General features: G+C 32.5%; 3 protein-coding genes across 3 annotated transcripts; all 3 read right to left on the reverse strand.

Moving 5' to 3' along the window:
- Window positions 1-11405: 11405 nt before the first annotated feature.
- LOC108909075 lies at window positions 11406-12478 on the reverse strand. Its single transcript, XM_018713309.1, has 2 exons — window positions 12289-12478; window positions 11406-12062 (listed from the first exon to the last, which is right to left on the reverse strand). The coding sequence occupies exons 1-2, from the start codon at window positions 12362-12364 to the stop codon at window positions 11434-11436; spliced, it is 705 nt and encodes a 234-aa protein (XP_018568825.1). The 5' UTR covers window positions 12365-12478; the 3' UTR covers window positions 11406-11433.
- A 32083-nt stretch (window positions 12479-44561) lies between these two features.
- LOC108909084 lies at window positions 44562-47784 on the reverse strand. The gene is made up of 2 exons (XM_018713318.1): window positions 47675-47784; window positions 44562-44990 (listed from the first exon to the last, which is right to left on the reverse strand). Exon 2 carries the CDS (start codon window positions 44984-44986, stop codon window positions 44645-44647), a length of 342 nt encoding a protein of 113 aa, XP_018568834.1. The 5' UTR covers window positions 44987-44990; window positions 47675-47784; the 3' UTR covers window positions 44562-44644.
- A 5726-nt stretch (window positions 47785-53510) lies between these two features.
- On the reverse strand, window positions 53511-55787 carry LOC108909078. Its single transcript, XM_018713311.1, has 2 exons — window positions 55696-55787; window positions 53511-54127 (listed from the first exon to the last, which is right to left on the reverse strand). Exon 2 carries the CDS (start codon window positions 54124-54126, stop codon window positions 53782-53784), a length of 345 nt encoding a protein of 114 aa, XP_018568827.1. The 5' UTR covers window position 54127; window positions 55696-55787; the 3' UTR covers window positions 53511-53781.
- Window positions 55788-72089: the final 16302 nt, after the last annotated feature.

The raw sequence follows: 72089 nt of genomic DNA on the forward strand, positions 1-72089 counted from the left end.
TGATTCCATATCGCTGATGTTGCTTTGTTTGTTTGCAGAAATTTAATTTTACACGCGACGTGGTAGCTGTTAGGATGGAAGGTCTGGTAATTGCCGTGCGTGGATACGCCGAATTGTTCCTGTCGAGCCTTTCTGGAAATAGTGGTTGTGGTATAATGAATTTCGACTTTTGACACGTGTCGTTTTATTAAATTCCCATTTCTACTTTTACTCCAATCGCCTTAGTCAAAATTGTAATTAAAGATGCATGTAGCTAGTTTTTTGCTAGTAGATAAGGAAAAAAATGTTGTGCATGGGAACGAACCGGGAAAATCTGGGAATTGTCCGGAAAACTGCAAAAAAACTTATTTAATTATTAGAATACTAAATATCCATTTGGAAATCTGTTGGAGTACTCATATTCGGCCCCAGTTGGATTTACAGCGGAAAATTAGATTTTACACTGCAATCCAAAAAGAATCCGATTGGAAATAAATTCGTTCTCGGATTAATTCCTGTAAGATTGGACGTTATGGAACCTAATTAAATTGTTTGTTTAATTGATCACAATTTAGAGAAAAGTCACTTCGGATTTAGTTCAAGTTAGTTGAAAAAAATATGAAATACAAAAGTTGCACGACTTGTTATGAAATTTTCGAATAACAAAGTAGAAAAACAAATGAAATCCAAACAAGGTGGCCGCGGATGCTAACTTTGTTATTTTAAATGGAACACCCTGTATATTTTTACATATTTGGATAGAACGTTTCCTATATAGGGTTTGTTGGGTCCATCTCTAATAATAAGCGAGATAATATTAAAAAACGAATAGGAGTTTTGTTTTTATTAAGAAATAAAGACATTTTGTAATTATTAGACCTGATTCAGGCATTCCAGCATTTTTTCCAATTACGTAAGGATTTAGATTTAGTTGCAATATATCGTTGTGAAATATTATATTTTATTGTCAAAGTTGTGTTTGTTTGTGTTGTGTTCTTTGTTTTGTTTATGTAAATATATTTTGTTGGTTAGCTGCTGATTGTTAAATACAAACCTTTCTTTGTCTCACCATGTACTTTACCTTTTCCCTTGCCAGCTGATGTTAGATGCTTGTTTTATTGTTAGTGATCTCAGGAGTCGGTTCTATTAATTTTGATACACAAACAAGTACAATGCAACACACCAAAAAAAAAATAGAGATTAAACTTTAATACAATCTTTATTCCAAAATTTTTGAGGGTTGACTTAAAAACTTGCAACTTGTAACTCAAATTGTGAATATCTTCTTTAACAATAATAAAGAATATTTTATTAATTTCGTTGTCTTTTCTAATCTAATACAATTAAATACAATACAAGGATTATTTTTAATTCAAGAAGAATTTTACTTTATTAGCAATTAATTTAAACTATTCAATTTTGAATACGTCTCTTTGTATTGCATTTTGCCTATCTTACAGGGGTATAATTTCTTATATACTGACAGAAAATTCAACTCCAATTAAACATGGCTGTCTCTATTGATAAATTGGTTCGAGCTCGTGGAATTTGTGAAGTTTTTAGAAATATGAATGTTTGGCTTGTATTTATTTTTATTCAGGTAAGTTATAGTTTATTCTGCATCCTTTTTCTTAGGTTTGATGCGATAGAAAAGTATTATTTATAGCTTATAGCTATCTGTTTTGTTTATAGTGCACTTTATTTTTATTTTAGGTACCTGGTATTTGCTAACTCTTTTCCTTGTTGGAAACTAAGTAGATGCCCTGCATATCATTTATGGGGCCACTGGAAACCTCTATGGACTGCTTACAACTGGTAACGGAAATTTTCACTTTGATAGCAAATTTCTTTCTTGTGGTTTTGAGAACAAACAAACTTTTAACTTTTCTGGTAAGTTTAATTTTCTTACTTGACTATTTCTTTCTTGTTCAAATTTAAATATATTGGAGCTGCCCCTCTACTCTGCATTCTCCAAAAACCCAAACCGTAACCAATCAATAAACTTTTGTTTTTTTATCCTTTCTGGATTATTCTGGCCCTATTCTTGCTTAAGGTCCCTTCACAGAATTTTCAGTCCTTGGATGTCCTTTTTTAAAACACTTTTCTACTACACTTCTTACAACTAATACATTTTTTATAAATGTCCTTTTATTTTAACGTACAATTCTATAACTAATTATTAAAATATTCCTTATTTTATGTTTTTTTATAGGTCATTTCCAGGTACTTGTAAAGCTAACTTTAGTTTTGACATTTGTGGAAATTATAATTTAATTTGACAATTGATAAAAATTTCATACTATGACTTACGTTCAATTGAGATATCTTCTATGCAGTTACTCGTCTTCAAAGGATATGTATACCAGATTCGTCTATAGATTTTGAGCTTTTATTTGATATCTAGGTTTAAATTCTGTTTTCTCAATGTACTGAGTGTTAACAAGTGTCGATGTCATGATTATTTTTGAAAAATTTATTTTGTACTTGTAAATTAAATTAAAATTATTAATTTTATACTATGTGATATCCTTAATTGTTACTAGTTTTATATTCAAAATCTTTATATTAACAATTTTATACTATTTTGTTGTTGCTATAATAATAGTTAATTTTTATTATATATATATATACGATTATATATACGATTCAAAGTTCGGTCAGGTAATTTTTCATTCGTGATTCTTTGTGTACCTTTCCAATTCATTACAATAATTTGACATATCGGACATTGATACGGTCCAAAATGCGTATGGGTATTTTAACATAAAAAATCATGCAACTTTTGTATTTTACATTTTTTTGTACATGATAAGCGTGTAATAATTGTTCCCGTAGTACACGCCACACGGTACTGTTCGATACATCCACTTCTCGGCCAATGTAGCGAGTACTGCGCCTCAGATCTTCCTCAACGATGTTTATGATGTTTTGTCGGCCTCGTTGTCGAAAACATGTTGCGGCCTTCATATGTTAGGTGGTCATTCCCAGTACCCGTACCCTTTGAACTGCCTTTTGCACTGTTCTACTGTTAGGCTGTCATCTGTTAAGGTAACGGACTGCATACAAACGACAAGTCTTATTTAAATTGTACTGACATTCTCCGTATATTAAACACCATATCTAATAGTTCTCGACCAGAAAACATTTTATACAACGGCTAAGTAATACTGCTACACACAACGCACGTGCACAAGATGCACAGGGTCGGTTTACATTTATGGTTAACTTTCTTTATTATTTTTTATTTGACGTGTATTTAACAAGCCTCTAATTAAACCCGAATTATAGATGTATATTTTTTTAATATCTTCTTTTGAAAATCAAAATTGGAAGTAAATAAAATTAAGGTGTTCCACGTTTTCTCCAGAACTTTGGATTTCCTTTTACAACTAACTCTATTCTGTAGAGTTGCGTTGATCGCTGCGTTCTTTTCGGGAAACTTAGAGCACACTCAAATGGAGCAATTAACGAAAGCTTAAAAACATCCCCTTTCTACGCTTAAAATTTTTAAGACTCCATTAAAATTGGTTTCGTTTATTATCCGAGAGGGCGCCATTATTCGGCAATAAAATTTTATCTCTTCCCGAAGTATACCAATTATAACAAAAGAACAAGAATTATGAAAATAATAACCTCCAATTAGCGGGACGTGAAATACAGGCCGTAATCCTATTAAAAAACAAACCGCAGCTAAACTTTTCATAATATCTTAAGCTTTGCATTCTTATTAGGGCAATTAGAATACTTCACCTCATTCGGATAAGAGAGCGTGTAATTGCGGGGGATTTCAGGAGGGCGGGGACATTTTTCAGGGCTATCCCGAATTGGAGCAGATTAAATAAAGTTATGTGTGACTCTGGCTTCGTGCGTGCTACAGCTGAAAACATTTTATTTTGAGTTACGGTCCTTCGTAATCCGGCATAGTCGGTATTTATTTGAAATAAGTCGCTTTAATGTTAATAAGCATTGCGGTCGGTATGCATAAAAGTCAGTAAATGATTTTAATCAAATGTTTTAAAGTAAATACTTAATAATGTGCACGTGCATAAAATTTCAGGCGTATACAGGCCTTCATAAATGATTACAAGCTACGTGATTTTGTTTTGGAATGAAGATTACATTAAAATACAATATTCTGCTTCACAGGCTGGTTATAGGTGTAATTTTATTCAACCAAAGAGCGATCGCATTATCTCGTGCGTAGACATAACGGTTTGTCATTGTTCATTGTAAACGAACCATTAATATTGGTGACGCCAAGATTTAGGGATTTTTAGTGGGCAGTACCAGCCCTGCAATGTTGGTTGCCTAAAATCAACGGTCACGTGGCTTGAATATATTTATGAAGGGTCTGTACTACACAAAGGGCTGTTGTCACTACGTCTAGCTTCCTTCCAAGAAAAAAGATATTTATTTTATTGGAAAAACGAACCATTTTGATTTATTACTTTCTGTAAACTTTTATTACTAGACTCATTATTACTGAGGTTTCTGAGGAAATAATAGGATCTATAATCGACAATCTAAAAACTAAAAAAAGTAAAGATACTTTTGACATGAGCACTGAAATATTAAAGTACATTAAACAATCAATATTGATTCCTCTAACAGCGCTTATTAATATCAGCATTTCTCAAAGTATTTTCCCAGATTGCCTAAAAATATCTAAGGTCGTTCCTATTCACAAAAAAGGTTGTACAAATGATCCCTCCAACTTTAGACCTATCTCGGTAGTGCCTATGTTTGCTAAAGTTTTTGAGAGTGTTATAAAAAACCAAATCGTGAATTTCTTTGAGAGTAAAAATTTCTTCAGCATAAACCAGTTTGGATTTAGAGCTAAATTATCCACAACGCTAGCAATGGACAAATTAGTAACCGAAATTAACGCAGGTTTTGAGCAAAAAGAATATATAGGTTCACAGTTCTTCGATCTTACGAAAGCCTTTGACTGTGTGTCACATACCATCCTAGCGAAAAATTGTATTATTATGGTTTTACGGCGCATAGTGTTGGTCTCATTCAGTCTTATCTGAGTAATAGGCAGCAGTATGTGTTGTATCAAAATATGACATCTACTCGTCTCGGTGTTGATATGGGAGTACCTCAGGGGTCAATCCTTGGTCCGATTCTCTTCTTGATTTATGTTAATGATTTGCCCTTTTCAGTGGATGACTCTATGTTGACGATACAGTTTGCCGATGATACGAGTGTTACCAATCGAAGTTGTGAAATTGATGATTTGCTTGATAAATCCAACCAGGCTGAATCAATGTTAAAGGATTGGTTTCTTTCCAATAGATTAAATTTAAATTCCGCTTTCGCATATGAACCGGAGCCAGTAAAGTTTTTAGGGGTGTATCTGGATGCTAAATTGTCATGGAGCCATCACGCAAGTAATTTATGTAAAAATATTTCCAAGAACATTTTTGTTCTTCGAAGTCTAAAAAATCAAGTATCGTCATCAACACTGATTACAGCCTACCACAGTCTAGTACATTCCCTGTTATCTTATGCTATCTTAATTTGGGGTCATTCAGCTTCAGCTGCGGATGTTTTTGCTGTTCAAAGAAGATCTAGTAGAATAATAACTGGTCTTAAATACAGAGACTGCTGTAGAGAGAAATTTATGGATCTCAGAATCTTAACACTTCCTTGTATATACATTTTACAGTGTTTGCTTTATGTAAAAACAAATATTGGAGTTTATACTAACAGAAACGATGTACATACGTACGGTACCAGAAATAAAGATGTCTTACAAAGTTCGTATCTTAGACTTGAAAAAACTAAAAATGGGTCGGGCTTCTGGGGAATAAAATTTTTTAACGCATTACCAGTAGATATAAGAAATTTAAATTTCAGATTTTTTAAATTTAGAATAAAACAGTTTCTGTTGAGAAATGCATTTTATAGCTCCCAAGAATTTTTAGATCACAGTTTGTCTACTATTTGATGTTTTATTTTGGATCACAGTTTGTCCTTTATTTGATGTTTTGTTTATTTTGTTTTTAATTATTATCAGCATTTGTATTAGGTATATGTGTCTAGTTATTAGCCTGCTGCTCTTACTTTATTTGACCCTGTTATGTGTTATAATGTTTAGTACGTAGATTTTACTGTTTTATTATTTTAATTATTTTATATTGTAAATCGACTCTCTTACGTGGTTCTGTACGCGGTTCTCCTTTTGTTCCTATTTTGTTAATCTGCCTGTTTGTTTTCTTTTCTTTTCCTCAATTCTGACTTGTGTAAATACTTTTGTATGATTAACACCAATAAACAATGTCTAATGTCTATTAACGTTATCTAGCACTTATTACACGTAACTCTAGACCTAATCCTTTCGCAAAAAAAGTTCATAATTTTTTTTCTACAGATGCAATTTTAAATATCCAGTAGCGTCTAATTGTTGGGGCTTTCAGTGAGAGTAAAACTTTATAACCGAATGTATATCTTGCTATACAAGTTAAGCAGTATATTTATCCCAAATTCAAAGAATAACATTATCTCTATACTGCGAACAAAACGATTATCTAGGTAGTGGTGTATGAAGTGCCTTAAACATTTTTTTACACTGTCTACATTATTACGATATCAATAAATGGCTGGGTATGCTACATAGTGAACTATACTCAAGTTTAGGCCTTACGAAAGTTCATTGATTTTCTAATTATAATATGTTAAAAATTCCACAGCTATCCTCGCAAGAAATTACATGATTTTAGGTGATTACAAAAAAATAGTAGATAACTTAAAAACTAAAAGAGATAGGTATAGGGAACCTGATACCATTCGAAAGGAAATAAATTTGTGTATCAGAATATAGAAAAACATACAGGGTGTTCCATTTAAAAAAATCGACTTATGAAGGTTTGAAGTTAACTAAACTCGGCATTAAATTTCTAGCACCCTGTATGCAATTAAGCCTCTTTAAAAGTATGTATGGGAAGTTAAGGGGTCTAGCTATCCCCCCCTATAAATATTGTTGCTTTACCTTTCTTACTATAAAATACACCTGGTTTGAAGCTCGTCACTGTTTTTTTTGAAAAAAATTAAATATATCGAAAACGGTTAATTTTAGGAATAGGGAAACTTCATAAAAGTCCACCTAAAATAACACGTAGAATCCAATTGCAATAATATATAGGGTGTTCCATTTAAAATAAGCAAGTTGATGGCGACTTCCGGTATAACAGGAAGTGGTATGTGGACGCCATTAGTTGAGAAGGGCATGCCCGAAAACCCGGTATCCCAAATTTTCAAAATTCAAATCGAAGTAGTCTCTGAAATTATTCTAATGGGCCATCACCGTGAGACACCCTGTATAATTTTAAATTCCTTTTAAACATACGTACTGATGATTAAAAGTGTAGGATAGCATTCCTAGTTTCTTAGACATTCCTTTCGCTTAATAAACAATTTAATTTCATATGTAAAATAAGCAGGATTTTTAGTTAAAGAATATTTAACAATTTGGGATACGTGGATATTAGTCCAATTAAATAAGCCTTTAAATCGAAATTTTGGTCAACTTGCCTAAATTTTTGATATGAATTAGTTTGAGGTACATTATAACAATAAGTGACATTAATCTTTTGTTCAACCCCCGGCCAAGGATGAAAAAAGATAAAACAAAGGAGTTTTTCAAGATAACTCAAAAGGGGCAAGGGCTAGAAAAAAAGTTTCTTATAAAAATTGTAAAGCATACAATTCTACATAAAAATTGCAATTTGACTTTTTCTTGTACTATTAAAATTAACAGAGTTAGGGAGGCTAGAAGTTAAGGGAAAATTTCAAAAATTTAAAAAAATCATAACAAGTAGAAAAACGAATGAATTTTGTATTTTTTTTTTCAATCTACTCTAAAAAACGTAAAAAGACACGTATATTTTTATCGGCGGAAAAACATATTTATGGGGTGAAATACACCCTCAAAGTTCGCCCCCCCAAAACAGTTTTTTCAAAATTTCTGGGGTTCTAATCAATATTTTGAAATGAAACAAAATGGAAATTACTTATGATAAAAAATAAATATTTCACAAGTGATTCCGTGTTTGGAGGTTGCTACCCTTATTTTTTATTTCAGAAAAACTATATTTTTTATTCATAAAAAAATCATATTTACTCAAAAAGAATTAAAAATATGATTTACGAGTATGTAAACAAATTGACAAAATTAAATTGACCTGTTTCGAAGTTTTCGTTAAAATCTCTGTTAGAGGGGTGAACAACAAACTTGAAATTGTTATAACTTTATTATTAAAAATTAAAAAATATATCTATTTCTCTGAAAAGAAAGGTTACATTTTTTAGAGTAGATCGAAAAAAAAATTACAAAATTCATTCATTTTTCAGCTTATGATTTTTTAAATTTCTGAAATCTTCCCTTAACTTCTAGCCTCTCTAACTCTATTAAATTTAATAGTATAAGAAAAAGTCAAGATGATTTTTATATAGAATTGTATGCTTTACAACTTTTATACGAAACTTTTTTCTAGCCTTTACCAGTTTTGAGTTATCTTGAAAAACCCCTTACTGTCTGTCACTTATTGTTATAACATTCCTCAAACTAATTCATATCAAAAATTCAGGCAAGTTGACCAAAATTTCAATTTAAAGGCTTATTTAATTGGACTATATCAAATATTGTTTACAATTTCGTAGGAATTATCTGCATCGGCTTCTCTATTGCGGAGGTGTTAAGCTTAATGCTAAAGTTAAATTATATAATTATCTTGAACCTTATACAAGGTGTGAATAATATAATAACGTATTCTACATCACAAACTAATAAGAAATGGAAAGCGTAATTCGTATTTCAGCACCCATCGAAATCGACAATCAGTAAATGAAGTTCCATCCTTTTGAACTTTGAACAAAACTGAAGGTAATTTTCATCACTTCCCGAGTACTTCGGATGAAATAAACGTGTCGTTATCGCTTTTGTTCTACGTTTACAGCGAGCGAAAAACTACTCCCCAGCACTTTCCCTTAAGCGCAACAATAGACATTTTCCAAGAACTTTATTCCAAATTCGCGTAATTTTCTTCGGAAGGAGTAACCATCAAATTCAACTCCGCACTGAACCCTGCACGTCGATCGATTCGTTAGCCTTGTCGTCAAAACAGCAGAAAGTCAATCTAAATTGGAGTATAAACGAGAGCTTTGCTAATAGCAGCAATACATCAGCGGTCGGGATAGTCGCAATTATAAATATAAAAGGGTCCGACCCTTCTGGGCTAGCTCGAATTAAAGCACGTAGTTATTACCATACAAAAGCATTCCGTGCATTACACGTGTCGATTCGGACAAAAACACTATTTCTATGTGTGGGAATCTTGGTGTGACGTGACGTCATAGGGGACATCTGTGAAAACTAGAATAGAATAGATGAATGGGACCTTTCACTGTGCTTAAGTGCTCGTATTAAGCAAGGACAGAGGTCTAGGTGAGTGTTTTCTATTTTATTAAAGTGACCCTGCATTATATTGTCCTCGATCTAGGACTATAGGTCACAGAGGGGTAGAATAATTTGAATGTCAGCACAATGAAGGCGGTGTCTTATTATACTCACGTTATAACGCGATATGAATATACAGAGTGGTTTCGCAAGTGAGATATTAATTTCAAAGTGTTAAGCCGGCAATGAATCAGTGCCAACTAGCTGTTATTGTGTTCTAATGGGTTACTTTTGTTACAAGTTTACGAGGAATGTCGTCAAACTCCTGCAGAAGCAGTTTGGATCTATGCATTATACATTCCAGACGCTGTACTCTAGTCGTATTAGAGTTTGAACGTGAACAAATTATTAGCAGACATTTTATAGCACTTTATGACGGGGAAGGCTATGTAATTAGTCATTTTATGTTAGACAATTAAATTACCTACAATTTAAGGCATCTAAAGTTATATTTCACCACTTTGTTAACTGCAAAATGAAGGTTGAACGCGAAAATATCAGTTTTCGAAAATTGCGCATTACTATTGCAAACAACGATGGATGTTGAAATTTATGGAAAAGACGATAAATCCTAAAATCAACGCGTGAAAAAGCAGCTCGGGAATTCGCTCTTTTTGCATTAAATAGAACTTACTTTTACGGTAATTTAAAAATAGAGCGAAATCGCCTACGCCTTTTTGTTCTCAAGAATTGCTTTTTTTTCAAAACGTTAAATGTTAATTAACTATTGGACATATCTGCCCGGCATTTTAGAGATAATTAAAGAAAGGGTTAACTTTTATTTTCAGAAAGTTTTACATTGATAGTTCATGTAATAAACGCGCTAGCAGCAGTAAAAATTAACGATAATGAATATCCTGCACGCTGGAAAAAAAGCACCGAGCCCGCGCACGCGCATGAATGTCGCTCCCGATCGCGCGCGGTAGTTTTGACTTGAACGTTTCAAGTCTTCTTCTTCTTCAACATTTATCTCCTTTTTTAAATTACCTACCATAAAAATAAGCTCTATTTAAAATAAAAAGAGAGAATTCCCGAGCGGCTTTTGCCTAAAACTTGTTTATAACATCCTACTTTGTTAGTTGTAACATTATAAAAAAGTTGTCCTGAGAACAAAGAGGCGTAGGTCTTTTTAAAAAAAATTACCATAAGAATAAGCTCTATTTAAAGCAAAAAGAGCGAATTCCCGAGCGACTTTTGCCTAGCCCTGGGACAATTTGTTTTTTAATGCTGTTTTGCGTATTCCACTTTGTTAGTTGTAAAGGGCAACTTAATTTCAACTTTTCGAAAATTTTCTTTTTCGGTACGTTTATTTGGATCAATTAGAACCTATATCTACGATATTAACTTCTAAAATTATCGTTTAGCAATTAAACAATCAGTTGCAAACAACAAACGAAATTAACAAATAATTGGAGCAACAAGTTCACGGTCAATTGAATCGACGTTTGGCACACATATCTTTTCCATAAATTTGGTGTCACTTCTTTCGAGTTACTACTATTTCTTCAAGTTTTCTTGTTTTGTAACTAAGATTTGATTGCTTTGTTCAAGTAATTTGTTATATAAAAATCTGCAAGAAAACCGTAGAGGTGGTGGACGAGTTCGACCAACCACGTTGCAAGATAGTGAAGACATTTTCAATCCTACATAACCACAATTCAGTTTGAAAAACTCTACATGAAAAACAACTATTCTATTCTTCGTCTACAAGTACTGCAACCAGAAAACTGTACAGCCAAGATGTGTATTGGTAAAGATTCAAATTTAATGGTCGAAAATATGAAAGAATAACATTATGCCTCATACAACTTTGTTTTTTATGGTCCTGTGTTATTTAGAATTTTTGTTGCATGGCATCAAGAGCTTTTGTGGTGTAACATAAATTGTGATGCTGGTAAATTAGAAAGAGTATTGAGTGTACATTTCTGTTTGTATGATCTAAATTTACGAATAAAAAAAGAAGCGGTATGTTTGTTACCAGTTTAATATCTTCGTTACACAACAGCTGTTGCGGATATATTACTTGGCGAAGATGGTGTTACTGAATCTACCACTACAAATGTGTTACGTTGTTCAAAACTGCCATCAATTGCCGTAGTTGTGATAAAATATAATGGTATTGTTTTTGTTATATCTATAGTTGTAACAGTGCAATCTGATGTATGTTTCGATTCTATTATCCCAGTATGTTCAGTTACGGGTGATGCTGCTATTGTTGGTACAACTGTACTGATAAGGGTCGGAGTACTATTGGCACATATTTGAGTTGACGTTATTGGATCTGGAGGTGTTGTCTTGATAATAGGTTGTATTATAGTAAGTCTTCTTGTATCAGTAAATTTAGTTTTGGGGTTTTGTGTAATTGTTACTGTTGGAGTTGTGACATAAACTTGGAAAGTTGTTGATTCAATGTAATCTTCTGCAGCGATGCATTCTGTTACACATGTTGGTGTTGGTTTTATAGATAACTCATTTGATTCTGTATATGAATTTTTAAATGATTCCACGCCACATTTCTTTATTGAGTGAATTAAAGAAATAAAATTTTCATTTGCACAATATCCTTGTGATGTTTCTTGAAAGTTGTATTCTAAATTTTCACCTACATCAGTTGGATAATTATCTGAAATGAAAGAGAAGTTAAGATATTTCTCTTATGTCATATGTTATATCTATGTTGTGTTTTTATTTAGAAAGTAAACATTAATGTTTGCAATTTATTTAAAAAATCCCAACTTGATCAATAGACAGCAACCAAATTTAATAATTTAATGAAAAATATTTCTTATATGCAATATTTACTAATTTTTATCTCAATCCAGTTTACCTTAAATTAACCTATTATTTACCTTCGGAGAAAATGAGAATAATATTCAATGATACACACATATAGAGTGTTACTGCCCATTTTTTTCTAAATATCATTTCACCACACTTCAAATTAAACTGTATTATTTCTTTGTAGTTACATATTTAAAGTTAATATGTGTACAAATCGTTTTTTTAAGTACTATTCATTTTCAATGTACGTGTATAATAGTAAAATATTCGACTGATAACGATTTGTCATCGGTTTCGTTTCAAATTCTTATCTCATATCTGCTTGTACCGCGAGATTATCGGTGCCTATACCAAGAAAAATGTGCAAGTAATGAAATGGGAAGATAAGTTTTCAGAAGGCTGATGGGTTGGACTGTGAGGTAAAATATGCCGAAAATAATGGGTGAAGGGGGACGCTCTTCACTTACCGTACCAATAAAATCATTGCTGTCAATGCAAAGAAAAATATTCTTTGTGACTAGAAAGTAAGTAGATTGAGATACTATACAATTTGATATATGTAGTATTAGGTATACGATGCTATTGCAGCCAAAGGTATAATGAAATTATTGAAATGTTAATTTTAAAATGAAAAATGATATTAAAAATATCATAATTTATCAAACTGCATAAGATTGTTGTATGCGATGTGATGCAAAGAGTAAATATTTCATTGTTTATATGGTGCTGTATTTTTTACTTCTTATATTGAAAATTTATCATACTTTATGAATAAAAGAATATTTCAAAAAACATACTTCATTTGGAACTATCCCATTTTATTTTATTATTCCAAATTGAATTACACAAATTAACACAAGTTGAATATAATCCATTTCTAATGACTATTTTGTGTATTGAAAAGTTTATTTAAATTTCCCGCTACCTATCCTCATTCCTACTCTATTGCGCTGTTGCCGTTACTCTTACACTTTTATTACTTGGCGAACAATGTTAGTTATATAAAATTAAAATAATCTAACAGCAATGAAATAAATATCATTAGGTATGTGAAGAAAACAGTTTTAATGTTCGTAATAAAAATATTTACCCATACCATCTAAACTGCCTTCTCATTAAAAATATATCACTTATTGGGGAGCAGATTGGCTGTAAAATGTGTAGAAGCCGGCGCCAAAACGCTTAGTCCTGATTAAAATTCATTTCATCCTTTATATAAAAACGGCACTTTGTACTGATGGGGATACCCCTCATAAAATCTATAAATCTTTTCATTTTCGTTTATTTTATGGTTATGCCGGTAATTCTGGCTGGTAAACATGAGAATAGTAATACCAGATGTAAGACAAATACCAACGAAATTTAATTGGTATTTCTTTTAATCAGTGTCTTGTAAAACTCATAAATAAAATTCACGTAATGAAAAATTGAATATTGAGATGTGACAATTACACAGGGCAACAATTTTCACACCCAAAAACCAGGCCTCACTTGCCCGAAGGTTTTTGGTGGGTAGAATCCGAATCTGGCGTCAGAATTGCTCCTATACGTCACGTTTCCGAGATATCCTAAATTGCAAAAAACACGTTTCTTTTGCTATATTTGCGCTTATATCACAGCGAAACATTTTTTTTTCTAAAAACGAATCATGCCCTCCAAAAACTACCACTCTTACCCTTCAATACGCTTTTTTCAGATCTGAAAAATCTTTTTTATTCGCGGAGATATCATTGAATGAAGTTAGGTACATTAGCATTTTTATAACAGTGGTACTAATATTGAAAAAAGTTCTTCAGAATGCGGAAGTAATATATTTACATGTTTTTTGGATCGCCCAATCCGAATCTGACCTCCAAATTATTCTATCTCTTTAGGATTCTGAGATTTCTTAACCTAAAATCTAACCTGCTAACACTACACTCATAACCTGAGGGCACAATAATCGCTACCACAATAACCACTACCTGCCCACGACAGGTTAACCTAAGTACATAATAACCTGCAAACGCTAAACCCCAGACAGATTAACCCAAGTACACAATAACCTGCGAGTGTTACACCCCAGACAGGTAACCCCCAGACATGTTAACCCAATTGCACAATAACCTGCAAGCGCTAAACCCCAGACAGATTAACCCAAGTACACAATAACCTGCGAGTGTTACATCCCAGACANAGGCTTAGTTAATTGGACTATTAATTGGTATTTCTTTTAATTAGTGTCTTGTAAAACTCATAAATAAAATTCACGTAATGAAAAATTGAATATTGAGATGTGACAATTACACAGGGCAACAATTTTTACACCCAAAAACCAGACCTCACTTGCCCGAAGGTTTTGGGTGGGTAGAATCCGAATCTGGCGTCAGAATTGCTCCTATACGTCACGTTTCCGAGATATCCTAACCTAAAATTGCAAAAAACACGTTTCTTTTGCTATATTTGCGCTTATATCACAGCGAAACATTTTTTTTTCTCTAAAAACGAATTATGCCCTCCAAAAACTACCACTCTTACCCTTCAATACGCTTTTTTCAGATCTGAAAAATCTTTTTTATTCGCGGAGATATCATTGAATGAAGTTAGGTATTTTAGAGTTTTCATAACAGTGATACTAAAATCGAAAAAAGTTCTTCAGAAAGCGGATATTTACTATTTTTTGGGTCGCTCAATCCGAATCTGACCTCCAAATTATTCTATCTCTTTAGGATTCTGAGATTTCTTAATCTAAAATCTAACCTGCTAACACTACACTCATAACCTGAGGGCACAATAATCGCTACCACAATAACCACTACCTGCCCACGACAGGTTAACCTAAGTACATAATAACCTGCAAACGCTAAACCCCAGACAGATTAACCCAAGTACACAATAACCTGCGAGTGTTACACCCCAGACAGGTAACCCCCAGACATGTTAACCCAATTGCACAATAACCTGCAAGCGCTAAACCCCAGACAGATTAACCCAAGTACACAATAACCTGCGAGTGTTACATCCCAGACAGGTTAACCCCCAGACAGGTTGACCCAAGTGCACAATAACCTGCGAGTGCTACAACCCAGACAGGTTGATTTTGCAGTTTTAGGTTATGAAATCACAGGATCCTAAAGTGATAGTATAATTTGGAGGTTAGATTCGGATTGAGCGACCCAAAAAATTTGTAAATAACCGCTTTCTGAAAAACTTTTTTCGATTTTAGTACCACTGTTATGAAAACGCTAAAGTACCTAATTTCATTCAATGATATCTCCGCGAATAAAAAAGGTTTTTCAAATCTGAAAAAGCGTTTTGAAGGGTAAGAGTGGTAGTTTTAGCGGGCATGATTCGTTTTTAGAAAAAAAAAAAAATTTCGCTCAAAACGTGTTTTTCACTTTTAGGTTAAGGATATCTCGGAAACGTGACGTATAGGAGCAATTCTGACGCTGGATTTGGATTCTGCGCACCAAAAACCTTTGAGCAAGTGAGATCTGGTTTTTTGGTGTGACGTTTCGTCAAATTTTGTTGCTCTGTGTTATTTTTTAACAAATTTTTATGGATATAAAAATGAAATGCATGGACTTTACCGGTGTAGTAAGTAATACAGTAACTTTTATACCTAGTACATTGTAAAAAAATTCAGTGAAATTTCACTTCACAAACGATCTGAGTTTCTGTTATTTATCCAGATAGTGCTTTTTGCTATATCATCTGCAAATTGCCACTATAATGTTGTTGTGCTCAAGTATGTCCAATAGGTTTCTGGACCTGTCTGCTGTGTATATTCTCTGACGAATTTAGTTACCTACATGACCGTCAAGCATATGCAACCAAGGCATTGGCAGTATCAACTAAAAATCCCCAAACCTCAGTGAAGTGGTTGAAGGGGTGTAATTAAATAAAACTGATCAAAGTGAACTATTGATATTAACTTAATACATACAATTTAGTATTAGATTATTTTAAAATCATCGGCATCAGTAGTGGTGCGTGAACATTGATTGAATGTGTTCTACTTAGGGTTGTTACATTTGTTGAATTGAATTCCGGGAAATTAAGTGCCAGGAGAGTTTCTAAATGGCGCCGCAGGTGAAATATTTCAAAATTTTCAAGGTCACGCGTTTTCCTGGTACTTCTGAATTTCAAGGAACAATCCATTTATACAAAAATACAGATTTTCACAAGAACGATTTTTGAAATTGATACCTTTTTGAGATATCTATTCACGAATTACCTACTGACGGTATAAATAAATTGGAATAAACTAAATATATTTTATTAAATTATTGAATATTGTGAAACAAAAAAATCATTTGTGAAATTTACCAACTATTCAACGAATTTTAATTTTCCTCGCCGTGTTATGATTTTTTCTTTATCTTTTATATACAAGGTGTAACTGAAATAAGTATTCAAAATTTCTAAGCTTGTAAAACAAGTCAAAATATGACGAAAACTTTAGTACAATTTTTGTCAGTGGCGGCTCCTAAGGGAGCTACGCTCTCCTAAAGGGGTAACCTCGGAAACAGTTTTTAATGCGTAACATCCAAACGGCTCGACATTAAGTCACGAAATTTTGGTGAGATATTAACCTTGACGTGCTTAATAAGTCTCATAAAATACATATCAAAATTTGCTACAGGGGCGTGAGAAAATGTAGGACGCTGGGACAAATTTAATCATATATTTTTTGTAGTTATTTTTTTCTAGTTCCTGACTCGAAAATATTAAAATTTGAAGTATTTAACATAAAAAAGGTCCTCTTGTTAAATTTCACTAGAATGTGCCGTTTTCCAGTAAAATCGATTTCAATCATTCCCAACGTGCTCCAAATTTAACTTTCATTACATAGCAAAATAAATTAATTGCAGTGTGCCATGGGGAAAACAACTAGTCTGACAGTTAACAGAAATGTCAAGTATTTTTAGTTTCAAATTTGTGTCATTTGAGTATTCGCAGTGCCGTTTTATAGTAAATAAAAATATCAAATAATTTAAAAATGCAACAGTATACATTTTCTGAGNTTATATATATGTACATAATATTATATTCCGGGAGTTATATATGCAAATCTGAAATCCGGGACCATACAGCTAATTCCCGGTACAATCACAGAAAATCCCGGTCATACCTATGTCGCTAGATATTCTTTTAATATCTCGTCAAGATCTGCACTAAAATTTACGAGTCCACGAAACATATCAGGGTTGTCCGAATTTTCTGTCTCGTCGTGTCCGCGAAGTGCTAATTCGAAAGCTCCGCAAAATTGTATGCAATCTATGATTTTAGATAATACATAACGATTTTTCGTTACCTATTCATTGTGTTTCCGTATATTACCCAATATGCAGAATCTCACTGACTTCTTATGTTTATTTTACCTAAAGACTTAATGACTTAAATATTTCACACTGTATATTGTCCATCCTTTATCCCCACCGAAAAGTAAGCACGGAAAACAAAACAGTGAATATTTTAAATCACACCCGCACACCCACACTACTTTTGTGTATACATTATTGTTAAATTGTCTTTTATAACTTTTACTTCGGCTTGTTCCACTAACTTCAATATTTAATTGTGGTGTTGACCCACCTAATTCTTTTATTTTTAATTTATCCTCATAAGGCAGTGAACCAAATAAAGTTTTTTGTAAAAACGAAACGCTATTCATTTTAATAACTATAATATCCGTAGACGCCTAAACGAAAATATTCACACGTGCCGCTCGCAGAAATAAACCACCACATACCACGTACGAAATATTACTGCATTTACTGCAGCAGTGGCTGTCGTTGTTGCAGCCACAAAAGCCCATATAAAAGTGTACTGGGTCACGTGCCTGATTAGCCAATAAAAACAAAGGACGCATCTAATTGTTCGCTGTGCACACATTTTGTGTATGAGGTTGCATATATTAAGGAGCGTTGCTCGCGTCGTAATAAATAATAATATAAACTCCTAGATTTATTTTAGCGCGAGTACATTTAGATTCTTCAAATATTTTGTTGATATTTAATATGATTAAATACATAAAATTTTATGTGTTCTGCAGCCCCGCAGCTCTTATGGTAAAACCGCCACTGATCGGCATACATGTGAGCTTTACTGTATTTCAGAACGGATGATGAATGATTGTGAGTGTAAATAATATTAATAAAGGACCAAGAATTGAGCCTTGAGCTACCCCACGTCCAAGTGGCTCTATAGTCGATGATACACCTTTGCAAAAAACTCTTTGCTGTCTCGCAGCTAAATAACTTCTGAACAAATTTATGGAAAATGGACTGAGACCAATAAAGTGTAAGATACCTAAGAACAATTCGTGATTGATCTTATCAAACGCCTTGCTGTAATCTAATAAAATTAACACTGGCCAAAAATATCAAATTTTATGCAGAAAAAAAATCGAGCACCATCCACCCTCCACCGCCTACATCTTTGGGACCCTTTACTTCGATTGCCGCATAAAATGACACGTATTAATGGTTGTCCGGGCGCGCATTTTTGGTCTAGTAATAAAGAGGCGGAATTAAAAACTCGTAACGAGACCCGTGGGGCCGACGGCGGGGGCCGTAATTCACTATTAACTTCGCCATCGGCCCTCCGCGCTATCTGCGGCGCCGGACGCCGACTGTATTAACTTCAGATTAGGAGTAAAAACTCGTAAAATTTTATTATATCGGCGCGAGCGAGCACCCATACGAGCGGGCGACGGTCTGCCCGGGTAGGTAATTATGATAGTGTCAAAATTAAATTTTAACGAGGGACTCGTAAATCCGTAATTGGCCCGAGGTAACCGTATGTGGAAAAACGGAAAATATATTGTGCAGAAGCGGAGCGTGTTCGTCGAAGTACCAGCGCTCGGGTTGGTTTTTTTTCTAGACGGTGTTGTAACGTAATATACTAACATGAGGTACGAAGTTTATGAGCGTTTAGCCGACCGAAAATAACTAATATACTTTGAGTGGGGGTCATATTTATACAGAGTCTTCCTTTGACCTTTAGGAGTACGTACCAGTAGTTTATTTCCCCAAATTCTATCGTTAAAAACTTTTTTTTCGTATCCAGCCGCTGGATAAGCTAGTGTAACCTGAAATTGGTAACTGGGCTGTGCATTGTTGTCAAATCTCATATTTAAAGAAAATGTTGTTAAAAAGCAAATTTTCACACCACTCGCCGTGAGGTACTGCTACGAGCCCTATCATCCCAAAAAAAGTTTAATTCTTTTAAATAAGACAAACTATGAAACAGTACTTAACAAGTCACCTAGCGAAGGTTGCTTGCGGTATGCAGCAAAATAAAACTCCCTCAACAGTAAAAATAAAAGCATTTTTATTGAAAACAGAGTTAGTGACAAAGAAGTGTTGTCGGGGCGAGCGTTTGCTGGAGACTCCTGGTATAGAGTTGCACGAAAAAATGTTTCGTGTCTCTTGTGAAAATATGTCAGTTTATCATGTTTTAAGAGCCCCTCCCAAAAAATTAGTTCAAAAAATATTTCTTTAGAGGTCGTTCAAGATTTTGAATAATTTCCAAAATCGTCAAAAATTGAATTATTTTTTTAAATTTTTTTTCTCGTTATTTTATCATTTTCTAGGTTGAAAAAATCTCGATTCTGAAAATTTCAAATCGATATTTTAATTTCTAAAGGTCACTCATAATTCTTTTAATTTTCAAAGTAGTATACCTACGTTTTCGAGCGACCTCTAAAAAATAAATGTCAACGAACAAATATATTTTTTTTATTGAACTTGATGAACAAAAGAATAGAAATAAATCACGACACTTGATACAATTTTAAAAAATTACAAATATTTGATACTCACAGTGCGGTAGTAAACTTTGCCTCGAGAATTTTTTTAAGTGTCTTGTGATTTGTTTCTATACCTTTGTTCATCAAATTCAACAAAAAAAGTTGATATTTATTTTTAGAGGTCGCTCGAAAACATTTTAGGTACACACACTACTTTGAAAGTTAAAATAATTATGAGTGACCTTTAGAAATTAAAATATCGATTTGAAACTTTCAGAATCGGGATTTTTTTCAACCTAGAAAATGATAAAATAACGAGAAAAAAATTTAAAAAAAATTCAATATTTGACGACTGAAAATTTTTAAAAATCTTGAGTGACCTCTAAAAAATTGTTTTTGAGCTGATTTTTTGAGGGGTCTCTTGAAACATGATAAACTAACATATTTTCACAAGAGACACGAAAAAATAAATAATCGTTTTATTTGGGCCACCCTAATGTATATGTATCTGGTCCTGGCGCCAATCTGCCGTGGACCTTTCCTGGAACCCTGGTGAGTCCCGCGTCTGTTCTTTGTCCTTGCAACTGTTAGACTGGTCCGGGCGGCGTCAGGCTCTCTTGACGTCATACTTAAAATGGGTCACTTGCGGAATGTGTACCCACACACCCCCTGCCAGTATGGATGCCATCACGGAACCTGCAGCCGGTCAGGGAAACGAACCCTTCTACCGGACCTCGTGGTAATTCCCTTGGGTGTGGTTGGCGCGGATAATGGGGCAGAAGTTGATGGAAGGCTATTGTCCTCGTCCCTGGTACCTGTCGCGTCATTCAAACAATACGCAGGTTTGATTCTGTCTATGGACACTTTAACTTCACGACCACGCACTAGCACCGTTGAGAGAGTTTTATTTTGCTGCATACAGAAAGCATGTATATGTATCTGGTCCTGGCGCCAATCTGCCGTAGACCTTTCCTGGAACCATGGTGCATCCCGCATCTGTTCTTTGTCCTTGCAACTGTTAGACCGGTCCAGGCGGCGTCAGGCAGCGCTCTTGACGTAATATTTAAAATGGGTGACTTACATACTTGTGTACCCATACTAGAAAAAAACTTAAGCAGTAATCAATAATGATAAATGAAATACACAAAAATAAATAGTCTCTTTACGTACCTGATTTTTATAACACCTGCAATTTTGTGGTTATTAATTTTTGGTTCTTAATTTCTCATTCTCTGAATTTGTTCTCGTCCAACCTGAGTGTACTGTTGTTCAAACCTCGCATAATCTCTTAAATGTTGTAATCTGCTACTTTTAACTATGTAGGCTTGAAGGTACGCTAGTTCCTTTGGAATTTAATAACAAATTGTTTTCTGTTTAAATGTCTTTTCTAACCGTCGACACTGGATAAAAAATAAAATAACTGACTGTACCCTGCAGGTCTTTCAGTTCTTACAGATACGTAATATACCTTCGTCGTCGCTTCCCTCTGAATACTGGTCACTAATTACATAATAGACCTGTCTACTGAATAGTAACAGCACCACCGCAACCTGTTGATGGTTTTCTCCGATGAAAAATGTTCAAACTCACAGTTAGATGTATTGTCTCTAAAAGCGAGGCAACAACTGACCTCCACTATCTCCCTCCAGGTGCACTGTAAGTTGTCAACAATCTTTTACAAATGCTTGAATATTACAGGGTGGGTGTGCTATAAATTGAACCATTTTATACTATTTAAAATTATGTTTTACAATTGTTTTTCATCTTTTAGCATAGTTTTTATTACTTCGTTGGAATTTTAAACAAAAATGTATTTTTGACAATTGCCAGCAACATCTGCTAACTAAGAGAAATGTCTATTAATTTTTCTTGTTTGCAATAAAAAAGAAATAACATTAAATTTACCACTGTCAATTTAATGCATTTCATGTTGTTGTACATCGCGATCATCCTGCATTTTAAAAACGATGATAACGACTAAGAGACCATTCCTTTTTTTACATTATGTTCTTTACAAATAAATGACTTTGTGATAACATCAAACATACATCCAGTTTGAATTATTTTAAATTTTAGGCGCTCCTCCCTTGTTACTCCTATCCTTTTCGGGCAGCGAAAATCACATCACATCGCGTCGCTCACCGGGCAATACAAAGAGAAATTAACTCGCGGCTAATTTCGGACGAAACAGGAACAGGGGGCCAAATCAAATATTTTTTGGGGAGATTTCGGTTTTCCATCTGCATAAATGGCACGCGATTTCAATAATCGCGGAGGAAGCGGGGCCATAAAGGTTATTACTTTCGGTTTCCAGGGTTTGCATACATACATTTTTAATATTCGTCCATTCCGTAAATGATTGATCCATAAAAGAGTAGTAAACGTAATTTAGAGCGGGGGGTTTTATGACCGGGGCTTATCAACTGTCGACACGGCTTTTATTAGGAATATAAAGGTTATGGAGTGAACAGAGTATCCAGATGAAATTGTATTGTGAATGTATCTGGTAACTTTACCGCGTCTGTATCAAAATAAAAATCAGTGCATGTTTCTGGACATAGTTGCCACGCCTTCTTTTTCAGCGTTACTTACATCTTTATCTCAAATAATTGTTTTTGTTTATGTCATCAGTTTTCAATCTCGTCATCATCCTAGATATTTACCCTACCAAAACATCCGTCAAAGATCTAAAGACATGATAACCAAAAACCTGAGTTTATAGAAATAACCCGTAGAAAAACAAAATGTTATTATATTGTAACAAACTGATATAACTGTTTTCTAAATTCGGAAAAGTAGTTGCAGGTGGCAAAAATATTTGACATAAGTTCATTAACCCTGTATTACAAATATAGAAGAATTTATTGAAGCGTTAGGATTTTCATCATAAAAACTGTGGAACGTATACAATATTAGATAAGAGGCATGCAATCACATTGTTATATTAAAAATATAAAAATTTAATAATGTAAATAAGTTCCCGTAACTGTAATGTATCGATACTAAATTAATTCAAAAGTAACTGTTACTTATAATCTATTGCAGCAGCTTTGAAGTTAATGAATTTCATTAGTTTCTCCTGAACTTTCTACAGAAATTAAAAATTTGAAGGAATAATATTCAGACCAAACGGTATTGCAATATTCCAGCCATAATAGTAAAATGATATTTCAATATCAAATATGTTATTAAAGATCAAGTATGTTATTTCACGATACTCGTATGTCCCTACATTTTGAAAGCTGAACTCGTCATGTGTTCAATATAAAAGGAAGAACTTCTTGGTTCTTAACCATAGTGCACTTTTCTAATATTTGGAGTTGCTTCTCTTATATCGAATTAACATTACGACAAAATTTGACCGACCCTCTAATCCAGAAACCAATATGTACTCTTATGAAGAATTTTGGTGCGCTGAATTCGAATCCGAGGTCTAAACTTCTCATTTGGCTCTGGTTTACGAGATATCCTAACCTAAAAGTGCCAAAATTATATAATTCTTTAGGAAAGTATATTTGTGTTGTTGGGTTAAAATCTTGTCAACCTGTGTAATTTAGAGAATATTCAACGAAAATATGAAAAGTATACATGTGGCTTAATTCTGACAAATATGATCTAACTCAAGGATTATCGCCTTATAGTTTGCTTAGACGACTCCTTTTAATTAATTGATACATGACTTAATATTATTACAGGATTAACTGATTGCTTATCCGTAAAAATCGAGTCACAAACTAATAAAAGGAGGCACAAGAAGTATGAGGACGAATTAATACAGCAAATAAAAAATACCGGCCAGAGGACTTAATTTCAGATTTCAAAGTATCTATAGCCATATATCTTTTGAAACGTCTCTTGACTAACATGACAACCAGGTCTAAAATTAGTCGACCATGCCTTGGAAGTCTGAAAATCAAGCTAGACATCCCACTTTGAGGAAATGTTAATATCGTTTCAACAGTTTTCCATAATTCCTCCTCTTCCTCTAATTACCACGACTATAAAAGCGTGCAGGAGATCCAAGCAACTCTCAACACCGACGCAACGCTTCGGAAGCCGTGAATTAAAGAATTACCCCGTCGAAGGGACAAAAACCGTCGAAAAGTTTTTTGCTTGCAGCGGCAGTGAAAAGTTGATCCATTCGCTGGATGCACGGCCGTCTGCGGTAAAGGCCGGGAACTCCCATTCATTACTTATTGATGAGATCCGAAATTGTGCACTTTTTACTTTTTCCGAGGGCAGACGGCAAACAAATGGCTGCTACATAAAACTTTCGACGTCAGGATACTGATTTTATGGACATGAACTCGGGCGGGTGTTGTTCAACTCAATAATTAATTGCAGGTGGATTTTTTCGCGCATCTGCCCCTTCCCAACCGCTGTAGGTGCAGGATTATACATTGAAATTTAGCTCTATGCAGTAAAAATAAGTAAATTGGTGTTGTAAGTAGTCATTTTTTATTCATCACATACTGTAATTATTCTTTTTCTTAATGCCATTCAAAATTTTCACAACAATCATTTGTGGACGTATGAAAATCCACATGCCACAACGGAAACCCATTTCCAACACCAATTTTCGGTCAACGTATGGGCAGGAATTATTGTTGACAACTTATTGGACCATTCTTGCTGCCGGGACGACTTGACGGACAATCTTACAGCAATTTCCTTCAAGAACAATTGCCTTTCTGCTTGAGGATGTTCCGACAGCAATGAGAAACCAAATGTGGTACATGAACGATGGTATACCAGCACATTTCAGTATAATGGTTCGCAATGATTTAAAAACTGTTTATCCAAATCATTGGATTGGTCGCGGTGGATCTCAAGAATGGCCACCAAGGTCCCCCGACCTCAACAGCTTAGATTTCTTTTTATGGGGCCATCTTTGGACGCTAGTATACACAAGTCCCATTAATACTGTAGAGGAATTAAGAGAAAGAATAATTGCAGCGTGTTATAAAATAAAAAATAGCCCGGGAACATTTCAACAAGTATGCAATTCCATGAGAATGAAAGCGGAAACATGCATATTAAGTGAAGGAAACCATGGATTTTGGATGGGTGATGGTAAGGCAGGCTCGGGGACGTGGCTGTGGCAGCCTACCAGAGACCTGGGTCGCGCAACATTTTCCGCATGCGTGTGGTCCCCGATAAATGGTAATGAGAACAGAGCAGAGAAAATATCTGTAACTCAAGACCATGCTATCATACATAAACTGTACGAGACTTTGCAACCAAGCCACCCGTGTAGGATGGTTTGAAGAAAAGTACTCGAGTAATGAAGGAGGGTGTACAAGGGGCCTAATAAGGCCTAAGTGCCGCGGTGGAAAAACAATTCCACCACCCTCCGACATACATACATACATACATACATACATACATACATACATACATACATACATACATACATACATACATACATACATACATACATACATACATACATTAGTTGTAATGTTAACATTTTTGGACCATAGTTTATAAAGCAAACTATCATTAATTTTCCATGTAGAATCACACTCTCAAATATTCGCATATCATTAAGGAACACCCTGTATATTTACTTTTTGTTTCCATTATTTTTTATCAAAAGTCTGAACATTCTAATAGCTTTCAATGGTTTAGAGGTTTAAATATTCACTGAAGTATTTCATTAATTTCCATTGCTTACCTCAATTTATACTACATTTTTTGTGTTTCTGAATGTAATATCATAAAACTCATAAAGAAGGTAGCTGAAATAAGACAAAAAAGAAAACCTTTCTGCTCTGGGATTTAAAATATTACAAAAATTCTCTTATTAGACGGAATATAAAATGAACATCTCCAGAATTAGCATTCCTTGGGGTTCATATAGTTTACATTATTAGGGCTATTTATACATTTAAAACGTAAAAACGAGATGTTTACAAAAAATTTAATTTAAGTTCGTCTAGCAAGTCCTGTTTTGCATGCGTTCAAAGGGCGATTTTAACTGTAAACTCCCAACGTTAATTCATAAATCTTTCACGTAAGCCGAAGCGGAAGGCAACTCCTGCAGGAAAAATGCAGCCAGGAATAATAAGTCGCAATAAGCCGCCCGCCAGCGAACTTCAAAGCAAATTCGATTTAAATTAGTTTTAAATTTATTAAACAAATTTATTTGCCGGAGTTTTTTTCCTTGTTATCGTACCGCGCCCGTAATAAAAAACCCTTCCTAATTGACTCCTGGAAGAATGGTGCGCGTTATTGTTCTCCTGTTTACTTTAATCTTGTGAGAGCTGCCGGCGTGGGGGGACCGAAGAAATTAGAGGATTTTTTAATACCTATCGCGTGCTATTTTGTTGAACGTAAATCATAAAGTTCAGCGAAACGTCTGCTCAAGTTTTTCGGAGAAGCAATAATGCGTTATTATAATAAATGAAGGCAAATTGGTGTTTATTTAACTAGGAATTAAGTTGAACAAAGGCATTAGTTCCAGAAAGTCATACAACCGAAGTTACAATAGCACATAAATTAGTTTCGTTTACCATTCTAAAGACCGTCAGTTGTACGCGAACATACCTGTTCTATCAAATGACTTGAGATATGGACAACGACAACTGAGTTTCGTAAATCCTTGATAACATAAATAAATTAAACAATAAACAATAAACAGTAAACAGTAATCACTAAACAATAACCAATCGACAAAGGACAAACGATAATGCGGTATATAAATGACTGCAAATTGCTGTTTATTTAACTAGGAATTAAGTTGAACAAAGGGATTAGTTCTAGACACCCATATAGCCAAAGTTACACCAGCACTGGATGTGAAACCGTTTTCCATAAATTTATGTCGTTTACCATTCTAAAGACCCCAGTTGTACGCGAAAATACTTGTTCTATTAAATGACTTGAGAGGTCGACAACAACAACTGATTTTCGTAAATCCTTGATAACTATAAATAAACTGTACAATAAACAATAAACAGTAAACAGTAAACAATAATCGATACACAATAAATAGTAAACAGTAAACACTAAACAATAACCAAAGGACAAATGGTAAACGATAATGCGGCATTATAATAAATGAATGCAAATTGGTGTTTATTTAACTAAGAATTAAATTGAACAATGGGAAGCCGAACTTACACTAGCATTGGATGTGAAATAGTTCTCCATAAATTTGTGTCGTTTACTAAACTAATATAAAGACCGTCAGTTGTACGCGAAAATACCTGTTCTATCAAATGACTTGAGAGATAAACTAAACAATAAACAATAAACAAGAAACAATTAAACGATAAACAACAAACAATAAACAATAAAGAGTAAACAGTAAACAGTAAACATTAAACTGTAAACAGTAAACAAAAAACAAAAAACGAAAAACGAAAAACAAAGAACAAAGAACAAAGAACAGAGAACAGAGAACAGAGAACAGAGAACAGATAACAGAGAACAAAGAACAAAGATCAAAGGACAAAGGACAAAGAAGAAAGAACAACGAACAACGAACAGAGAACAGAGAACGGAGAACGGAGAACGGAGAACAGAGGACAGAGGACAGAGAACAGAGAACAAAGAACAGAGAGCAAATACAAAGAACGAAGAACGAAGAACGAAGAACCAAGAACGAAGAACCAAGAACCAAGAACGAAGAACGAAGAACGAAGAACGAAGAACGAAGAACGAAGAACAAAGAACAAAGAACAAAGAACAAAGAACAAAGAACAATAAGCAATAAGCAATAAACTATAAACTATAAAAAAAAGGATAAAGAATCAAGAATAAATATTAAATAATAAAGAATAAAGAATAAACAACAAGCAATAAACAATAAACAATCAACAGTAGATAGTAAACAGTAAACGATACAGACAGTAAATAGTAAACACTAAACAATAAACAGTAACCAATCGTCAAAGGACAAACGATAAACAATTTGTGACCGTTTCGTATAAATTAGTAACCCTTTAGTGTAACCGCCGCCGCCGCCTTATAATATTTACAGGTTTTGCAGATGATTCGAATATATTTTCGAGGTGCTAAATCAGGAGTTTCTGATTGCCGTTCGATTTTATCTTGCTTCCAATTACAGAAAGAGTTCAAAAAGGCTTTGAAATTTACGTACTGTCAAAAAATATCACTGGTCGCTTTGATATATAACTTACATAAATTAATGAATTATTCTCGAACGTAGGTACTTATAAGACTAAATTATTTTTAAATTAAAGATAAATGTATGTTAAATTAGAAAAGGATGTTATTCATTTCCTTTGTAGGTTCTCTTAGCGTTATTGACAGTCAAAGCTGGCAAGTTCGTGCAAATTATCTAAGTGGAACGTATATTATTTAGGGAAACGTATAGCTTTTGAGGGATGTCTAGTTATTTAAGTCAATATTTGAACAAGCTCAAGAATTCTAAATTCAGGACCGAATGTAAGCCCCTAACGTTATTAATGTTACAGTCTGTGACGGATTATTTACCAAGTTAAGTAAATTAAGGAAGTTGTAACACATCAGACAGGTTTTTCTATATAAATATAAAGGTACGGGGTTAAATTTAGGTGGACTCTTGTGATATCTTGTGAGTTAAGCGGTAATTTGCTTATTTTTTAAAAGGTCGAGTAATTTATTTTTTTTTCGATTTTCAGTCTCCTGAATACGTGGTTAAATTAATGACATTATCTCTGCATCACCCTGAATGTATTGTTATTTTAAAAACTATATATTTATTGTATGTATAGCAGCCATAAGGAACAATTTCTAAACATTCCTCGAAGCTCAAAGCCGACATTCGTATGTTTCGTGGCAACATTGAACCTATCTCCACCAATCAAATTAATATAAACATCTGAATAAGTGAGAGCCCGCTCTGGATAAATTTCAACTCTTCGCTTTCAACGTCGTCGTTTATTTTGCGAAAAGTACGCGAGTCAAATTGTATCCAGCCTCGGGCACATTGTTAGAACCATCAATGGCACAAGTTGAAAGGTGCTTGATAAAAAGAGATACCCGCCTGTAAACAAGTCTCTTCGCAAATCTAACAACCAATTACAGGAGAGTCTCATTGTACTGCACCGATGAATGTATCGAATATCCACCGACTTCCCAAAAACTCCTCTCGGCTGGTTAGTTAGAATAACGAGCTGCCTTATTTATATCCACCGCTAAACATAATACATCAGGGCCTAATAAAGGATAATAGGAGGTAAGCCCACAAGCGAATGCGGGATAAAAATACAGACATAATATGGATGCACATCAAAGGCGTTCGGACGTAAAGAGCTCTCGGAGAGCCTACCTGATTGAATTTCCGACAGTGGCGGTACGGGATGATGTTTTGTTTACCGTGGGAGTTTGTGGGGATGAGCTTCATATTAGCTTGCACAAGTACATACGTTGAACAATAACCAATGATCCTCTATTACGTAACTTTAAAAGTTTCAGTTCAGATGAAAATTGAAAGGGATTCCAAAAATTTTGTCAATTAGTAGTGCCATGCATAACTAAATATATTGAAAAGTACGTCTTATTTGTATGAAACTTGTCATAGTAACCAGTTATAGAAACTGATGAAAATTAAAGTTATCATATTGTGATAACGAAGTATGGGACGCACACACTTTTTTAGGGGATAATTGCTAGGCCAACATAGACAACTTTCATGACGAAAACATTTTGAATTAAATATGCGAAGGGAAAAAAAATATCTCGAAAAGGGTTGCACATTTTTGTGTAAATTATTTTTATTTCTTAAAGTTACAACATTATTTTTAAGTGCGAGTGCGGCCCAGTCCCTTGGCATTCATGTCATTGATATGTGAAGTCAAACAACGCTGATCACAATTAGTACTTGTGGATGAGTAACTATCCGGGGAATGCTCGCGATGCTCGTCCATCTTCTAGTGGCCTGTATGTCGGTGTATTCACAGAAACTATACATATATAGGTGAGGTTTGTGTGGGAAGGAACATATCAGCCTGCGGAAAGGAACCATTGGTTACTTGTTGAAACAGTGTTAGACAAGTAAAAGATCCCCACCATACGACAAAGTGTGGGTTCAGCAAAATTTCCAGGTTGGCGTGTTACCCATCTCCTGACGTTGGCATTTAGCCATAGTAGTAGAAATAGGCCGACGTAAAATAAATAAAAAGTAAAAAGCAAGCAAAATTACGTTATTATGAAATTAAGAAATGGAATGTTAGTTAATATCAAATTAAAATTTAAATAGATTTAACTATCAAAGCAATTTAATTTGGTGAAAAACGAAAACAATACATGATTGTATTTAAAAGTTTATTATGAAAAAAAATATTCTGCAAATACAGGGTCAAATACAGGGTTAGGCGGAATGAAATATCCTTTCTCATATTTATATGTGCAATCCTTTTCGAGATTATAAGCTACCCCAATTTTAATTATTTTATATTATTTTTTATTATTTTCATTTTGAAAGTCCTTTACATAACTATACAAACCATTACCTAAAACAAATAAATTTTCACCAACTGCCATTGGAAACTCCTTATTTCAAAAGTTTAGAGTTTTGTATCTTTCTATTGTACCTCTTTATATCTTTATATCTTTATATCTTTATATCTTTATATCTTTATATCTTTATATCTTTATACCTTTATACCTTTATATCTTTCTTTGAAGTTTAGAAATCTACAAGCCGCATTTGTCCTAATATAATTTTTCTCTTAAAGAATAGTTTTTATGTAATTGCAATAAAAATAATATACATAATATACACAAACCTTTGAAGAATTTGGGAAATTCTCATACTTCACTACTCAGTCGGTATATTGGAGCTCTTAATAATATATTTAGAAATAAGTGCATTTCATGAGTTTTCAAAATTCGAATTTATAAAACCTTCATAAGACTTATTTTCGGATGTGAAGTTTGGACATTAACAATAGCGGAACAAAATAGTTTAAGGATATAGGAAAGAAAAATATTGAGACATATATTAGGAAGGAAAAGTTAGAGGACATACTGGAAATGAACAACAGGTTAGTGTCCCTATTTAACAAGCATGTTACAGGTGTATTAAGATCACAAAGACTTAGATGAATGGATATTTAATGAGAATGCCAAGACATACGTGTAGAACTCCACAAAATTATAGAAAGTAGCATTGGAGAGAGAAAGGGACATGTAAGGTAAATAATTAGACGTAAGGATGAGGTGGACAAGGATATAAAAGGGATAAACATTACTCAGTGGAAACGGACAACTACCAACAAGCAAGATTGGAGGAAAATTGTAAATCAAGCAATGGGGCTACTAGGCTAGGATTCTTAAAAGCTCTACATATCGTTCTATTTTTACTAAATAACTGCAATTATTTTTTCTTTTTTTAATGAAATTACAAAACAATCGTTTTGTTAGTCACTATTAAGATTGACGAGTGCAGTCTCTGAAACGTATGAGGGCTTCATATTTTAATTGAAACTTGTAAGAACACATTCTCATAACGAAATATTTTCTCTGATAATGATGAAAAAATCACGAGAAAAAAAGTGACTATTAAATAGACACCCTCATACTTGATATTTATTTAATTTAGTACGAAAAAAAACTTCTCCGACGTAGTTGGCTAAACTTTCACAATACGGTCATAATTTACATCTGCATCGCTTCTCCGCATCATAAACTTCACACTGAAAACAATATTCGGCGTCCCAGAGACCTTCTATAAAGCGGAAACCGCCACTGCCCTTCTCTGGAAACCATACGACGCCGTCCATCTCCCCCACGTCCAAAATCAACCCTCGGGGACACGAAGGTCACCTCCATAGAACGCCGACGCCCTAATTGGCCTCCTTCTGATGAACCCCTACAATTTGTTGCGGATCAAATCTGTCCATCGACATTATCAGTGCGCGGTCATTATTCCAACAACAATAATAAGAGGACAGCCGTGGTTGGACTAGAATCCGATTATGGACCTCTGGTGACGGCTCTAAAATAATTGCTTTGAAATTTGAGAGCGCACAATTTTACCGGTAGAGGTAATTTTACCCCATCTTTCGAAATTTACTGTTTTATGATATAACTGCATTCAAGCATTTACTTGTGTCGTAGCGTAGAAATACAGGGTGTCCTAACAGTGACGCCCGGCCTTCTGGATATTTATTAAGGGGATATAAACAAATCGAAAATAAAGAGTGAAAAATTTTCCGATTGTTTTTCTTTGTTGAGTTATTCAAAAAACTAGAAATAAACATTTGGGCTGGGTTATTAAATAATTATGTACTTCAGAGCTGTATTTGCTGCAACTGTATGTTTTTAAATGAAAACTTACCATTGCTATTGCTGGATGACGTCCCGTTAGCAGTTAGACTAAATTATTGGTTCCAACATGGAGCTCCAACACATAATGGTTTACGAGTATGAAATTATCTGAATCAAAACTTCCCAGACAGATATATTGGAAGTAATGGACCCATAGCACGGCCTCGCAGATCACCAGATCTGAATCCCCCAGATTTTTCTTTTGGAGTTATTTAAGAGAAAAGATTTACAGCGAACCTCTTGTAAATCCAGAAAATGTAGTAGCCTGTATACACGGTGCTGTCGCGTTAATAGACCAAGAGATGCTACAAAGCGTTCATGCTCCAATTTTGAATCGTGCCAATCTTTGTCTTGAAGTAGAAGGCAATTTATTTAAACACCTTTTGTAAAAACAATTTCTATTATTTAAGCACATTATGGTTTTAGGTTATAACTTTTTCCTCTCTATTTTAAAATTGTTTTATTATTAAAATGTGTTTCTCTATCCTTTTCAGGTTAAAATAATTCTTACCTACTATTGGTTATAAATTAGTTGTCTTGGGCCCCATAAGCACAGTTTTGAGACAAAAATTTGGATTTTCACTTTTATAGTTTCTTTGAATAACTTAACAAAGAAAAACAATCGAAAAATGTTCCAATCTTGATTTTCAATTCGTTTTTATCTCCTTAATCAAATCCCAGAAGGAGAACGTCACTTTTGGGACACCCTGTATATCGATTTTTAGGCATATCAGCATCTAGTATCAATTTATTTATTCTTTTGCACATATTTTATTGTTAATGCATATTAAATGAGATTTTACATGACCTCACTTATTTTATTTAATAAATGTGTAACTGGAACTTAATTTAATTTACAATTTAATTACAACTCTAGTGCGGTAATATGGCATTATAACATTCGTAACAATGTCAAATCTGTCAGTATATGATAATTACAAGGCTATCATAGTGATTAGTGAGTGAAACTAGTAACTGTTATAAATAAACTGCTTCAATTGAAATCGTCGTTGTTTCTAAAAGTTTGAATTAATGAAGGGTGTCCCGAAATTCATGCAACAAAATTTGGTCATAGATTCTTAAGACAAATTTAGGGGACCCGTATTTTTTCTTTTTGCCAACTGGCCCCCTCTTTCGGAGTTACAGAAGCCTTTTTTTTTATATCTCAAAACCATGTTGTACGAGAATCTCTAAATTTGGTCAACAGGGGTTTTATGATATAGTCTTATAGTTTTATGATATATAATCTCACAGTGCTACGCTTTTTGGTGAGAAACCCCCTTAAGACACGTTTTAGTGGGCCCCATTGTCTTTGGAACCAGAAAAATTTGGTTGCAAATTTGATTTTTTTTTAATTATTAGTTAGCTAGAAAGCCATTGAAGTTAGAAACTTTTTTGTGTCTTGATATTTGTTTCGTAAACAGCAATGTTTTTGAGGAAAATGGCGAATCACGATATGTATTTGATCACATTTTGACATTTTTCTCGAAAACATTGCGTTTTACGAAAAAAGTATAAAGAGATAAAAAGTTTCGAAATTTAATGGCTTTCTAGTGGACTGATAATTTTTTTAGAAATTTAAATATGCTACCAAATTTTTTTGGCTCCAAAGACAAGGGGGCCCATGAAAAATTGTCTTAAGGGGGTTCCCCGCCAAAAAACGTAGCACCATCAGATTCCACATGTCAAAAAAACCTCTGTGTACCAAATTTAGTGATTCTCGTACAACAGGGGTCTGATATATAAAAAAGATTACTCTTAGGGGCGGACTTCAGGGGGCTGTAACTCCGAAGAGATTTTACCGTAGAATTAAAAAATGTAAAAATATACAGTGTTCCATTTGAAATAACAGAGATGATGATGACTTCCGGTATAACTGGAAGTGCGAGAAAGTTGACACTTTTCATTGAATAGATTTTTTTGATAAACCCAAAATATATACAAAATTTTCAGATTTCAATTTTTGACTACTTTTTGAGATAATCCTACTGGGCCCTCTTCGTGATACACTCTGTATAATGCAGACACTTTTAAAAGTAACAATAAAAGAGGTATACATGAAAGATGGTCCGGTTTAATACAATTAATCGTTTAAAAAATTAAATTATAATGACGCAATCTACTGTAGAACAATATTTTTTTAACAATCGGTAAAACAAGCTTTCGAAATGAATTTTGAGTATTTAAAGCTGGTGGAAGAAAGATTGCCACTCCTCCTTATTCTCGCAATGCCACCTCTTTTCTGGACTCCACCGGATGTACGATACGCACCACACCCCAGAGGCGTCGTTGACGATCACTGTGGCCTCAGGACCACACTGACAACTCGGTGTTTTGATCAGGTTACAGGGCGCCAAGGCCCTCAAGTAAATGTCGTAGCACATGGCGTGGCCGTCGTCTTCTAGCTGGGGACGGTATCCTTCTGGGCATTTGCAGTTGGAGAGTTAGTCGGCGAAGGCTAAGGAGGTGACGGTTAAGAAGATGATGCTTAGATTCATTCTGAAAAAAAAATAATAGTTTTAGAGCCTTTAATTTTTTTGTGTCTAGACTCTTTGAAATATAGGCTTTTTTACTGTTACATGTTTTGGATTTTCAGATTATTTGGAGTGTAGACTTTTTAGTCTCTTTAAAACTGTCTAAAAGTTTTACAATTAGATTAACTTTTCAGGTTGGTTAAATTTTGAAATCTTCAAAATGTTTTGAAGTTCTAGACTTTTCTGAGCTTAAGAGCTTAAGAATCGTTAGGTAGATTAGAGAAATTATTTAAAATTATTAAAGATCTTTGAGCATTTTAATCTCTCTGTATCTGTAGACTTTTTAGACTTTTTAGATTCTTTGAGCATTTTAGACTCTTTTAGATGTCAGTGCTTTTTAGTCTTTAGATTTATTGGACCGACTTCTCGATTCTTTAGTTTAGACATTTTAAACTTTTTAGACCCCTTAAATATATTAGATCATTACAATTTTTGGATACTTTAGCTTCATTAAACCTATAGATGCTTAGTTATTCTTATTTAGACTTTTTAGTGTATTTGGACTGTTTGAAAACTTTAGACTCCTCAGTCTTAAATGTTTACATTTCACATCTTTCAGATTAACTTCTCTGTTTGGTTATATTTTAGATTTTTTAGAATTTTGATGCACTATAGACTCTTTGGACGGTTAAGAGCTTTATACTTATTGCTGGATAGGCTTGGAAATTATTTAAAATATAACACTTTAATCTTGAGTTATAGACTTTTTAGACTCTTTAGATTCTTTGAGCACTTTAGACTCTTTGTACTTTTTAGATATCAGTACTTTATAGTCTTTAGATACTTTGAACAGACTATCTGATTATTTAATCTAGATATTTCAAATTTTTTAGACTTCTTGAAAATATTAGAAAAAATTGCCTCTAGATACTTTAAACTTTTGACTATTTACACTTTTTATCCTGCAAACTCTTTATACTTTTTATATGTAAATGCATTATAGTCTTTAGATGCTCTAGACAGATTGACAGATTATTTAGTTTAGACTTTTAAAATTTTTTAGACTTCTTGAATAAAGTGTTCTTTTTAGATTCGTTGAATACTTTAGATTTTTTAAACTTGAATGCTTTCTTAGAAATTTCAGATTATTAGACTAAATTTTCTATATTCTTTAGACTTACTGATGATTACTTCAAAAGTTCTAAATTATTTTTAGAGATACTTTAGAGAATCTAAAGAGATCTAAAAGATTTAAACTCTTTTGGTTTGGGATAGACTTTCAGATTATTTATTATATAAGATCTCTTAGACTCTTTATTTGTTTTATGCTTTAAATTCCTTAGTTGCTGTAGATAAACATTTGAGTTTATTTACACTTTTAATTTATAAACACTTTAGATGCTGTATTCTCCTTAATTTGTTTTGATGTTCTGGATAATTGTTAAATGTAAATGTTAAATTAAGTAGAAAATATCGTTAATTAACAATGATAAAATGTTTATTTAAATTACAAAATGTGGGAAAAGCAAAAACAAAAAATGGCGGTGACAAAAAGGAGCACATTTTCCAAGTAATCGTTTTTTTATGTAGTAAAAGTATTTTTTGGATTGTTTAGTAATATTTATTTAGTAATACCTTGTTAGCGATTGTTGAATTAAAATGAACAAAAACTACTTATAAACTAGGTGCACCTTTTCTTTAGCAACTTTGTTGACCGTTTATTCTACGAACTAAATTAAATATTCATTGATATAAATAAATCTGCGTTTATTATCAGTGTCCTCCTAAATATAGAATATTATCAGTATTTTTTATTGTAAACAATGGCGCATGTTTAGCGAAACGGCACTGCAATAAAAAGTGAAGATTTAAAAACTTGACTCGTGAAGATATTATATCAAATTTCGCAGAGACAGACAGCTGAAGAAGCACTATCAAAAAAATGACATTGCTGTTTTATGTGGTCAATTCTTTTCCAACTATCGTCTTTTCTCTTTTTCCTGATGATGGCTTAACAGCTGAAACTAGATGTTTATATTGAATTAAAGAAACTCTAAAAGGACTCTAATTTAATTTGTTTTTTTTTAAATTTTAAGTATCATATCTATTAAACCATTAAGGGATGTTCTACAACATATTTGCCATAAAAACCAAGCCTCCACCACAACACTCATCCCTCCCTTCGAACAAACGCCACCCCATAAAACTAATAATGGCTAAGATTGTTTAAGGAACAAGTTGGATGGGAACCATCGATGTGTGCAAACTCTGATGAAATACAGGCGGGTGGTAGCAAGCAGTTCTTAAGTACTCACGCTACATTTGACTAAGAAGAGCCAAGGTAGACCTCGCATGACTGCCTCGTTCGCCATGCACGCTTAACCCCCTTGTATAGCTGAGCCCTTACTACTACCCTACATCTGGATTGTAACCCCGCGATCAAGTCGTCAACGGTTCTATAACTTCGTTTTTTCGTCAACAGGGGAGTTGTTTGGGCGATTTATGTTAATTGTCTGAATTATACAGGGCGAATTTTAAATATGAATGAATATGATTGTTGAATGTGAAGAAAATATCAGTTTTTGAAAATTGCGCATTATTATTGCAAAAAGTGTTGGATGTTGATGAAATTCATGGAAAAGATTGTTAATCCAATCTATCAAAATATTAATAAAAAACTTTCTGAAAATAAAAGTTTAACAACAATTAACAATTAAGATAGCTTTTAATTTCCTTTTTTTTTAATTGCCATAAAAATAAGCTCTATTTAATGCAAAAAGAGCGAATTCCCGAGCGGATTTCGCCTGACCTTGGGACAATTTGTTTGTAACGTTGTTTTGCACGTCCTACTTTGTTAGTTGTAAAGGGCAACTTAACTACAACATTTCTAATTTTTTTTTGCGATCCGTTTTCGAAAACTAATATTTCCTCGTTAAATCTTTATTTTACAGTTAACAAATGGGTGAAATATGCCTTTAGATACCTTAAATTGTAGGTAATATAACTGCCTACATCGTAAAATTACTAATTTTCCGATAGATCGTCTAGATTTTCGTGGGCAGTAAAACAAGTGAAAAAACACGTAAATATGCCACTTAATTGCAATTGCCGACCTAGCTTCACTTTTTTCGAGTTATTTTATTGATATTATTATTCTACGTACCTACCATTCTCCGCCATAAAGTGCAAAAGAAGGTCTACTAATAAATTTTTCACGGTCAAACTCTAATTCGACTGGAGTAATGCACATTTTGAGAACTGCTGCCTGCGTGAAAGGTAGTCATTTATGTCCGCTCACCAAAGAATTTCGGATTTGATAAATGCATGGGGAATATTACATAGAATAAAAAATAGTCACATTCAAGGGCAGATATTCGTACAAAAATCAGGAAGGTAAAAACGTGTATTTGGTATATACAGGGTGGGCCATTAGTGTGAGAAAGCAAAATAACTCCCTTGTTACTCATAATACAGAAAAAAAGTTTATATAAAAGTTGTACAGGATCAAGAAACTAAACTACAAAATTAATTTTATACATACAGGGTGATGAGTAAAAACGGGACACGCCAAATATTACATTTTTTAAATGGAACACCATGTATATTTTTAAACATATGGATTTCCGAGAAAATTCTATATATGGCAATATAATCAGTTTATCATTTTACTGCGGGAATGCCAAATTATGTAGAAAATTCTTCGAATTTTGGAAAAAATTTTACCTCGAAGAAGTTGTATTAACTTTCAGCTACTAACACTTGGAACAAATAATTAGACAGAGTTATAGGCAAATTAATGTTAGACAAAGGCAGCTAATATCGATATTTTACACAGGGCATTTTTTATAATACGATCATTTTTAGAAAGTTTGAACTTGATTTTCTAAAATGTTTCAAATGGAACACCTTTTTTTGTTCTATTTATTCACATATCGGTCCACTTCAACTTTTATTAAGCATGTTCTATATCTAAAATTGTTAGTTTTTAAGATTAAGTTATTTAGTAGAATACCACAATTAAATATTAACTAATAAAATGAACTCAAAATTGAATGATAAATTATGAACTGAAAAGTTGACAGAATGTGACAATTTTTTCCAAAGCCATTTCGTGCAACCGAAAATAATAAAAATTAGATTTTCCCAGAAATGTTGCTATGTCTTAGAAACTAACAACTTTAGATGTAGAACATACTTAATAAAAGTTGCAGTGGACCGATATGTCAATAAAATAGAACAATAAAATACAGGGTGTTCCATATGAAAAATTTTAGATAATCAAGTTTGAACTTTCTTAAAATGATCGTATTATAAAAAATACCCTGTATAAAATATCGATATTAGCTAATATAGGAGTCTTTGCCTAACAATTGCCTATAACTCTGTCAAATATGTTTGTTCCACGTGTTAAGTAGTTGAAAGTACAACTTCTTCGAAGTCATGTTTTTTCCAAAATTCGAAGAATTTTCTACATAACTTGGAAACCCCGCACTAAAATGTTAAAGTGTTTATATTGCCATATATTGAATTTTATCAGAAATCCATATGTTTAAAAATATACAGGGCGTTCCATTTAAAAAAATGTAATATTTGGCGTGTCCCATTTTTACTGATCGCCCTGTGTGTTTCAAATTAATTTTGTCCTTTAGGTTTTTTGATTCTGTACAACTTTTATATAAACTTTTTTTCTGTGTTCTGAATAACAAGGGAGTTATTTTACTTTCTCCACTAATGGCCCACCCTGTATCATCTTAAAAATATAATTGTGTTTAATAATAGTACTACATGGTAATGTTTAAGGTAAAACAATAAAATTAGGACGGAAATATTAAATTTGTAATATTTAAAATTTATTTATTAACATTAAACCTAATCATTATTAGACACTGAAAACTTTGTGACTACTATCAAATAAATAAATAGTAGCAGTCTATATTTTGCGGCAATACGCGTTGTAGTAGCAGGAATGTGCTAAATCTATGGCCAAGCTGTGTGCCGCTCTATGCTTACGATACACAGTCTACTGACTGCCAAAAAAACAGGTGTCATACACTCGACGAAGCAAAGCGTCAAACTCTCTCAAACACGCACAAATGACAATGAAATGGGGCCAACGTCCCTCAGTAAAAAACCTGAATTGTTCACAGGTACGCCAGGCCGACAGGGCAGGCATTAGGATGCCGCTAGATACGTATCGAATAAATTGACCGGTGCGAGGCTTCAGATCAGAGGCAGACATGTACATGTTATTGTACAATGAAAAATATATACACACATTTAAGATTTACCCTGTATGTATTTTAAAATAATATTTTTTGGAGCATTTAATAAATAAATTTTTACGTACTCAAATAGAACCTTAATTAATTTTAAGCGACGTATTCTGTAAATAAACAACTTATTACGTCGAGTTAGAGCCGTAGCGAAATTTATGTAATTAAGGAATCCAATTCTGTATTCGAAAGATAGTCAAATTCGAGGAATTCGTATCTATTGTTCTGCTATTAATTTCACCGAAGAGCACTACTAAGGTAATTGCTATACCCGTCATACGTAGGGGGACGAAAATTTAATTTGGGGAATGAGGCGGTAGATAATGAAGGTATCTTCTATTATCTGAAATATTCTGCAGACTTCCTATTAGCGGTCTATTTGAAGTAGGGTATCCCTTGTAGTTTTGTTTTCTAGTTACATGCTAAAGGCTAGGTTGTGTAAATTTCTCGATTTTAATTAATTCTGTAACTCATGAGAAACACATATTCACACAGGGTGTTAAGCGTAACTTTTATTGGAGAATTCGAGAATATACACCGTAACCCAGAATAACGTGTACAACGGAAGACCACAGATTCGTGGAAACAAAATAGGCAGATTTAGGCTAATTCACCTATATCCAAAATCGCTTTGTTTGGCCGCTAGATGGCCTCAAAATTCGTGAATGTTGTTTGAATTTTGTAAATAACTCGAATACGTATTACTCAATTTAGATTATTTTTGGGGTGTTTACTTTTGCTTTCACTCTGCACATTTTAGTGTTATTCAGAGTGTTTTTAAACTCCTACAAAATTGATGTATGGTTATAATATCCATTCATAACTTTTTCCTTTTTCGGGAAATAATGTTTTTTTAAACTTACAACTCCTACAAAATTGCTGTACGGTTATTATATCCGTTCATAACTTCTTCCTCTTTGGGGCAATAACGACATTTATTTTTTATTTGATAGATGATACCATTTGGCAGTTTTTGAGTCCCTTAAATGTGACTTAAAGATCAAACTGAAATGGGTAGCAAGATATATACATTTAAAAAAAATTTTTTTGTACCCAAACTGCTCATTTAATCAATATTCTACAAGAGGCCCAAAAACTTCCAAATGGTATCACCTATGAAATAAAAAATAGAAGTCATTATTGCCCCAAAGAGGAAGAAGTTATGAACGTATCACCGTACAGCAATTTTGTAGGAGTTGTCAGTTTTAAAAAAAACAAAATGTGTAGATTGAGAGCAAAAGTCCACACCCCAAAAGTAATCGAAATCGTGTAATACGTTTTTGAGTTATTTGCAAAATTCAAAAAATGTTCACGAACTTTGCGGCCATCTAGCGGCCAAACGAAGCAATTTCGGATATAAATGAATTAGCCTAAATCTGCTTATTTTGATTCCACGAATCTGTAGTCTTCCGTTGTACACGTTATTCTGGGACACCCTGTATAATAGAACCAAAAATAATTGCACAGTAAAAAATAACATAGTGTACATTCAAAGTTGTTTATGAATGAAATTATTATGGTATTAAATTTTGAGTTATAAAGTATATCAACACAATTTTTTGTTAGAAATCCTAAAATGTTGAGAATGAGACCATACTGTGTAAAAATCACTTAATTCGTTATCACTATTACGCATAAGAAAGGGGAACACCGAATTGTGCACAAACAGATACCGGCACGCAGTTTGGTATCTGCTGTCAGACAACAAATATGTAATTACGAATTGATTTTAGTTACTACTAGGAGTATACTGTATATGTAAATATGTAAATATATACAAGAAAAGGGTACGTTCAAAAAACAAAAAACAAAATATTAGCTTTATACTGGGTGTTCCAGTCATCTGTATTTTAAAAAATTGTTCGCATTGAAGCAAACCGGCCTGTAACCACTGTTGTAGTGAAACTTTGATACTAGTAAATAGGGACATACCATGAGTTTTTTTCTTAAAAATATGTCTAATAGCTGTTTCTAATTTCTTGCAAATTTTTTTTGGGCACACTAGCTCATGAAACTGATGTAGAATCGAAAGTTAGATATAATAAGGTTGATCTCACGCAATACTTAATAATAATAAAAAATCAAGGTGCTTGAAGTGCAACACATTGTATAAATAAAAGTAAGGGTAAAATTTTTGTAAAGAAATAAAGATTTAGAAATGAATTGGATAGCCACAAACATACATAAGGAGATTAATTCTTGATTTTTTTCTTATCATCGCATGGCTGTTGCAAATAAGAACCCAGTCTGAGAGTTCGAGATGACCTAGATTTACCTTTAACCTCACGAGTAAGAAAATAATAGTTCACGCATGCCATTAGCTCTAATTTGTTTGATATATCGGAAACTTCTTTATGTTTACTGACATCTATCACGCCACTGTTTTTTGGCAAATTGCTAGTTTCCTCAGAACTGGGTTTTAATTTCTAAAATGCCCATAAAACCTAATACGTTATATTTAAATAGCCTGAAATAGTGGCTGCTTTTCGTGCTACCATCGTGGATGTAAGTATCCCAATTCCACGAAATGTATTGATATTTTTACTTTTCATGTAAGATTAAAAGAAGAATGTGTAATGATTTTTTTAAGGTAATATGTACCATCATTCAGAGAAACATCCTATATCCTTGCTTTCACCTTTGACGTTATCGAATGTTATATGAGAAGTTGAATCTTTTGCATACCTATAATGTCTAGTGCCGAAAAACATTGTTGGACTTCATTTAATAAGATTTTTAAAGATTTTTTTTTTGTATTTGAGTAATTTAGCTTAATTCCTTTAAAAATGAGTAAAAGCATGTGAGAAAATAGAATATAATGTTATGATATTTTGAGTTGAAACGTTAAATAAATAGAAAACAACGTAATTTTGAAAGAATGTAAATTTTTGAACTAAATACTCTGTAAAAGGCAACTATATATCGTAGAATAGTTAGAAGGTACAATAAAGTACAATTTTGTAAAGTATCATATTAGAGCATTGGTTGGAGGAAATTTAAAAAATGTTAAAATTTTTGACAAGTTGGTCGACGGAGAAAGAATGAGTTGCACTTATAGATAAAATACATGCAATAAATTAAAACTAAAACTAAAGTTTATCATACCTTTGGTCTATATTTATAAGTGGAATCGAAATTAATGTTCTTTGTATAACTTCATGTAGCGATTTTTGGAATGTCAAACTCATAAGTTGATTTTGTGTTTGTTGTGTAAAAAGTATTTATAAAATGTAAAATGATTTGTGTTGTGTTAAAAAGATCTTCTAGTCATAAACATTAAAAGTTGTCAGAAACGATGGTCCTAAAAACATTTTAGTTAATTGTTAATTCCAACAGATAAAGACTATTCAGATAAGTGAAAATAAGTAAATATCAGTGTCGTGGAACAGTACTACAGACATAGAATTAAGCTAGATAGCACAGTTTGGTAAAAAATTTACAAAAATTTGTGAAAGTAGAATGTTTGCAAATGAATGTAGAAACAAGATACAGACATCAAAATTTAGAGAAAATTGTGTAGAATCAGAAGATGTAATAGTCATGCTGCAAAAACAAGCATAAGGTCGTAATTTTCAATTAAAGATTCACAAAAGTTTAATACGACGTCTCCATAGTAACAAACTCTTTTGTCATCAGTTAATAAAAACTAAAACAGGGCTTGTAATAACCAGTCTTTCATAATTTGCCACGCAGTAAACATCGTTGAGTTGTGCTTAAAATAAATAAATGAAAATCAAAATTAAGTAAATAAATGGTGAAATTAGTTACCAGGTTGGAAACATCAAACAGTATCCACAAGGTAATAAGCGCCATCTGTCAAGAGGTACAGTTGGACATCAGTTCAAATTGTCACACCGAACCAAATATCTACTGGAAATTTATATAATGGGAACGAATGTTAATTAACCGAAAGTGTAAATTATAAATTTGTCAAAATTAAGTTAGTGAAGTGCAGTGGACAAATATCACAGCAGGTTAAGTACAAACCCTTTCTACCAGTAGAAGAACATACGTATGGACCATCCTGACGACGAAGTGCACCGGAAGCCAGCATCAGCCATAGAAAGAATTATGTTACCCGAAAGGCATGTCTGAAACCAGCATTACTCAAAGGTGTAACATGAATTATCTATTTTAAATTAGCCAGTTAAATATGTCACACCAAACGAATTCGTAATATGAGTCAAACTTATAACTCTAAATTAAACTTTCCATAAATATCAAAGTCGACTACAATTCACAATTTTCACCTTCTAGAACAAAATATCATAGCGAGTAGATATAACGTAGAAGTATAAGAAATATAAAAACTTGTTAAATTGTCCAAATATTTTGAATTTGTAATATAATCTATTTGTAAAATGCTAAGTTGAATTTTTAATTTTCTCAAAAATATTATATACATAAACATAACAATATGTATGTTTATAATTGTTTCATAGTGTATAATTTTTCCATCAAATGAATGAGCAATGTCTTATATTTTCAAAAATATGTAATTGCTATTTTTGTTATAAAAAAGTACTAGTGACATTGGAAAAATTCATAATGCACAACTTAAATGAGCGTATAAAAGGGATAGTTTAAAAGTTTTATTGAAAGTAACTATATTTAAAGAAAGGCACATTATTGCTACCACTAATAACTGTCAATTAAAAAATTATGGCTTCTCCTCCGGATGCGCCGAGTAAAAAGCTGCCCAATCCTCCTTATTCTCGCAAGGCCACCTCTTGTCCTCTTTGCCTTCAGATACCTTACTGCACCAAGTCCCTGACTCATCCTGTACGATACTAGTTGCGTCGTCCTTGCAGATACACGAAGGCTTTACTAGGACATTGCAGGGCAGGATGCTTTTCTCGTTGGTTTTCAGGATGCTTCCGTAGCAGCTCACCACTCCTGATTCGTCCTTTTGCGGGTAGTACCCCTTCTGACATTTGCATTTTGATAGCTCGTCTTCTGCTGCCACGGCAAAGGTGACGAAGAGGAGAATGAGAAATTTCATAGTGCTAAAACAATGATTAAAATGATTTTCTTAAATAATATAATGCGAGCGAGTAAAGAAAATTAACCCTATATTTTCACCACCAAAATTAAAAAAATTGAAGTATTTATTGAAGGCTTCTTATAATAATTAAAGATTTTATTCATAGGATATAATCGAAATGTTCGATCAAAGTTTAATGACTAATTTTACGCCAATTAACAAAAAATAGTTGCTATTAATATGCGTGCAATTTTTTTATTTAAGAAAAACTAGGAACAAATACGACATACAACTTTATTTTTGGTTATTTATACCGTATATAACACATAGTTTAAAAGGAAATATTACGTAGACTTCAAAAATGCATAAAGCATAAAGCATGTAAAGTGTGTAAAGGTTATAGAAAACCTCAACATCACAGAAAGAGATAAAATACAAAAAAATTATCTGTATTTCTTAAACGAGTCGTTTATTTTCGTTGAATTGCGGATTTTGCTGATCAGATTTTTGACTTTATGGTCATACTGGGCTATTACTGGCCTAAAAAATAACAAATACGGAAATTATACTACTGTTTTTTTATAGTCCATAATAAAATTATTGAATTTCTTACAATATTAAATATGTGATGGGTCTATTCTCAATGGTATATGAGATATAATCAAAAGAGAGTGTGTCTATCAAACAGGTTTTCAATTCAAAATTTAACTTTTCCCATATAGGCCAAGCAAATGAAATTTTTACTCGAAAAAAGTTCTATCCGCGAGATTATTGTAAAACTGTCTACAGGAACATGATACAAGACATCTCTCATCTCGTGAGTCAAAAACTTTTATTAGCTAACTTTTCTATTTAAACAAATATGTGAGGAAAACAGTTTTTTCACTTTGTAGGGAAAACCATCAATTTTAGCGAAAAGTGACTCTGAGACAGCTTGTAGGGAGTAAAATTATCTACAAAATGAGACTTGTTAAATTAAAATCGGTTAATAAACAAAATAGTTATTGCAAAAAACAGGAAAAGTGCCCATTTCTTAATTTGTTTATAACTATCGCATATATTGTTAAAATAATATAAAACCTATGACAAGTTGAGGGTTTTATCATACTTTAAAAGTGTGCCAAAAGTGGGCGCTGTAGGTGCAATAGTTTTCGCACAGTTCAATTTGTTTATAACGGAGGCTCCAAAAGTTATGAACTTTAAGCCTCTGTACAGGCGTTAATTTTCAACCAAACATGATTCTGAAAGCGTCATTGTAATCTTAAAGACGTAATTAAGCGACCTTTTAAAAAATGTCACCGTTTTTTGACATTAACATTCTCAAATTGTACATTAAAAAACCGTGCCTTTTTCGCTTATAAACAATTTGAATAAAATTGTTGCTATTTATGCTCAACTTGTCATTGGTTTTATAAAATTTTAACAATGCGATAGTTATAAACAATTTAAAAAGTGGGCACTTTTCTTGTTTTTTTTTGCAAAAACTTTTTTGTTTATTAACCGAAAGTCTCATTTTGTTGATAATTTTACTCCCTACAAGCTGTCTAGGGTCACTCTCCGCTAAAATTGATGGTTTTTCCCTGTAAAGTGAAAAAACTGTTTTCATCTCTTATTTGTTTAAATAGAAAAGTTAGCTAATAAAAGTTATTTGACTTACGAGATGAGAGATGTCGTGTATTATGTTCCTTTAGACAATTTTACAATAATATCGCGTATAGGACTTTTTTCGAGTTTCTCTTTTATTTTCGCTAATTTTCTTGGTGTAATATGAAACTCACCCGTTTGCAAATCAAATTGAATGACCTTCATATTTAAACATAGGTTTAATATTTTAGTAAAATACATATACTGGAAACAACCAATTTCACCCTTTGTTACAACGCAAAGAAAAAAGAAATATCAAACTAATTTATCAAATTATTGTCATAAAGATTGCTTGCGTGGTAATCTCAGTTGATAATTTATTTTTGCTCAGATGAAACGTTTTTATGTACGTGTGACAACGGTTTTAAATTTTTGTTTCTTTTTTAATAGAGAAGTGTATTAGATCAATTAAATTGGAACAAATGTTAATGATTAATTTCAAGTATACTCATATATTGTAAAATATTAAATCTGTTTTTGTACTAAAAGTGTGAAATTAATTTATAAACTGCAAACTTTAATTTAAGAAGACACAAATTTGATTACCAAAAGGTTAATTTTAATTTGTAAAAAGCTGAATTTCATTAATAATCAAGTTAAATTAATATAAAAAAGTTAAATTTGAACAAACCATTAAACATACTTCTCTGACGCGATATTAAACTGTTTTTTCTTAAATTGTGTATGAGAAACATGTGATACATGAATCTGTATAATAAATAATAAATCTAACTAAATTATTTTTAATGTCCAAGTTATTTTTTCTCAAAAATTTGTTAAAATCGGGATTCTGATAGTTTTTCTGAATTTATATTAAAAATTGGATTTGAGAATTTCTCAAATATTTGTGCTATCTATTTTACGTTTTACAGAAAATATTATTTTCACTTGTTCCCTGGTGGTGAAAAGTTGATGTCAAGACTATGTCCTCTTAGGGGTTTCTTTACAATTGTTTTTTTAACCTAAAAGAAGGAAACAGATCAAGAAATCCACCAAATAATATTTTTCAGGCAACGCTAATAATACACTGAATTTAATAAATCGAAATCATATGTTATTTACCTGAAATAATTTCTGTTTTCATAGACGTAAAACTTCGAACTTGAGATTGGCACTAACGCACAGTCTAGCGTCTACAAATCGACTAATTATACGGCTAACAATCGAACTCTTCAGGTCCGACTGGTTTTGAAGTATATTCACGGTCAATAATCCCTGAAATGCTGAACAAGACATGCAGTCCACGTCCATTAGCATGGCATGAAACCAAATATATGGCCTGCAATCAGCACACATTTTTTTTTCTTTAATTATGACTATTAATCACTATTCAGAGAGTCCGCAGAGATGTTTGTCCTCATTTTAACTAAAAGAAAACCTTAATCTTAACCTTGACTTCTACTTTAGTGAATTCGTACTTCTTTTATTCTATTTATACCGGGTGTTAGGTAAAAAAACGCCGGTACCATTGCGAGAAACAAAATATTGACGTTATTGGCTCCAAACATATTTATTTCAACACGCAGGTACCTTAATGACACAATTGTATTTTTTTGAGAACAGAACGGCATATTTTTTTGAAGTCATCGTAAAGTTTAAAGTAAGGATCACATTCTTTAAGAAATATCACAATGGCACTGCATGTGAGTTTGTAGTATTTTTAGAACCATTAACACTAATCTTTTGTATTTTAAAATCATACCATAAGAACTCGCGGCATTTTTACGAGACATCCGGTGTTGTCTGAAGTTACTTATTTGCTACATAGTTTTAGTTTTTTATTTGGATACCTGACATCTGTGAAAAATATTTAAAATGAATGAAATAGACCTTTGCGCCACAAGAGTCAGTAACGAGTTATTTTTAAGAAACTTGCCTCGATTAACCAAAAATCTCACTTAAGACAGACAAATAAAAAACACATTCAATAAGTTATTAACTTTGTCATTTTAAAGAATTGAGAATGACATTTCGACTTAAATTCATTTTAATTTTAAATTTGTTTGTCTGTTCCATATACACCCGGTATCTCTTGCTATATAAAAAAGAACATCTATTTAGAAAGAAGTCGGTTAATGAGAAGAATCTTAATATATCGACTTCCTAAATATAGAAGTATACATACAGGTACAATCCCAGTTTTTTATTAATAAATTTTCATAATCTTCTGCAACCTCATTAGCTTGGATATATTTTTCTTGTATCTACTCTAAAAGATCCTAATAGAACTAATTTCATTTGGATTGGGCATAAAAGTGTTATTTCTATGCACCCTTCTCAATTGCTTAATTTGGAATTAGATTGTTAAACATTTGTTTATCGCTGTTTAGGAAATAAAAATGCTGCAGTTCAATTAATTGAAGACGTGCTTGGGGTCTACATGTTCTTTATTACGTATATTTGATTAAACAAAAGGCTTTATTACTTCTTTTATTTTGGCAATTTGCAATGATCCTAGATTTATTCAAGGCACACATCTATTTGTAACAGTAGATACACGCAGAAAACAATGTGACGGAAATACATACAATTGTTACTAAAATTGTGATAGGGACAAATTGTATTAAAGTTTCATACGATATTGTTTGAAATTTCAAAAAATCTACAATTTGTTGGTAATAATTTCACAATTATAAAAATAAGCACAATGCGAACGTCGAATTTTCACAAAAATTTGTCTGTCCCTAATTTAGAAGCAATTGTGTGAATTTGTGAATTTTCATGATATTGTTTTTTGGAGTAAGTTCAGTATAGTATAAGGCATTGTTTTTAAATTAATTTTTTTCACAAGAAACATAATGAATTGCATAAAAATAATTAATGTAAAAAATTAAGTAGAATTGTTGATTTCAAGTTTGTTTATAGTTTTTTGAATCATATTTTCTTGAAAACAGTCGTCCTAAATTTAAAACAAAGTTTGCAGTTTTATTAGTTTTATTTATTGTTAGATCAAAGACCCCTAACGAAGTTAACATGAGTTTTGCTCTCTTTTTTTCTCCTAAAACCTATTGCCAATATATAACTTTGATTTCGAATTTCCCTAAAAAATACTATATACAAGGATTAATCTGGATAATTTCAGGAATCGATAGAACAGGTTAAAATAATGTTCATTCATGATATAAACTTATTTCTTAAATCGCACCGTTTCGAAGATAGAGGGCGTTAAAGTAGGAACTTTTTTCCCGTTACCGATATTGAACTATTTTCAATTAATATACCAATAACTGTGACAGTAATAACATAATAATAATTTATATATTGCAGTCACTTGGCAACAACAAATACAAAAATAAAATAGGTCAATAAATCCAGAGTTGATATTATTAAACGAGTATGACAATATACTGCTATGATTTTTGCGTTATAAATTTGTTTTATTTATTGTATTTTAATTGAATTTTAATTTTGTTATTGTAATTTTTAATTTTATTTTGCCTGGACTCCAACAACAACTTGTCTTGTTCAATAACTAGTGTAGAGCTGACTTTTCCTCAGGGTGTGTTTCACTAACTTATATTGACATATTTTGAAGTATGAGATTTCCAGGTGACGTAATCCTCGTGATGGTCGATGCTGGATTTTGGTGCTCTAGGTCGTCAAACTGGTCCCATGTGCTCGATTTTCCAATTGTACCTAAATAGGGTTTGCACTTCACCTGCCGTTGTATTTTCCCAATGCACTAATTTTTATTTGACAATTTATACTTTGCACTTTTGGTTAAATAACATTTGTTCCCATTATATAAGTTTCCAGTAGGTATTTGGTTAGTTGAGAAAAATTTTAACTGACGGAGAATTACACTTTTTGACAGATGGCGTTTGACGCTTCAAACTAACTAAGTTCACCATTTATTTACTTAATTTTGACTTGCATTTGTTTATTTTAGGTGTGACTCAACGATATTTGCAGCTTGGAAAATTATGAAAGATTGACTACTACGAGCCCTGTTCTAGTTTTTAAAAACTGAAGACAAAAGAACCTGTTGCTATGGATACATTATATTGACGTTTTATAAAATTTTTAAACTGGAAATTATGCCTTTATGTATATTTTTTGCAGCATGACAATTACAGATTTAGATTCTACATAATTTTTTGTAAATTTCAATACCTATATCTTTTTCTACGTTCATTTTCAAACATTTTGCAAATTTTTCAAATTTTTGCAAAATTTCACCAAACTGTGCTATTTTGCTTAATTCTATGTTTGTAATACTGCTCCACGACATTGATATTTCCTTAATTTCATTATTCTGAACAGTCTTTTCCTGTTTGAATTAACTAATAACTGAAATGTTTTCAGATCCACCTTTTTTGACAACTAATAATGTTTACACACTACTTGGAACGTAAATTGGGATTTTAACACAGTTTTATATGACTACAAGGTCTTTTTAATACAACACAAATCATTTTACATCTTATAAACACTTTTTACACAACAAGTTTCACACAAGTTATACAAAGAACTTTAACCCACTTATAAATGTAGACTAAAGGTATAGACTTAGTTTATTGCATGAATTCTATTTACAAGTGTAAATCCTTCTCTCTCCGTCAATCTATCTGTCAAAGTCTTATTTTTTTCAAATTTTCTTCAACCAATGCTCCTATATGACACATGACTTTACAAAATTGTACTTTGTTGTACTTTCTAACTTTTTCTACTCTATATTGTTGCCTTTTACAGCCTATTTACGGTAATTCTAAATCCGCTAATGACTGGATACTTTTCACTTCACTACGTAAAATTTATCGACGCGCATTGAAAGAAGAATAATCCAGGTTCTATGCAAGTTCTATCTCAAGTTCAGAAAATAAAAACAAAACAATATGGAGTATAGTTAAGCGCGAGATATCCACTGCGACTAAATCAGCTGATACTACTTTATCACCTCAGGATTTGAATATTTATTTTACAACAATATCCGACGCTATAGCTAAATCAATAGTAATTTCGAGTGTCCTCGAGATCCTCAATTTCTGTTAAATAATATGCCGAGCCCTTCTTCATCGTTTTTTATTATGTCAATTTTAGAGACATATGTTAGACAAGCCATTTTAAGTTTAACAAATTCTAGTTGTTTAGATTTTTATGACTTATACAGCGGTACCATTAAAGCCTTTGTAGACATTCTTACTACTCCTCTTACAGCGTTGCTGAAGGTTATTGGCCTGATAATTTAAAAATTACTAAAATAATTCCTGTATTCAAGAAAGGGGATGCAGATGCACCTGATAATACAGACCGATTGCGATTGTACCGATCATTTCTAAAATCCTCGAAATTATTATTAAGGAAAGATTATTAGTGTTTTTGGACAATAAAAATATATTTTCTTCATCGCAATTTGGTTTTCGTAAAAAATCATCCACTGTCAGGGCATTACTGGCGTTAATGGAAGCATTGTGGAAGGACTAGACGAGGGTGTTCCCACATATGCAACCTTATGTGATTTGACTGTGTCAATATTGAAATACTTTTATTGCATAAGGGGAAATATTGCAAACTTATTTAAATCTTATTTAACTGGCAGATCTCAATATGTTAATTTTAATAGGGCTGTCTCGGAATTGCGACCCATATCAAGCGGTGTCCCCCAGGGATCCGTCTTGGGACCGGTGTTATTTTTGATTTATGTCAATGATATTCCTGAGGCAATGGGTAAAACTAATTGCGCGCTTTTCGCAGATGATATTACGTATATTTGCTAGAGGGAAACAGAATCTACTTGAAGGTTTTGAAAAAGCAAAAGTTTGGTTCAATGCAAATAATTTAAAATTAAATGAAAATAAGACTAAGAATATAATATTCAGCTCTGATCGGTGGTTGGAAAAATCCAAGCCTGTACGTCGTCTTGGAGTCGTGCTTGATGGTGGTCTGACTTGGTCAGCGCAAGTTGACACTCTGTGTGCAAAGCTTTCATCTCGAATTTTTATCATGCGACAGTTGAGATTCTGTTTGGATAACATTACCATGAGAACTGTTTATTATGCAATGGTCCACAGCTTAATATCATATGCAATTTCCCTTTGGGGAAATTCATCTAAATTATACAAAGTTTTTCACTTGCAAAAAGCTGTTATTAGGATCATAGACTCAGCACCATTTGGTACTCATTGTAAACCTTTGTTTAGAAAGTATGGAATCCTCCCTTTCCCATGTCTGTATATTTTTGAAAATTTGTTGTTAATACACAAACATCTTAATAATTTAATTGTACATTCAGATGGACATTCTTATGATACTCGATTGAGGGAAGATCTCATACCATCATTTTCAAGACTGAGAATGACTCAGACTAACAAAATTGACGTTAATCTATATAACAAATTCATTAGATATCATAAACATCTCGATGTAAAAATAATTACATATAGACATTTCTACAAATTAGCAAACAAATTTTTAATACAAAGGGCTTTTTATAGTGTAAAAGAATATCTTGAGGATAAACCGCCTGTATAGATGCTTATGATGTCTTAGACAATAATATGAAACATTTGTTTTTTTAATATTTTATTATTATTTTTATTTTCTTTCTTTTTTGTTACTTCTTCGACAATTTTATTTCTTTGTATTTTAAACCAAATTTGTATTTTACTGCTGTGTATGTTTAAATTTTATGACAAAAATATTTTCTGCATTTTTTACCTACTTTTAATATATTTTCTTGTGAATTATGACATAAATGTACTTATGTATATATTGACAATAAAGGACTATTCTATTCTATATAACGTTTCAACTTAGAATATCATAACAATACAAACCTTTAAAGTTCATAAAAGTAATTAACAAATAAAATCAAAATTCATAATTAAATCAACATATGATGGATGATAAGATGATTTGGTTTAACACAAGTAATTGTACAAAAATTTAAAGTAAACCTAAATTGAAATTGTTTTTATTTTATTTTTTACTTTTATTTTTTTATAATACATTAACATTATAATGACGTAAAGCGTGGTGCAGGTACATTATATCAAATGTATCTATCAAATGACACATCAATACACATATCAATATTGAAAATACTCTTGATAAATAGTACAAAACGAGACTAATTTACTGTATAACAACATTTTTTTAAATTAACAATCGATACCACAAGCTTCTTAAGTGAATTTTGATTATTTAAATATATTTTTTAGGCACTATTCCTAATTCCGACCATTAGTTCGTTGAATATTAGGATGCTGGCTGAAGAAAGTTTCCCACTCCTCCCTATTCTCGCAGCGCCACCTCTTCACTTGACTGCCCCTGTTGTACTTTACGCACCACACCCCAGAGGCGTCGTTGAGGATTCCTGTGACTTCGGGACCACACTGACATCTCGGTTTTTTGATCAGGTTGCAGGGCGCGAAGGCCTTCACGTGAATGCCGTAGCACATGGCGTGACCGTCTTCGTCTAACTGGGGGCGGTATCCTTCTAAGCATTTGCAGTCGGAGAGCTCGTCGGCGAAGGCTAGGGAGATGACGGTTAAGAAGATGATACCAAGATTCATTCTGAAAAAAAAAGAATAGTTTTAGGCCGTTTAGTTTATTATTTTTTAATTTTTATTTAGGTTTTTGTATGTCGTTTAGATTCTTTAGTTTCTTTAAAACTCTTATGAGTATATACTCATCGAAATGTAGGCTTCTTGGACTATTAAGTGTTTTGGATTATAGATGCTTTAAATACATTTTCAGATTATATAGTTCCATTTAGACTTTCTGAAAACCTTAAACTTGGATACACTTTTTAGATTGGTTAATTTTTTAAACTATTTTGAATTTATAGTTTTAGACTCTTCTGAGCGTATGAGCTTTCGAATCTCTGAACCTTCGATACTTGGAAATCATTTAGAATTTAAGGCTTTTGAACTCTTTTATCCATTTTGAGCTATATACTTTTTGGAATCTTCAGATTCTTTGGGCATTTTAGGCCCTTTAGACTATTTATACTTTTCAAATGTCAGCGCTTATTAGTCTTTAGATGTGTTGGATAGATAGATTATTTAATTTAGGCATTTTAAATTTTTGGACTCCTTGAAAATATTAAAAACATTAGATTCTTTAAATATTCTAGATTCTTTAAACGTAACTGCTTTAGATAAACTTTTGACTATTTAGACTATTTACTCGTTTGAAAACTGTAGTAGACTCCTTAGACTAGCACACTTAGTCTTCAAATTCTTCAGATTAACTTTTCAGATTGGTTATATTTTAGACTTTTTAGAATTTTGATATAATATAGACTCTTTCGACACTTAAGAGCTTTAGATTCTTTAAGATTTAGATAGATAGATTTAGACAGATCTGGAAACACTTGAATCTCTTTTGAGTCATAGACTTATTAGACTTTTTAGATTCTTTGAGCATTGTAGGGCTTTTAGACTCTTTTGCTTTTTAAATATAAATGCATTACAGTTTTAGATGCTCTGGACAGAATTATAGATTATTTAGACATTTTAAATTTTTAGGCCTCTTGAGCACTTTAGACTGTAGATTCTTTAAATACTTGCTTTCTTTGAATATTAATAGACTTTCAGTTTACTAGGGTTTATACTTTCTAAATTCTTTAGACATAGACTTCAAATGTTAGTTAAATTTAAATTCCTTCCAAATTGTACGTAATCGGGTTCTTTTGACACTGAAGCCTATGAGACAGACTTTAAGATTATTTATTATTTAAGACCCCTTTAGACTCTTTGAATACTTTAACCCATTTATACAGTTCGAACATTTATTTGCTTTATGCTTTAATTTCCTTAGTTATTTTAGATCCAAATATCTTAGATTCATTCAACCTCTTCACATTTTTAGACTATCTAGATGCTGTATTCTCTTTCATCAGTTTTGATGTCCTGAATAATTAAATAGTAAATTAAATAGAAAATGTTGTTAATCAACAATGAAAAAATGCTTATTTAAATTGGTGCAAAATGTAATGCAATAATAATTTTGACGGAATACATCTTGCACATAATCGTTTTTTATGTGATACGCAGTAAAATTTCAAAATAAAAGCATTATTTAACAGCATTCCATATTTATGTTTTGTGATTGTTTGTTTATTATTTATTTAATAATACCTTGTTAGCGATTGTTGATTCAATGAACAAAAACTACTTATAAACCACGAGCACCTTTTCTTTAGCAACTTTGTTCACCACTTATTCTACGAACTAAATTAATATTCATTGATATAAATAAATTTGTAACAACATTTGACCTTATTATCAGTGTCCTCCTAAGTATATAGAAATATTATCAGTATCTTGGATTGTAAACTGTGGCACATGTTTAAGATAACATTTATTTAACGCAACCCATTTTGCAATGCAAGTAATTTATACCTTCTGTGTGGAATTCCTTATAAAATGTTTAAAAAGGATAAATATAATATAGAATCACATCTTTACTGTGTTTTTATATTTGTTTCTTGTTTTAAAATCAGAACTCCTCATTTTATTAATTTTTTTATTAGTCACTATTACATAGTCATTTTGATTATAAAATTTCTGATGACATAAAATAATATATTTATTAATTAATTAGTAAATTATTACACAGCCCCACAAAAAAAAAGTATCGGATCTGGTATTCAGACCCATGTATTTCCATGTATTTTTATCCGCTGAATCCGAATCTGTCTTCAGATTTGGCCCAACGGGTCTGAGTTTTCGGGAAAATTCAAAAAACAGGTCAAAATTCACAAAAAACGTCATTTAAGATTGACGAAAATCATAAAAAATCAAATTATTCTACCAGCTCACTAGACCTATGATTTTTCACTCGTTTAATTTTTTTTGTGGGGCTGTGTTATTAACCCTCAAAGGCCACACTAGTGCGAAATCGTATCACTGTTTTTTTTAACCTACCCCCTACCACGATGATCCGTTCTATAGCCCAAAGTATTTTAGGTAGTTACAAGTTTTGTTTCGCTGAGTTATATTTACATTGTAGTCAATAAATGATGCATCGCTGAAGTCTGGCCATAAAAATTGAAACTTCGATATCCATAAACGACCTATACCGCATAGAATTGGTTCTGACTCATAAAATATTCCTGTTCCTTATGTCAAGGGCGAATCTCATCTTGTATAAATTTCCTATTTAACTTCCAAGAGTCGATGATGGGTCCCTGTCAAGGCGTCATAAAGAGAAAGACTGGCTGGATAGAAAGTTACGTCAGTGTTAAATGGATTCCTATTTTATGCAAGATGAGAGGCATTTGATCCTACGTTCTCCTAAAAATACTTTATTTCACGTGCCGTGTTATTTAAATGAGAGTTCATTTTTTATTTTTCTCGGAGTTTATCCAGTTGCTCGGCGGGCAGCCCCAACGAAACGGTAAGGCAATAAAAAGTCTTGAAGATTTAAAAACTTGACTCGTAAAGATTTTTATTTCTATCAGTCCTATCATGCCAGTCGAGGACATATTGTCTGGTTTGTGTTTGTATTTCAGTAATTAATCAACTCGCGCAGATTTTACGTGCTGTTTCTTATTATCCGTCTGTATGTAGATTTCTTTTTAGAACAACGAAATATTTTAAGGGTTTTGAGACAATGTTTAATACTTAAAAAATTTCAGTTTTCATGCTGCGAGTATTTTTATTTATAAATTTATTGAAAAAACAAACGCATGATGTGCGATATGATGTGCGATTTGTTGTGCGATATGATGTTCGATATGATATGCGATCACTTAAATATATGACGTGGTATGTGATTTAGCCTGCAAATTCAAATTGAACAGACAAGCAAATTAAATTTCGCACGCTACTTTGATGAGCGTTTTGTTTGATATAAGATTCAGTAAGATTGTCATCAAAGAATCAGCAAAAACACAAATAAATGACACATGACACTAAGATGTTGTCTCGATTACAAAATCACACCTCACTTCACATACCGCATCACTGGTATATAATCTAGCAATATACATTGTCAAATAAAGAGCGTAAACTAAAACAAATGACTGTCTCTTTATGGTTACTAAATCACACATATTGTTACATGCTTCCTCACTTTGATGAAGCTGTGTTATGTGATTTAACTAGTAATGTCGTCTTGAAATTGGACAGCTTAAATATACGGTTGAAACCTATACTTCCTTCCGTTTGTTAGATCACACATCATGTTACATACACACATCACATTGACGGGCATACTGATAATAATCTAGTAAGTAAAATATATAATAATATATATAATATAATGAAGAAAAAAAATGGAATATCGTACATTGCCTATTAAGTAACATTATTTTGAAATTTAACAGTAATCTATCTTAGTGAGATCCCACATTGAAGATTAGATTCCTTTCTATGTGCTAGATCACACATCACATCATATAACACGTTTGATAGGTGATTTGATATGTGATCTAGCAAGTCATCATCTTGTAATTGAACGATATGAACAGAAATAAATGAGATCGCATGTTAACGACTGTCCCATGCACGTTAATTACAACATTGTTCTGATATGTAATGTGGCAAGGAATTATCTTAAAATTGAACTGCATAAATATAAATAAATGAGACATAAGACACTCAAAAGACTGTGTTTATTTTCGGTTACTAGATCACACATCACATCATATGAAGAGTGTTATGTGATCTAGGAAGCAACATGATTATAAATGAATGAAACATTGTACTCTGAATACTGTACTTCTTCTCGTTCACTAGATCACACATCACACATCACGTCACATGTCACGTCACTTTGGTCGGCGCTGTGTTTGCTATTCAGCAGGTGCGCACTTGTCAGATTACTTCAAAGGAGACCTTCATATTCCATTTGTTTTGTTACGTTATAGATAGATTTAGCAAATTACATCACATCAGTTTTGTGGACATTTTCATATACTGAATATGCGTGTTATTTGCTACATCATTTCCTAGAGTGTTGTTCCTAATAAATACGCATGTGTATGAAATGATGTTAAATAATAATAAAATACTTATTCGTTTCTTTACTCATCATAAACTTTTATACCGCAATAAACTGCAAAAATTTGTATTAAAATATTTATTACATAAACCGGCAGTATTTTACAGCAAGCAGTTTCCTGATATTTATAATTTCCCTATATAGTATAAAGTCTGAGATAACAAGACTTTGATGCTTGTTTTACACCGAAACTATAAAACCTAACACGCATCGCAGAGTAGATTTTATAGCTCCAGTATTCACGCGTCTTTGATTTTATTCATTCCGGAGTATAGAAAATGTATTAAAATGTGAAATCGGTGATCGGACCCTCCACCGTTCGACGGTGCATGATGCGTGGTGGGAAAAAGTTCGTTTCATAATAAATGTCAGTACCTCCATCTAAGCTTATGTAAGCTTGTATATTTATTATGCGTATTTTGTGTATTCTCACCTGAACACTCTGTAAAGTAGATATATTTTTAAATGGATGCTATTTTCTTTATGTTATCGCACAATTCTTTATTTCGTCACACTGTAGATGTGTGATGACGTCATCGATATTTTTTTAAATGAGATTGTATATTTTTTTTACATGCTTTGATAGATTTTTTTATTCTCTTTCAAACCATATGAAATTTGTATGCCTTTGCATAACGAAATTTTTGAGAAAATATGAGAAAACTTTCAGCCTTTGACTTTAGTCGCTTTCTAAATCATATCGAATAGAAAGCGATGGAAACACAGTTTCGCATATTGCTATCTGTCACTTATCGGTATGTTTGTAATTTTTGTCACCTTTCAGGTTTAATTTATAACAAAATGAATGATTCTAATGAAGAAGTTGATATGCTGCAGGTATATTATGAATGTAGAAAAAACAGTGCTGCAGCTTTACAGTTACATCGACAACGCTATCCTAATAGAATTTCCATTAACAGATGAAAGTTTTGCAAAACTTCAACTCAATAAATTATTAAAATTCTAACTTAACACCAGCAAATTAAAAATGACGAATGATGAAAGTCTCATTATTTTCGCCCCAATAATTTGTGGTTAACGGCTAATCAATTTGTTACACTCTGTCATGTCTTGTGAATTTCGTCAGATTCTAAGAAATCTGAGTTGATGAAAAAATGACTAAAATATTGTTGGCAACAAATTTCCCCATAAAATCCACTTAAAAATTCTCAAACGCCTCATTATAATCCCGAAACTGGTTCAGCAGGAACATGCAAGGCTTTTACTCGAACAAAACCCTGTCAATTATAAAATGTGATGCTGCACACGGAAAAGAGATCCACACAAAGAACTCTCCCCCCCTCGGTGTACATTCGTAGGGGCGCATAATGCGTTTTATTGGGGTAATTTCCTATTACAATATATGACGGATAACGATATATATCATAAGTTTGGATTTTTCGAGAGCCAAAACAAAACATTTTTAGGACCCCGTAAAACGTGGCGGATCCGGTAGACAATAAAAATGTGACAGTGCTCCAACTAATCTCTCTTTTGTGTCGAGAGGGGAATCTGCAGATATGAAATTCATATGCGTAAACGTAAGCTCCTGACAGGTTTCGAGCTTGATTTTGTATTGTAATGTGCAGAGTAAGCACACAGGGTCGTATTTGGTATTAGATGCTACAAGGGTGAATTTTGTTCGTACCTACAACTGATCTTTCAAAACTGCTTTTCGCATGGAGAAACCTAAATTATTTAAAAATCCAAATAATGTTATTCTATTTTTTAATTTACGTGAGGAATTGTTAAAAATTTGTCGAAACATCCATCACTGTTAAACATGTAGAAAATGTAAGTACAGTAAATATGAGTTCAGACCACCAAAAGCAGTAATGTGACTTTCTTTTGAAATAACGTGCATTTATTGAAACTTAACTTTAGACGAGCTTTTCTCAACTTTTGAAAGACTTCCTGGACATTCTTCAAATGATCTTCAAAGTTGTTGCCAATTATTATGACATCATCAGGATAGACAGGTTAAGTTTTCACTCATGCCACGCAGAATTGCTTCTATAAACCATAAACACATCACATTGAACTACCACAAATCTGTTTCTAAGAAAAACATTGTCATTTATCATCTGGATGAAGTTGGATTTGCCAATAGGTGCTTTTCAGATCTAGTGTGGAAAATTCTTGAAATTCAGACAACGTATCTGGTGTGTCGTCTACCTCTGGTAACGAATAGCTATCCTTCTTGGCATCATTTAACCCACTGTAACCCGCGCAAAATCTGGTCATCTTTATTCTTTTCAAAACTAGCTGGGTGAGCTTTGAGATGGTTCCATATCTCCGTGTTGATGCATATGACCCTGCATTTTTGATACTTCTTCTTGGTGGCGTGTTACCAGTATTTAGGCGGTGTTGCACAAGATCAGTTCTTTTATCAGCATCATTTTCTATTAGCGAGAACACATCTTAATAATTCCCTAATCAATATTCTATTTCACAGTCTTCAGATTACAGCGAGGATTTTGATCGCTTACCAATATTCTAACATAGTGTTGGCGATTCTACATTACCATCTCTATGGTTTGAGAAAATCCCAAAGGTTTGCCTTTCTTCGTTCTTCAGATTTAACATTCTAGCCAAGACTGAGTTGTTATTTCTTTAGGCGAATGTATTTCCAATGAATATACATACATCTTCTACAAAAAATACAACCCTGGTTTAATAATTATAGTCTATTCAGCAGCGAAGGACTGTTACTAATAACTTGAATTACTTACTAGCCCGTTGGAGGTACCATATTTTCTGACGCTTTCTTTCTTTTTGGTCATGAGTAGTCGTTTTCAGTAGTCTCTAAGGAAGGTTCAATAAAAAATTGTGTTCGGGTATAACATTAAACCCAATAATGATTTTATCGGTGATATTTGCTACTGGGATATTTTGTTGGCAGATCCATCCCAAAGATAGCTTTATTATACGAACTTCTGTATTCTACAACGGTGACGATGATATGACGGAAGACAATAGCAAGACTGTTTTACATTTCCATCTGCACTGTCAAATTAGTTCCATCATTTTGCAAACGTGGTACTGTAGGCTTTGATTTCCAGCCCTGGGCCCAAGGTTTGGAAATATTCTTGTGTTTTCAATAATTGATTGATTTGAAACTCCATCAATGAAGCTATTCACTGCTAGTTGTTCTTGGAACCTACAGTATTTAATTTTTTTCACACTAAATGGTGTAATAATGATTATGCATAACTGGTGATTAATTCCGAATAAAGGTTATGTAACCTGAGGGATTATTTCTTTGTTTATCTATATATCATTATGACCAGTATCATAACGAGTCTGGATTTCAAAAGAGTTTACTATTCAATTCTCGAAATGGAGTTTATAATTATCATTATACTTTAATTAATACGTGGAATTTAGAAATGTTGTACGTTCAGAGCATGAATACCAGACACTTACCGTATGTCGCTCATGTACAAGGTAATCCAGTGGTTGGTTGTATAGGGTGACACTTAAGTTGGAAGAACAAGAAAGAAACACCAAAACTTCCAGGAAGTGTATTAATAACAATAAAAACAGACCAAACAAACAAAATAACGACACCACGGGCTCGAACAACATTATTGACACGCGACAGAGTACCGAGATTCAGGGAATGCGCGATCCATAGCAAAATTTGGGATGACTTTATTCATTATTAAATTAACCCGAGACTCTAAAACTAATTAGACTGCTCAATGTGAAACCCAAGGAAGAACTGCCCTTTTTTCGTAGATCTCTTCTGAATTAGACACTTCGCTTCGACACGCCCATTTCTTGGGTCCAGACGTTTCTGTTCATATCTTACTAGCGGGAACTCTGGATATCGGGACGCTTTGGCATAGCTATGCCATGTTAATAGTTATCTAATTGACTGATTTTACATTTATCTAAATAATTTTGAGACTAAACTTACAAATAACCCTAGCCTTCCTCTAGTGACTCCGTGTAGAAATACGGGACGGATTAGTCCATCTCATTTAATTTATTCTTATAGCTTGGAAAATCCGCCTAAAAACCAGCTATTTGACCTATTATTATTTTCCTGACAACATTCTAACAACTTATTCTTGGAATTCCTACGATCTTTGGAATGCATTTTGCGCGTTATTTGAAATATCCATTTTCCAGCTTATATCAGATGCTCAACACATGACTCCGACAGTCTAAGTGAACTTATTAAAAAATACTGCTAAATTTCATTTGTTACAGTTAAAGCATTCATTCATGAGTGTATAAATACAAACCACTTGCTAATTTTTTAATGAAATTTCGATAAATATCTTTTGCCAATCAAGTCCATTCAACTGTTATCAATAAACGTGAGTATTTATGAGAAACTTTTATATTGGCCATTGTCCACATACCATACTCAAGAACCCATAAACCCAACGAAATTTCGTCCGAACCGAATCTTTACTGCTGCACAGTAGCCCATAAAAATCCAAGAAAGACAAACGAGCAATTAAATCAGGGCAAGAAGTAGTAAAGAAACCGGAAGGCATCCGAGAGCAATAAGTATCCCCGCCATCATCATGTCACGGCCGCCATGACGGCCTTTATAATACCGCCCGTCGTATATGAATAAGTTTTTGTAACTGCGACATTAATAACGGGGAAAGAATGCATCTGGATACGGATATCTTTCCCTGGAAATGACAGAAACAATAAGGGAGGTCGCACATGACATTTATAACTACAACTAATACTCTGGCTGACATGTTGCGTATTGTCTTCCACCCCGTCCTCGTGCGGTTCAATCAAGGGAGGCCTGGGACGGGAACAATGCGGATAACGATGATTGTCGGTCTTCGAGGGCCCTGGAGAGTAATGGAACATTTTCTTGAGGCGTTAATGACCGTTTTCCAGACCCCAATCGAATCTGTCAAACTTGCACAATCATATCAGGTGATTTCCTCTAACGTCGTTATTATAGTCATTATTTTTAAGTACTTTCCGAACCTCCTACGGCTAAGCTTCCATGCAACACTCAATTAAACCCTTGTGGATGACGGAAACACATGAAAAAATGGGACTGTTTCTTCAAATTTTACTGTTGACATGCAGGGTGTCCGGAAATTAGTCTGAAATTCGAACTACGCTTGCGCATCATATACGAACTCATTCAGAAATAGTCTAATAGCGAACAAAGCTATGTTATGTAGTATGTATTCTACTAATTAAAAGTTGCTTTTTAATTATATAACTTTTTTGTTTTCTGCATTTACCGTTATTGTTTCCGTTTTTATTTGTGGTATAGTTTTCCTTTTTCTTTCTTTAATTTTTGGGTGCCTATGAATTTAAAAATTAGTAAAATAATTTTAATTCAAATCATGATATTAAGAAAGCTGTAGATAAATGTTTTTGTAATAGAGCCAAAGTGATTTCCTCAAAAGGTGAAATTTTTAATAATGCATTGAAATCCATAAAAAAATGTACTAATAAATAATCAATACCCTGGGAATTTTGTTGAAACAGTCTTTAGGAGTATTGAAAGAAAGACAAATTATGTTAGACAAGACGAGAAATTACATCCACAATAAAGATTCTATGTTCCTATACTATCGAACAAAATTTAATATTAGAACAGTTTTATGTTAGGTTAAATTAAGACAATTTGTGTTTTTTTTTAGGAAAACTTGGGTTAAGTTGCTTTCTTGCTGCTAAATACAGGGTGGGCCCGAGGTAATGGGCCAAATTTCATGGGTAGATTCCCCAAGCAAAATTATAGCGATTTAGCCGAACTTACCTTAGTCCAAAAGTTGATAGTTAAAAAGATACAGGGTGTTAAATGTAAAATATTATTTTAGTTTATTTCCATTTATTTCTTAATAAATGCAAATATCTACACAAAATTTTGGGGTTTGGGGTTCTTTGGGTAGAAGAATTGAAATTTGTTCACATTTTGGTTATAGTTCATAGAGGGCGCCAGCTGCCGTAGATTTAATGTGTTGGAAACGACATAACTTTTTTGTTAAGGTATTTAGTTATCAAATTCTTATTTTCCAACTTTTTTTACACAAAAAAGGTAGACTTTATGAAAGTAGCTGTCCCACACCGTTTCCGATATATTTGACTTTGGAACTGCCAATGCTAATAGTTGAAATAATGAAAATAATTTAGAAATGTCAAAAACAAGGGTTTATTTAGAATAAAACATTGTAATGAACAGTAAAATAGTAAACATTAGTAAAAATTATGCCTTTTTGACAGTAATTGTTCAAAATGTCCACCTCTAAGTTCAATCAATGCGTTTATTAAAAAATTGTCTTATTTTAAAGTATAAATCCTTAACGCGAAATAACTTTGCAGCATTTAGAATTTGCTGCTAAAGTTCTTCTCAGGTGTTTATAGTTTCTCCATAAACAACTGAATTCATGTAACTCCAAAAACGAAAATCTCAGCATTCTATCCCACATTTATGTATACGAGTATACAATTTAAATTATAAGCTAAGATGTAATTTTAATTAGGTACGAATAATACTTAATAGAAATTAGCATACAAATTACAGCAATAAGATAAGTGGAAAACGTCAATTATTTGATTTTCCTCCAAATCCTACTTAAGAAACTTTGCCGCTAAATTAATAATACCTGGAGGTATCTACTTAATTGTAATTTAATGCAACAGCAATGGAAGCTTCAAAGCCAAATATCTCGAAAACGGTGCGAGATAGCTACTTTCATAAAGTATACTTTTTTTGTGTAAAAAAAGTTGAAAAATAAGAATTTGATACCAAACATGAGATATCTTAAAGTACAAAAAAGTTATGTAGTTTTTAACACATTCAATTTACTGCAGCTAGCGCCCTCTATGAACTTTAACCAAAATGTGAACAGATTTCAATTCCTCTACCCAAAGAACTCCGAACCCCAAAAATTTGTGAGGATATTTGCATTGTTAAGGATTAAATGAAAAAAAACTGAAATAATATTTTACATTTAACATCCTGTATCTCTTTAACTATCAACTTTTGGACTAAAGTAAGTTCGGCGATATCGCAATATTTTTGCTTGGGGATTCTACTCATGAATGGCCCATTACCTCGGGACCACCCTGTATATATTTTATGATAAATTTTTCTAGGCATTTCTTTTTCTTATAATATACGTCCTGAGTTTAACAGATCACGTCACCTTCAAGGTTATAAAGAAAAGTTTTCAAACAGTAACCAATATTTTTTTCCTAAATTTGTATTTTTTCTATAAGTGACTTGTATTTCACTCTCTTATTATGAATTATTATATACGATTTATATTTAAGTTATTTCATCAATTTTTATACAAATTACCACACACCACTTTTGCTACTCTGTTATTGCAGAGGGTATGTTGAGAACTTTTTTAAAAATGTGCAAGAATTAAGGAACACTATGGGATCTAACACAACGTTTCTTCTGATCTAAAAATTTCAAATTACAAAAAATATATTGTTGTCGTATCATAGTAGACTTTATTTTGCTGTATTTTTGGACTATTCATTAACAAAACTTACTAATATCGAAATTTTTTTTGATAAATAATAATCAAAGTACTCCGTAAAATGTTTTTCGTACCATTCTTCTTGATGACAATGTAATCTCTTACAGAATCAGTTATTATTCTGGTAGAAAAGACCCTCTATATCGAAGAGAAAACTATTATTATCTAAATTTCTCATTTTATTACATTATAATCCATTTCATAGACCGATAACTTAAAACTAAAATAAATCTTGACCATTTGTTTGTCCATGTACAACCCTGTGTCATATCGTATAACTCAGGTGTAAAGTAAAGCCAACTTGCAATCGAATTGTGTAAATAAAGGTCATGCAGAACCCTACTTAATAGTCTTCATTTCGTGCGAATCATTCGCGGTTCAATTTTGTTGTATGTTTTAACTTATAATATAAATTACACAAAAAGTGTATAAATAATCTATTTATCATCAATTCAATGGGTTTACAGTTTGGAACAGATATCTGCAGCATGTAACATCATCTGTAAATCATATTTTCTTTGAAATCATGAAATAATACGTGAGTATCTTTTTGCTTTAAAATTGTCTCTAATTTCTAACTGTTGGGTGAAACAGCTGAAAAGTCCATAAACAAGATGTAGCCATAAATATTGGATATTCTTGCAATTATGTTATTTCAAATTCAATATTCCCAAATAATACACGTTTCTTTGTGACGTGCCATTAATTCAGATTACGAGTCAGATAAAGTACGTTTAAATAAATCTCTTTTAAGTCCAAATATTGTAACTTCTCCAAATGAAGCAAGAGTACCTTTTTACTGAAAAATTACTTACATTTTTTAACTTTTAAATCAAACAATGGAAAGGTTCAAGTACAAAAAAGTTTTGTAGCAAAATTTAATCCCAACTCTCCCAGTTTGGAAAGAAATAAATTATTATCTGGTCACTAAAATAATGAAGGCAAATTACGGGACATACTGAGTTTATCATCTCTTGGTAAAAATTGAATTGATAGGTAGTACCATTGCTATAAATTAAAAACAGATCTATATGTATTATACAGGGATGGCCAGAAGTACGGAATAAAATTAATATCTTTTGAATGAGTAAATTTTTTTTTAAACNTTTATTTGTGACATAGTTTTCCTTTTTTTCTCTTTAATTTTTGGGTACCTATGAAAAAATTTAAAAATTAGTGAAATAATTTTAATTCAAATGATATTAAGAAAGCTGTAGACAAATGTTTTTGTGGTAGAACCAAATTGATTTCTTCAAAAGATGAAATTTTTAATATTGCATCGAAGTCCATAAAAAATGTACTAATAAATAATCAATACCCTGAAAATTTTGTTGAAATAGTCGTTAGGTGTATTGAAAGAAAGGAAAATTATGTTAGACAAGAAAAGAAATACAAAAAACAATAAAGATTCCATATGACCCTGTACTATCGAAAAAATTAAGGAAAATATGTAACAAATTTAACATTTGAACAGTTTTAGGTTAGATTAAATTAAGACAATTTTTTTTTTTAGGTAAAGTTGGGTTAAGTTGCTTTTTTGATGCTAAATATATATTTTTTGATTAATTTTTCTAGGCATTTCTTTTTGTTACAATGTACCTCCTGAATTTAACAGATCAGGTCACCTTCAAGAGTATAAAGAAAAGTTTTCAAACAGTAATCAATATTTTTTCCTAACCACTTTGTTAAATTAGTAGATGCTAATCTTAAATCAGTTGATTTATTTCCTTCTTTTTATTTGAACATAGGCACATATTACCAGCGTCTCCAAGAATTGCTAATGAGATTTTTTTCTTCTGCACGATGGAATATTCTACATAACATTCAACTACGTATTTATATTTCCTACCTCCGTGTCATTTTACTGTGGATAAATCACCAGAATTTGCAAAAAATTAAGCAAAAGTTCGCCGAAAGTAATGCCCAATTTATTCCTATGGGAGTATTAGATGCGAGTAAGCGGCTATTGGCTTTGGCATTATAGTGAACGTATGAACACCAACTGGTTGTTTCGTACACAAAAAAAAAATGATGGTTCATATTAACAAGTTCCACTATACCTACTCTCCAGTTTCTCCAATGTGAAAGCACAGCCTTCGTCTGCAACATTTTCTATTAACAAATCTGTCAATTCTTATTTTCTACGGTCTCCATTCAATCCAATAATCATAACTACTTTTGTAATTAGTTTTTTCTATCTTCGGTTCTGTCGAAAATTAGAAAACTAGACTAACTAATATCGACATTTTTCTTAATAAATAATAATCAAAGAACTCCGTAAAATGTTTTTCGTACCTTTACTTGTGCACTATTCTTCTTGATAACTAAATGTAATCTCTTATAGAATCAGTTATTTTTCTGGTAGAAAAGATCCCACGACATTTTCAATGCCTTCCTCTAAATCGAAGGGAAAACTATCATTATGTAAATCTCTCGTTTTATTACATTATATTCATTTTCATAGACCGATAACTGAAAACTAAAATAAATCTTGACCATTTGTTTGTCCATGTACAACCCTGTGTCATATCGTATAACTCAGGTGTAAAGTAAAGCCAATTTGCAATCCAATTGTGTAAATAATGATCATACAGAACTGTACTTTACAACGTATAATAGTTTTCATTTCGTTCTCCAAAATATTCATAAAAAGTTTATAAATAATCTACGTAGGTAGGTACCTATTTTTCATGACTTATCATCAATTCAATGGGTTTACAGTTTGGAACAGATATTTCTGTAGCATGTAACATCATCTGTAAATCAAGTTTTCTTTGAAATCATGAAATAATGCGAGAGTATTGTCTCAAATTTCTTACTGTTGGGTGAAACAGCTGAAAAGTCCATAGACAAAAGTAGCCACAAATACTGGATATTCTTGCAATTTTGTTATTTCAAATTCAATATTCCTAAGTAGTACACGTTTCTTTGTGACGTGCCATTAATTCAGATTACGAGTAAGATAAAACACGTTTAAATAAACCTCTTTTAATTCCAAATATTGCAACCTATCGAAATGATGCAAGAGTACTTTTTTACTGTAAAATTGCTTAAATTTTTTAACATTTAAATCAAACAATGGAAAGGTTCAAGTACAAAAAAGTTTTGTAGCAAAATTTAATCCCAACTCTCCCAGTTTGGAAAGAAATAAATTATTATCTGGTCACTAAAATAATGAAGGCAAATTACGGGACATACTGAGTTTATCATCTCTTGGTAAAAATTCTAACTTTGATAGGTAGTACCATTGCTATAAATTAGAAACAGATCTATATGTAGTATATATGTATATTAAACAAGAACTTTTGAAAATAAGTTCTACACGCATCAGCTACGCAGAGAAACGGACAATGCCCCACCTGTATCATTAAATGCACCCCACCGCACGTCGACAATTTCTGGGACCCAGAATCTCCCTCTAATATAACCACGGAGAATTGTCGCATGGATAGCTAAATGTTCCGTTAATATTTCCTGAAATATAAAGCAGATTAGCATGTGAATGGCAAGGATTTTATCCGGGCAATTACACACGAGTTGAAGGACATAGGTATAGAAAACGAGTAGGTACGGACTCCGGTTAGTCCGGTCGATGCCTGGTTGTTAACTCGTTCATCTAAATCTAAATGCGAGTATGTTTGAACAACAGCTCGAGGATTCAATAATCCAGATTTTTTTAACGAAGGCAATGAAAATTTCAAAAGTTGAAATTTGGAAGGAAGCAACCAGCTTCGTAAATTACTTAGGTTTATATATTGCCTATAGTTCATTTATTGCAAAGTCTTTTGTCTGTTATTTTTGATATTTTGCCACCTGTAACAAAAGATTAAAAAGTTAATGAAACAAATCTCACATATGTGATTCTCTGTAAAGCCTTCAGGTTCGTAGAGAATCAAACTGCATTGTTTTTGTTCAGATCATTACGTAATGGTTGTGACTTTTCCGAAATTTTAGAAAAGGTCACATTTTCTCTACCGCGTATTACCTCCAGATATTCCTGAATTTTCCGTCTTACAACTCCCACAACAAATCTCCAAGTTTTCCTCATTACATTTTATTCGTAACATTTTTAATCACTTGTAGTGCAAGTTTGATATATTTTGTAGAAATGTGATTACTTCCGACTATGAAATCTAACAATTTTATATTATTTAAATTTGTTATATACAAAGCGTCTCTAAAAACTGTTGGTTTTAGAGATATTAACAACTTTTTAAGCAGAAATGTAGGTGGGAAAGATTTTTCAAACCCAAAGTGAAATACACCGTGGCAGAAAAAAGTTTTGGCAGTTTAAATGCGCCCTAATGGTCGCTTCTAGCGCCCTCTAGAAGATGCAACGAAATCGTCGATTAATTCGAATTTTTCATGCCAAAAAACGAAATTTCACGAAAGTAATCGAAAGGTATTAAAGAAAATGTTATTTATTTTTCAACTTTGACACCCTATAGCTCCGTATTATCAATTTTTGGACTAAAAAAAGTTAGTATTGGCATGATGTTTGGAGAAAGACTTAGTACGCTTTCTTCTGTTGTTTTATAAATTTTTATGGCACTTGTTAATTTTATTTTTTGAACCACTAAAGCCTCTTTTTTAATCAAAATTTTTTTCTTATAGAAGCAAAGCCATCAAACTGTAACAGTGAATTAATGTTCCCAGAATTCGAAATGAGATTCCTTATACCAAAACAGTGAACTAGTAGATCAGTCGAAAATTCGATCACTTTTAAATACATTTTCTTAAATTATTCCTTTTAAAGTATTGTGCCATCACTCTTTCTTATGTAATCACTGATCTGACCTCTTTTAACGAAAATACCAGGCCCGCTATTATTCGCAATTCCCCGTACTATGATAAATCCCAACTTCCTACATGCGATCCGGAATTTAGCTATTTTATAATTCCCTTCCAGTAAATGAAGCGAACGGGGTCAAGAACAATACCCTAAGCTCCTCCGGACCCCTTGTTACATATGGAACGGACATAATACGAGCATAACAATGCTCCGACGAAGCTGAAGTGGGACAGAATTGTAGGAAGGATTCTTTCTTCATTAGGATCTCCCGGGTTCTATACCTGGGGCTCCTAATCAAACTAGGGATAGTGTTTTACGTTTAGAATAAGGGCCAATAGATGGATATTGAAGTTATTGATCGAAATATACAAGTTGTAGCTTTAAGTGATTTGAAATTCTTATTTACTTGCTTAAATTCTTTGCAAGAAACAAATTCTTGTTTTGGGCATCTTTACACGCTAATAAAAATAGACTCAACGTAGGGATCACCCTGTAGTAATTTTTTAAAATGTTCTGTGGAGACCGAAAAAGCAAATGAAAGTTCAACACGTTCCACGTTTTTATGCTGACAAAAAATATTCGATGGAAGACTTTGCTTCTTCTAAATAGAAACGTATTTTGCCGAAAACAAATTAGATGTTTATTTATTACGAAAAAAACCTATTTCGTGTGATTGACAGTTCATTAAATTGTCGAAAAGACCTAATAAAAATGTCTGCTCAATTTATTTCAACTTTTGTATTGCATGTTAAAAAACGCTTTCAGAAAATGTGCCTTATTCATTCCAGAATAGCTTTACGTTGAATGTTTCCAGTAAATTGTTTCAATTATAGTACAGTCACTGAAGCTGAAAATCAGCTATAACCTCCGAATTCTTTGAAACTGCATGGATTTGCATGAAAATTTAGAATAAGGCTCATCTTAGGCTCAAGTTCAAAAGAGGCATAAGTCCGATTGACGCTTTTTGTTTTTAGGGGTAAAAACTACCCCTAAGTGAAAAAAATTGAAAAAATTAAGTTTTAAACATTTAATTGATACAAATCTTGTTCAAGAACAAAGATTAAATAATGTTCCATGTTCTCGAACATGTTTTATGATATATTTGATCTTTTCGACCCTTTATTTAACCCTTAAAAACGACCTCTATGCAAAAAATAATGATAAAAAATTACTTTTTAAAGATTTGGAATGATTAAATCTTGCAATTTAAAATAAAAGTTACCTAATAGCTAATAAAAGAATT

This window comes from Anoplophora glabripennis, unplaced genomic scaffold (assembly GCF_000390285.2).
Source record: "Anoplophora glabripennis isolate ALB-LARVAE unplaced genomic scaffold, Agla_2.0 scaffold413, whole genome shotgun sequence".
Classification (NCBI taxonomy): domain Eukaryota; kingdom Metazoa; phylum Arthropoda; class Insecta; order Coleoptera; family Cerambycidae; genus Anoplophora; species Anoplophora glabripennis.

Bases quoted from the DNA above. Each gene is read 5' to 3' on its own strand.
- LOC108909075 (XM_018713309.1), bottom strand. From the start codon at position 12,364: ATGATATTTAGAAAAAAATGGGCAGTAACACTCTATATGTGTGTATCA. The intron at 12,063-12,288 runs GTAAATAATAGG...CTTTCATTTCAG, and splicing joins TATTCTCATTTTCTCCGAAG to ATAATTATCCAACTGATGTA.
- LOC108909084 (XM_018713318.1), bottom strand. From the start codon at position 44,986: ATGAAATTTCTCATTCTCCTCTTCGTCACCTTTGCCGTGGCAGCAGAA.
- LOC108909078 (XM_018713311.1), bottom strand. From the start codon at position 54,126: ATGAATCTTGGTATCATCTTCTTAACCGTCATCTCCCTAGCCTTCGCC.